Raw genomic sequence first — 60,948 nt, forward strand, 5'->3', positions numbered from 1 at the left:
ACCCTGAGCACCAGTGAAAGACGAGAAGCAGTAGTGATTTAGCCACAGAATGTGGATCTTCACTCAACAAGGAGGGTGGTGCAGGCCCCAGGAGAGGGAGGAGTTAAGGAAAGAGGGTTGGGCCATGGGGTGGTCGGTCCACCTGGGATTGAAGACTTATCTGAGTCCTTTTGGAGCCCTTGTTTTTTCAAAGAGGGAGCTGGGGAAAACGGGCATTGGTGGCCAGTATGGGGCTCCCGTGACTCTACCAAGGGTACGCGCAGGGTTTGATGCAGTCAGCGTTGCACCTGGACCTTGGTTGTTCTAGAAAGGCAGTGTCCTCCGGAAGGACCGCCACAGTGAAGGGATAATTCAGACAGAAGCTGACGATACAGTGGGTTGAGCTGTCAGCGGAAACTCTGGGACTCAAGTGCAAGATCGTGGGTGCCCAGATCCCAACTGCAACACCCAGCATCCTCTTGACCAAGCACTTTGTACGACACATTCATCTTCCCAAGAGAAGGAGCTGGCTACGCCCAGACTGCTCTCAGAAGCTTCTAGTCTGACCACACCACCTGGTGGCCAAGTTGGCCGCCATCCGGCCCAGAACCACTACCCCAGCATGGTGCTAACAGAGCCTTCCCCTCCCCGCCTAACAGAGCTTCAGCTCTGTCCACCAAGCCCCCGAGTCTTGTGCCCATTTCTCCCGAGACACGCTTACCCCCTCTAATGGTACCTGCGTCACGGTCACATGTCTTATATGTCCACCAGGCAGTAAGCTGTGAAGATGCAGCCCAAGTTCCTATATTCTAAGTGATCCTCCCAGACCCCTTCTGGGATGGCGGTCCTGGCCTGCTCTCTGGCTCCAGCTTTCAGTAAGCACATATGCCCAGAGTCAGATAAAGACTTTGTAGGCTTCTGTGCCAACAGCTCAGGGCAAGTGAACAGGCCTCAGTGAAAGCTTTTTTCTCTGGTTTTGAACCCACACCTGGTGATGCTTAGGAGATACTTCTGGCTGTGCACTCAGGAATTACTCCTGGCAATGCTTGGAGACCATGTGGGATGCTGTGGATCAAACCCAGATTGGCTGCATGCAAGGCAAGAGCCCTACCCACTGGACTATCACTCCAATCCCTTGGTGAAAGCTTTCGGATGATATTGCCTCTGTGGTCACAAGACTCCTGTGCCCTTTAGCCAGGCCCAGGAGGCGATGAGACCCACTTGACCAAAATCCAAAAACTCCAGAAAAGCCTCAGTCCCTTCATGTCTCCACCTCCGGACCTGGTGCAGACAATGTTTTCATCACCTTTGGAAATCATGAAAGGCTCTGAGTCCATTCCTGCTGGGGGACTGATCCTATTGATCAAGAAAGACATTCTAATTTATGTTCAACTATGTTTCAGCTGCAAAAATCAACAATCACTACAGAATGAAACACAAGAAAGGAAAAGAAAGAAAGAAAGAAAGAAAGAAAGAAAGAAAGAAAGAAAGAAAGAATGACTGAGCATCTCCAAAGATTAAGGGATCACTCAGGGGCCACTGCTCCACACCCAGGCAGGACAAGGTAATAAGCTCAGACCAAGGACCCCACTCCTGTTGATGGACCCTGCCCCATCTGCCTACAGGTCTTCCCTGTGTTTTCTCTGATCTCAGAGTCAAGGAGGAGGCAGAAGCACCACCAGGAAAACAGACACAGAGCAGTTGTGCCATCCAACAATGGTCCTATAGTAAGCCTGTGATGTGGAGACCCCAGAAACCACTCCCCTCTCCCCCACATGCTACTGCAGCCCACTCACCTTGTACGTATTGAGGTCGTGTCTCTCCACACATGCACCCTTGAGGCAGAATTTGCCCTCGCCACAGCTGGTGCCATCAGCCCAGGGAAAGTGGCGGGTCTGACACACCATCTGGCCCTTGGCCTTGCCCGTGCACCAGAGCTTGGTGCAGTACTGCATGTAGGGGCAGGGCTTGGAGCCCACGCCAAAGGCAAGCTCACACTGCTGGCTCAGGGAGTAACTGGTGCCTGGCAGATCCTCGGGCAGGACAATGGGCTTGCTGGGCTGGTCCAGGAGACAGTCACCTGCAGAGAGGCAAGGGCACATATTGGCATAAACCAAGAAAATGCAGCAAGCATGCCCCAGGGAAAGAGAATGGACCCATGGTCCATTTCAGAGCCCAACATAATTTGGGGGATGGGAGTATGAGGACCAGACTTAGTAATGCTCAGGGCCTACTCCTGGCTCTGAGCTCAAGGATCAATCCTGCAATGTTCAAGGGATGATATGTGGTGCCAAGGATTGAACCAGGGTCAGCCACATACAAGGCAAACAAACAACCAGCTGTACTAGCCCTCGGCATCCAGAGCCCAACTCCATAGTACCACAGAGACCAGGCACAGAGAGCTGAATCCCTGCCCCCAAAGACCCCCCACAGCAGCCCCTCTGGCTCACCATGCCCACTGTCCAGGAAGTCTGTGATGATGGCCGCACTGCAGGCTGACCAGGGGTTGGCCCTGTCGATCTGGATGAGCGTAGGGGACATCATGTGGTTAGCCCGGAGCTTCCCAAACACCTCCTCACACACCTTCACGTTGTCATGGGGCATGTTGAACACGTGGCCTGTGGAGGCAGCCAGGAGGACTCAGGGGACAGAAGGAGAAGGGTGGTCTAGCTTAAGGAGGGTCAGAAGGAGGAGGAGGATCGGCTGAGGAAGCAGAGAGCTGAGCCCTCAGATTTCAGGCTGGTCACAGCCACCCCTCTCCACACTGTTCCATAAAGGCCGATCAGGTGTGAGTGTGCATCGGGGGTCTGCACAGATGGTACAACAATTTACCTGGCATGAGTAGGGTCTACTCTGACTCACCCTCCCTGAGTACGAACACACCTAAGTAGGTCAGTGCAAGTCTAACCATTAAGCCAGATCCCTAGGCCTAATCCTAATCTAACCACTAAACCTGATCCCTGACCTTAACCCTAACATGGACCCTAACTCAAACTCATCACAATAACCCTAAACCTAACTTTAACTCTCCCTTGAGTGGCTGACACACCTGAATCAGTCATCTTAAAACTAATTCCTAACCTAACCCCAGTCTAGCATGAACCCAAACTTAAACCCCTAATCCTAACCTAACCCTAATCACTAGGCCAAACACTAACCCTAACAACTACTCCTAGTCTTAACCATAACCCCTAACCTAACTCCTAACTCTAACTCCTAAGCCTAATCCTAACCCTTACCCTAACTCTAACCCTAACCCTACCCTAATCCAAACCCCTAACCCTAACCCTGATCCTAGTCTACTCTAACCCTAACCTTTAACCCTACCCTAACTCTAATCTCTACTCCTACTATAACCCTAACTCCTAACTTCTAGCCCTAACCCTAACCATAACATGAACTCGAACTGAAACCTCTAACCCTAAACCTAACCCTAAGTGCTAACCTAAACCCTAACCCTAACAACTATCCCAGCCTGAACCATAACCCCTAACCCTAAACCCCCCAACCCTAACCCCTAACCCTACTGTAACTCTAACCTCTAACCTCTAAACCTACAATAACCCTAGCACTACCCCTACGCTAGCACTACACCTAGTCCTAACCCTACCTCTACGCCTAACCTTACCCCAAACCCTAAACCAACTTGCTGGCCAACAGAGTTAAAGCCAATGGGAAAGATTAAGCAAAGCCAAGGCTAAGGCCGACAGCCCCTGAGAGAGGATCTTTAAGGCTTGCAGACATGGGGAAGTGAGGACATATGTCTACCCACCCACCCCCAAGAGCAACCCAGAAAGACCCCAGAGGGACACTCCCCACCCCTACCCTTACCCAGCTCATGGGCAGTGGTGAAGGCGGACGGAAGCCCATCATCCTCGATCACAGAGCAGCTTCTCTTGGGGTCACACATGGTGCCCACGTCCGCCATGCCCAGAGTGTCACAGGTGGTGGCCCCACACAGGTCCTGCAAGGGCAGGGGAGAAGCAGACACCAACCACAAGTGAGACAGCATCAGAGATGCGACCCTTTGCCCAGGGGTCCTGGGCTCTTGGAGGCACCAACCCAGGTGGGCTGGGGTTGCAGCCAGCTCTGTGGCTCTCTGCACAGATTCTACCCAAGCCCCTCTTCTGCAGGGAAAAATGAGGGGGCACAAAGTTGAAGTACCAGGGCCAGCACTTTGTAGAGAGACAGCCTGCCCGCCCCGGGCAAGGGTGACTCCCAATAGGAAAACGTGCAGCCCGATGGGGTGGAGGGCAAGTAGGTACCCCCGTGTAGAGAACCCAGAGATCCAGATGCCCAGGTGCTCTGTAGGGATCACTGCCAAGGACCCGGCTTTGCCAAACACTTGGCTTCACTGAGCCAGGGAGTAGGGGCAGGCGGGTACCAGGCCATGTCCAGACTTAGCCAAACAAAGGCTGCCGAAGTCGGGGCCCCCAACATGGACTGCAGGTTCACGGCTTTGTGGGGTGAGGAGATGACAGAAGCCAACACAAGGAAGGAAAGAACCAAGTTCCATTAAGGAGCGCAGAGCTAGGGACCCTGATGGTCTGGATGCTGGAGCATAGCTTCCCCCACCCAAAGGAAGAAGTGTCTGGGAATTCTCAGCCAGAGTCCCAGTCTGGAAGGGGAACCTGTAACACAAGCGCTTGTCACTGTTCCCAAACTACCACACACTCTCCACACACCCACCACATGGCCCTTGAGCATCAGCGGGGCAAGCCTTAAGACTCCGGCACCGTTACGTAGGCCCAAGAAGCATACCACTTACTGGCCTAGGCACCCAAGGGTCCTATCTGGTTGGCTGAGTAATACTAGGAGTGGCCCCCGGGCCCAGTAGCTCTGCTTGGGGACTCCCCACAATAAACCCAGGAGCCATCCTGGCCTATCGCTAACTTGATCTGGGACGGGGTGCTAGTCTCCCCTCCTCAGGAGCCCTGTTTCTCTGTGAAAGTGACTGTTATTCATAAGACACCTGGGCTGGACAAGGCTTCATCCTCGGCTGCTCCCTGCCCTCTTAGCCCTGGGCCTCTGTGAGAGGAAGAAGCCCCAGACAGCAGCATCAGACTCCCTGAGTCTCTTGTCTTTGGGCACAAGTTGTCTAGTGAATAAAATAAATTCGAAGAAAAGTGAAAATCACCCCCAGGGGGATGTCAATCCTCATCACACTCCCCCAAAATGAAGACCTGAGACCCAGCTCTGACAGCCCCGCCCCCCAAATCTTAGCTGCCCTCAGCTGCCAAATGGAAGGTGCTGGGAGATTCTAGAAGCTCACAGACTCAAGTTGAAGCTGGTGCATTCTCACTGGAACTGGGGCAGGCAGCTGCAGGCTTATTCCTGGCCAGGAGCAACCTGTTCTTTCCATCAAGAAATCCCTGTTCCCAGGATCAAACAAGAGGAACAAGGAAAAAGTCGGCAAACTTCCTGAGGGTGTAGCTGGGAACAGTGGCTGGCTGCCACCAGCTGGGGGAAGACACAGCTGTTGGGGTCACAGGCCCTGCCCGTCCCCCATCCAGACTCTGTACAGAAGGCTGGGCTTTGGGTTCTGAATGCCCAGGAGCGGTGGAACAGCTGGGACCTGGCGGTCTCCCCACTTCTGGAAGGTACTCTGACTGCCTTAACCTCTTCCTCTTGGGCACTTGTCTGCAGAAACAAGACTTCCGAGGGGTGCAGACTGCCCAGCTCAGACCCCACCGGCCTCCCTCTTCAGGAACGTTCTCATGCCCCATCCTAGTGGCGGATGCTTCTCCCCGATTGTCATCTTGGCCAACAACACAGCCCGCCCAGATTACACTGTTCCAGCTGTCCCCATGCATGGGGCCAATCCTTGCCACCAAGATGGTCCCTTTATGTCCACCGCATCCCCCCCACCCACTGCTGGCCTCCACAGAGGCCTTCCTGCCTCATTCCTCACCCCTGCCCTCTCTTGAGCTGCACAACAATCTCCAGCAAGGGCAGGGGCGGGGTGGGGGGCAGTCCTATACAAACCAAGCCTATTGATGAGGCCAAAGACAGAAGCATTCTTGGCAGCGGGGACACCTGCCTGCTCACACCCAACCCCACCCACTCTGTGATGGCTGAGCTCCTCTGGCCCACCAGAGCACAGGAACCAAGCAGGGCAACCGTCCTCTCCATCTACAAGTGGGGAAACTGAGGCCCGGCCCTGTGAGCGCTCACTCACGCTGGGAGGGGGCTTCTAGAGGAACAGCAGGGCAGAGGGAACGTCCTGGCCCTTGAACGTGATTCCCCTCCCCCTTGCTCTTGATCCTCGAGCACCCCCAAACCCATGTCTGTTCATGAGCCACAAGGATGGGGGCTCTGGCTCGCGAGAAGGGGAAAGGACAGGTCACGCAGCATGCCTGGGTCTCTTGGGCCTGTCAGAAGGGAAGGGGCAGCCCATCCCACGCCCCATCTGCCGTCTTGCTTGAGGATCAATCACTCCAGATTGCCAAAACGGTGCTCAAGCCAGAGACCATACACGGCCCCAGAATCACAAGGAATAGCCAGGGGAGGAAGAAGAGGTCCCAGGGCTGGAGCGATAGCACAGCAGGTAGGGCGTTTGCCTTGCACGTGGCTGACCTGGGTTCAATTCCCAGCATCCCATATGGTCCCCCGAGCACCATCAGGAGTAATTCCTGAGTGCATGAGCCAGGAGTAATCCCCGTGCATCGCCGGGTGTGGACCAAATAGAAAAAAAAAAAAAAAAGAGGCCCTGAAGCTGCCAGAACAATCGTTCCCACAGCCCTCACTTGAGGAGGGACCGGCTGGCGCTGCTCTCAGGACTGATTAGAGTATGCTGAAGCCGGCCGCCACATCAGGAGGGAGGAGCCACGGCCCCCACTTTACTGGGGAAGCCTCAAGAAGACGCGTGGTCAGCCCAGGGTCAAGCAGGTGGGGAAAGGAGGGCCCTTCTGAGCCAGAGCCTGCCCCTGCCCGCCCCCCACAGTATGCAGGCGCCCTGCACTCTCCCACCCAGGCCCGGGAGGGAGGAGGGGGGGCAGGAGCCTCAGTTCCTGGGCAGGCTGCAACCCGCCTCCAGGGCTGACCAAGCTCCTGGCACGGAGCCATACACCTGCAGTGACATACTGACCCCGTCTCGCCCGCCTGCAGTGCACCCTGACTGCTGGCTCCTGTTGGCGCCCCGCCTCTCCCCTGGGCCAAAGCTGGTGGCAAAGAGCCGAGAGGAAACCCCAGAAGAGCCCAGGACTGGCTTTCCCAGCCCTGCAGCCTGGCGGCAGGGTTAGTGACCCACAGCAAGATGCGGGTGGCAGGCTTGAGGGATCATCGTGGGGGCCAGGGGGTGAACCGCGTCGGTCGCAGGCAAGACAGACAGTTTGCCCGCTGCACTGCCCCAGCCCTGTCTGTATTTAGGGAGTAACTCCCCCCCAATCCCTCCCCGCTTGCCAGCATCCCACTCTGAAGGGTCACCAGGCTTCTGAGTGAGACATCCTTCCAGCCTTCCCACCTGGAGCACTGTGGGAAGCACAGTCCTGCCTCCAAACTCCTCCCCTCCTGCACCCCAAACACCACTAACATCGGCTCACTATCTGGAGCAAGAAGAGCGGGAGAGCCAACTCCCCAAAGTCAGGGAGCAGAGAGATTCCACGCTTTCCGCTCCCCTGCCCACCTTCCCTGCGTGGAGAGGACGTTTCCATTTAAGGACAAGGCTGAAATACTATTAAATCCTGACTCACAGGCTGTTCTCCTCTGCTGACAGCTTCCTGGGCCTGGCTTTGTATAAAATCCCACACCATTATCTAGTCCTTTTACTGCATGTGGGAGATAAGTCGAACACGTCTATTATGATTTTACTATTAACTTTTTATTTTGCTTTCTTGGGAGTTTTTTGTGGGGGGCAGTGCCAGGAATTGAACATTGGGCCTCACGCGGCGAGGCAAGTGCTGGCCTGTGGAACCATCCGGCCCCTATTCACTTTTCTTTTAAACAGAAACACAACACGTTATCACCTGCTACCGATGGTTCATTATGGGAAGAACAGGCTCTAGCCCCAATGGGTTCCAGAGGGCCAGGCAGAGACTCAGCGGAAGAGCATCAGACTCACCTACGTAGCCCCTCGGCTCAATCCTGGCACCTCAAGCAAACAAACACCCACTGAGGAGCCTGCACACAGCAGACCCAGGTTTAATCCCCAGCCCCCCATATGGTCCCCCTGCGTGCACCAGGAATAAGCCCTGAGCACAACGGATGCGGTCCAAATCACAAATCATCCTGTTAATCGTCGATTGCCTCGAGCAGGCCCCAGTAATGTCTCCTTCATCCTAGCCCTGAGATTATATTCAAGGCTCTTTAGGAGAATGAGACCCGTCATTGTTACTGGTATTTGGCATATTGGGAGTTTGCCAGACTCTGCCGTGTGGGCCGGCTACATTCGGTAGCCTGCCAGTTCGTCCAAAGTAGGACAAATCTCATGTGGTCCAAAACCCCCCAAAAATATAAGCAAGTTTTAAATACCCAATTATTTCTTCTCTGGGAGAAATGACAGAGGGTCTTGTTGCAGGCAGGAGGCTCTGGAATTTGGGGGGTAGGAATGGTAATAGTTACACTATTACATGTGAGAGGTGTGATGTTACGGTCCCCGAAAATCAGTAAGATTATAAATCAAGGATAAATCAAACCAAAAATTTAATTTTAGGGCCAGAGAGATAGTACAGAAGTTCAGGCGTTTGCCTTGACACCTCTCACCCGGTTTAATCCCAGCTCCAGATATGGTTTCTTGAGTGCAACCAAAAGTCAACCCTGAGCACAAGCCAGGAGTCAGTCCTGAGCACAGCCGGGTATGGCTCCAAAAACCAAAAACAAACAAAGATCTCAAGGGAGGATCTGGAAAGCTGGCCCATGCTGCGTGTTCTCGAAAACCTCCACATCCCACTGCAAGATGGTAGATCCCCAAGGGCCCTGCAGGCAGCCGAGCGCGGGGCGCTGGCCCAGGAGAGGCAGAAGACTCAAGTCTGAATGAGAAGGGCGAGGAGGAGGCTGCTGGGATAGTCCCACAAGAGAAAGAAGAGCTCAGGAAAAAAACGTCTGAGAGGGGCTGGAGCGATAGTACAGCCGGTAGGACGTTTGCCTTGCACACAGCCGACCCGGGTTCAATCCCCGGCTTCCCGTATGGTCCTCCCGAGAACTGCCAGGAGTAATTCCTGAGTGCAGAGCCAGGAGTAACCCTTGAGCATCGCTGGGTGTGGCCCAAGAAGCAAAAAAAGAAAAACAAGAAAAGAAAACGTCCAAGAGGGGCAGAGGGATGGTACAAAGCACAGCAAAATAAATTCAAAGAAATGCAGGAGGAAGCAGCAGCAAACGCCTGAGTGACAGCGACCGAAACATTCCAGGAAGAGGAGGGCCCCAGCAGGGAGGTAGCAGGAGCTGAAGACAGAGTCTCAGGGTCTCCAGCAATGATTCCCTTGCTGGAAGGAATCACTAGCTCCTCACTGGCTCCCTGTCCCTCCGAGGGCATCCTGAGTGTCAGTCTGAAGAAGGAGCTGCACTGTGGGGGTCCCTGACTCTTGGGGAGAGCCTGGGGGCCACAGACCACTGATAAGAGGACCTCCGGGACCCAGGATGGCTCCTGGGAATAAAGGGGTGCAGGAAGATATCAAGAATGTGAGCTGGGGGGCTGGAGCAATAGCACAGCGCGGAGGGCATTTGCCTTGCACGCGGCCAACCCGGGTTCGATTCCCAGCATCCCAGAGGGTCCCCTGAGCACCTCCAGGAGTGATTCCTGAGTGCATGAGCCAGGAGTAACCCCTGTGCATTGCCGGGTGTGACCCAAAAAGAAAAAAAAAATAATGTGAGCTGGAGGGTTGGAGCAATAGCACAGCGGGTAGGGCGTTTGCCTTGCACGCGGCCGACCCGGGTTCGATTCCCAGCATCCCATAGGGTCCCCTGAGCACTGCCAGGAGTGAGTCCTGAGTGCATGAGCAACCCCTGTGCATCACCGGGTGTGACCCAAAAAGCTAAAAAAGTGAATGTGAGCTGGAGATCGTCAGTCAGTGGCACAGTGACTGCCACACCAGGGAAGGTCTGAGTTCCATCCGCAGCAGCGCCAGAAGAGAATAAAAAGAAAGAAAAATGAATTGGGGTTGTGGGCGGTGACCTCATGCTAGCGCCATGAACTCTTCCTCCCAGGGCACCCGATGCCAGTGGCAATCTCTGGGGCTGGGGATGTGCAGTACAGCACAGGACTGGCATGTCTAAGCCCCGAGGTGATCACAACGACAGAAAAAGGAGATTCGTAACAACCCAGTCCTAAATCTCAGCTTCAGCTGTCCACCGGGAAACCACAGAACTCTCTCCTTCTCTCGCTTCCTTTCTCTCTCTCTCTCTCTGTCTCTTGCTCTCTCTGTCTCTCTCTCTGTCTCTCTGTCTCTCTCTCTCTCTCTCTCTCTCTCTCTCTCTGTCTCTCTCTTTCTTTCTCTCTCCCTCCTCCTTCCCACCCCGCCTCCAGCACTCCACTGAACCCTTCCTCCCAACCCCGGAGACAACATCTGCCTCTTCTAGAAAGAGCAGCTGTGCGCTCAGTTCCCGTCCAGTCCTGTGCCTTCCCCAGGGAGTTCCAGAACAAACCAGTCCTCAGACTCTGAGAATGCAGCAAGCCCCTGAGTCTGTTGGCAAGGCTTTCGGGGGGGTGGGGGGGGTGCTTCCTCTCAAGCACATACCTGCACAAGGGCCCTGCCAACAGTCTCCTGCTCTGGGGCTCGGCCACAGTGAGCTGCGGGGGAGGCGGCCGCTCAAAGCCCCACCTGGCACGCCACCGCTCCGGAATCCAAGTGGGCAAAGCTGAGATCCATCCAGCCGAGATCCACAGAGCCCTCTGCAGCCACACTCACACCCCAACACATACAAGCCACCGGGCTGTTGGCTCACTTCTCCTTCCAAAGGCAGATCCTGTGAGGCTCATGGCACGAGTCCTCTTGCTGGCACCATTCCCAAAGGCAGCCTCGGCCCAGGCTGCAGAGGCTGAGGTCAGTGACTGAGAGCCAGTGACAGACCCCCGCAGGCAAGTCCCCGAGCGCCGCTGGGTCAGCAGCTGCATTGCCCGCTCAAGATTTCCTGTTCCTGGCCTTGGACTTTGTGTCTCTGTGACCAAGGGAACCGGCGACCTGTGCGCAGAGGTCACAGCCACATCCCTTTGCCGTTTTTGCCGGGGACGCTCTCGGGCTGTGCTTGCAGAGTTGGGCCGCTCTGCAGGCCTCGGGTGGAAGAATGAGCGCAAGAAAACAGACTCGGGCCAAGGACTTCCCTAGAGGAACCAGGTGGTGGGAGGAGAGAAGGCTGGGAAAGGAGAGAAGCAGCTCCAGGAAGGGGCTGGCGGAGCCAAATGGGTCAGTGTGGAAGGCGCCCGCCCCCACCCCATTCAAGCTCAGGAGACAAGGAGGTTGGAGCCACGCAGGTAGCCAAGGACCCCACGCCAGTCCCAGAGGCTGAGCTCCTGCGACCAGTATGAGCACCGCCCAGACTCCAGGCTGGAGACTTGCATCACCATCACGAGCGTGCCCCTTCTCCGCCCCGTCTCTGGAGTCTGAGCCACGTTGGGAATCCAGAAACTTCCCAGGACCTCAGCGTGCCAGCCTCTATGAATCTAAATTTGCAGCATTCCAGGGCTTATCGGGGCTGAACTATCACTTCTCCAAACAGTAGTGATGGTTTTCTGATCTGGTTTTTCTTTTTTTTTTTCTTTTTTTTTTTAATTGGGGGGTTGGGGGGTGGGTACTATTCGGTGGACCATATTGTGTCCAGGATTGAACTCAGGTCTCCTGCATACAAAACACACACCCTATACTCTTTTGTGCAATCACTCTAGTCCCTAATTTTTGTTAGTTTGTTTGTTTGTGGGGGAGGAATCTATGGTGGGGTTGGTGTTGGGGGAGTTGTTGGGGTTTTTGTTTGCTTTCTGGTTTGGGGCCATACCCAGCAGTGCTCGGGGCTTACTCCTGGCTCTATGCTCAGGATCGCTGCTGGCAGTGCTTGGGGAACTGGGCTTGAACCCTGGCCAGCCGCATGCACAGCCTCTGTGCTCTCTCCAGCCCCGCTGACTGTGTTTTGATCCCGGTGCTTGGTATCTCTCCAACTCCACCATTCGAATCTGCTGATCCTGGCCACTACGCTCACACCTCCACACTGCCAGGGGCCAGGGCCGGAGGCTGACAGTCCCCCTGGGGTTGGTGGAAGCTCAGCAGTGACTCAGGCTGGGAGCAACTGTGCCGGCTCTGCTCAGGAGCTCAGCACAGGGTCACCTCCGGCCACCAAGGCTGTGGGAAAACCGAGGCAGATTTTCCCATCCAAGTAAAGACACAAGCGAAACTCCGCTAGAAGCTCCCAGCAAGTGCACTAGGCAGACTGCCGGCTCTCGGCCCTGAAATAGCGGCTGGCCCAGCACAGAGTGAGAAGAGGAGAAGCAAAGTTTGGGGGGGAAGGGGGATATGTCCTGAGTGTTTTCTTCTGTTCCCCACCAGCTCCCAAAGGGTTTCTTCCCTCCCAGGTCTTCCAAACTGGGGACAGAGAAAGAATAACAAAACGACACGCTACCCATAAGACATGTAACCGGGAGCTGAACTGGGTCACTTGGGGGGTGGCGTTGCTGTTCGACCAGCAAAGAAATCCAAGAGGCGCCACCCCGCTGCTCTCCAGGACGTCCTTCCCCGCCCTCGGCGACACCATCCTCAGGATCACTGCCGATAGCGCCTCCTATGGACCCTGGAGGCAAACTACGGCTGGGGCGGCAACTTGCGGGGGTCCAGCCCCTTGGAGCCCGGCGAGGAGGCTCTGATTGGCCACGCCAGGCCGGCCCCTTCCAAGCGATTCCGCCTGGCCACGTGCGTCCAGACGCACCGGCATCCCCTGGGATGTGGGGCCTGGGAGCCGGGCGCTCCCTGAAAGAGCCAAAGTGGGCAGGGTCCAAAGAGGACTCGAATTCTCAAGTCGGGGGCCACGGCGTGGCACGGGGGAGACCTGGACCCCGAAGGGCGGTGACCCCTTAGAAACCGGGATTCCCTGGACCCAGAGAGGTGACCCCGGCTCACACTCACCTGCCTAGTGAAGAGGATGGCCGTGTCCCAGTACTCGGGGTGCTTGTCGCTGACTTTGTTCAGCTTCTTCTGCCAGGCGCAGAAGTTGCGCAGCGTCAAGGCCGCGTTGCCGGTGACCTTGGGCCCCGTGTCGCGGTCTCGGAGAAGCAGCACCTTGACCACGACGATGTTGATGGGGTTGAGGATGCTGGGGTGGCGGTAGAGCCGCGCCGCCGTGGCCAGCAGCGTCAGCAGATAGTGCTCCAAGTCGGCGCCGTGGAACTTGACCATGGACTCGTCGGCCACCACCAGCGTCTCCACGTACCGCGGGATGGACACGAAGCGCTTGGCGCGCCCCGAGCGGCGCCAGCTGCCGCTCTCCCCTAAGCCGGGGCGCCGAGGCTTGTAGGGGTCCAGTGCCCGCAGGATGGCGGGGTTCCAGCCCGAGGCCACCCCGCAGCGCGACGTGGGATCTCCGGGAGGCCCGCCGGGGGCGCCCCTGCGCCGCAGGAGGTGCGCGCCCTGGCCGTTGCGCTGCGCCCCGGGCGCGCTGGCGTTGGGCAGCGGGCGGATGACATACTCGGCGCCTCGGTAGCCGAAGGCCCCGCGCAGCCCCCCGCACAGACTCACGGCGGCGAACGAGTCGGGCTCGGCGTTCACGTCCCCCGAGTAGAAGCAGCGCCGCAAGTCGAGCGAGTTCCCCAGCAGCCCCTGCAGGGGGCCGCCCAGGTGCTCCGTGGCGAAGGCGGGCGCCAGGAACTGGGCATCGGGCGCCAGGTGCAGGTAAAAGTCCTCCTGGAAGGCCGTGATCTGAAAAATGAGACCCTGGTCCCCGGCGTCCTCGGGACCCGGCCGGTAGTAGTGGCGGCCGTTGATGTCCGGGTCCAGCCGGATGGGGACCACCACCTCCTGCTCCGGCTCGGAGCCGCCGGCCGGGGGGACCCCGGCGAGGGCCAGGGTCAGGATGCCCAGCAGGAACATGGCTCCGGGCGGTGCGGCGCGGGGCTCGGCCGGGCTCCGCGCTGGCCCGCGCGGTCTCCTGGCCGCCGGCACACGCGCACCCCGCGGCTCCGAGCGGAGCCGGAGCGACTCCCCGGGGCGCTGAGCGTGCGGCCGGCCCGCGCCTCCCCCTACCTGTGCCGGTCCCGGCCCCGCGCGCCCGCCCGGGAGCTGCAGGGCGAGCGCTGTCAAGTGCAAGGACCCAGAGCTGCGGCCGGGAAGCCGAGGGAGGTGCCGGCCGCGGCTCCCGACCACAGCCGCTGGCCGCCGCGCTGCAGAGCCGGCGCTGGGCGAGCCTATTAAAGGCCCCCTCCTCTTGGACGGCCGGCCCCGTCGGCGCCCCTCCCTCTCCTCCCTCCCAGCCTCCCCCGGCTTGCAGCCCTGCGCCTCCAGGGGCCACCAAGAACTCGTCCCGCCCCCGCGCCGGAGAGCCACTCTGCGGGGAGGGAGTGGCGTGGAGCAGGAGGCGTGGGCTGGCCGGAGAAGCAGCGCGCGGATCATCTCGGGTTGCGTTCGGCCCCCGCGGTTGCGCCCCGGAGTGGACGGCGCCGCTGTCCCTTGGGAACCCTAAGGTCTGCGCCTCTGCCTCCCGGGGCGATGCAGTGGCGAGCAGGGAGTCGGCCGCACCAATGCCCCCCTTCCTCCCCGCGCTCAGGACCACCCCATCCCCACTGTTGCAACATCTGCTGTTTCTTCATCTCCCTGACCCCTAAAACACCCGGACTAAGGATGACCCCCATAAATGCCCTAATGCCTGAAGGGCAGCTTTCCAGGAACACAGTGAGCCCTTCTGCTCCCCGAGTCCACTCTCTGTGGGGGAGGCTGAGGGGGGACTGTGCCGGGTGCTGCTGGCTGAGCAGGGGCAGATTGGAACCATTTTCAGGAATTTTGCCAGTCAGCCATTCAACACAGCCATTACTAAAAATTAAATTATACAAACTTAGCATTATAAATTATGGCCCAACAAACCCCATCGCTTCCTCATCACCGGATTATCCATGCTCTTGACTCCAGAGCCCCCAGCCTGCCAGGAGAGCCCACGGCTTCCAGAAGAGAGAGCAGAGGGAGAAGGAAGCCTCCAGGAAGTGGTCTGTGCCACACCCGCACAGGGACATCATCCTGGAGTTGGGAAAGGGGCCTGAGGGCGGGATGCACACCCCTAACACAGGCAGATACTGTCACCGCGGCTGGGAGCCACGGGGAGCCCTTTGGAAACGTGGGTGGTGTTTAGAGAGGAGGACAGACAAGGAAAGAAATTGGGTGGGGCGGGGGGAGGATGGGAACTAATGGGTGAACAGGCATCGGGGCTTCAGTTATGCCCGTGATGTCGAAGAGTGGTGCAACCACAGATCCAAAGCCCAGACTCAACAACACCCAAAACATGAGATCTAAGCTGCAACCACTGGAACTTTGTAACGTGATTGTCAAGGTGGCAGGTGGGGATGGGGTGAAAGTTGGAGCAGGGAGGGAATATGGGAACACTGGTGGAGGGAAACTGACTGTGGTGTTGGGGTTGGCGCTAAAATATTATATGCCTTGGGACTGGAGCGATAGCATAGCGGGTGTTAGCCTTGCACGCGCCCAACCCGGGTTCGATTCCCAGCATTCCATATGGTCCCCCAAGCACCTCCAGGAGTAACTCCTGAGTGAAAAGACAGGAATAGCTCCTGTGCACCGCCGGGTGTGACCCAAAAAATAAATAAAATAAAGCAAAAATAAATAAAATTTTGTATGCCTAAAACTCAAATGTCAATCACTTTACACACCACAGTTCTTTAATTTAAATAATAATAGCACTGTAGCACTGTCCTCCCGTTGTTCATTGATTTGCTCAAGCGGGCCAGTAACGTCTCCATTGTGAGACTTGTTGTTATTGTGTTTGGCATATGGAATACGTCACGGGGAGCTTGCCAGGCTCTGCCGTGCGGGCGAGATACTCTCGGTTGCTTGCCAGGCTCTCCAAGAGGGGCAGAGGAATCGAACCCGACTCAGCCAGCCGGCGGCTTGCAAAGCAAACGCCCTACCGCTGTGCTATCGCTCCAGCTCCAAAATAATAATAATAATAATAATAATTAATAATAATAATAAATAAAAGAAACAAAGAAGCATGAATCTTGCACAAATGCCTAAAGGGGCTGTGGGGAATGGTGGTCTAGCTGTCAGCAGAGCACTGGGGTACTGGGGACAGTGGACATGCAATGGGACATCTTCAGGCATTGCCCCAGTAGGACCCATGATGGGCATATGGGGAAGCTGATTGCCAGCTGGTGGGCAAGACCATGCAGGCTTGAATTTCCATCAGGTTTGGAGGAGAATGTGACCCTCAAGTTTCTCATCTCTCTGTCGAAAGGAAGACTTGGGCTGGAACCCATGGGTAGGACGCTCGCCTTGCATGCAATCAACCTGGGTTTGATTCTGGGCACCCCAAATGTTTCCCCAGGAACCTCCAAGAGTAATTCCTGAGTGCAGAGCCAGGAGTAGCCTCTGTGCATGGCCGGGTGTGACTCAAAAAGCAAAATAATAGTAATAATAATTCCCCTTTGATATGGATGGATATTTTATCAAAAGGCTGAGTGGGCTCTGCATGAAGAGAGGGTGAGAGAGGAAAGTAGGCAGTGATTTTCAGCATGAAAAGGGAGTGGTGTGGAGAATTTGGGGGTTTTTGTCGAGATGTGATGCTCAGATCAGCAACCCCTGGTGTTGAAGGGAGGAGACCGTTTTCAGTTTTGCCACTAGCTCAACAGGGCAGACCGCTTTGTGACCATTAGCTGCACCCCTTAAATGCTCTTCTTTGCAAAGACTAGGGAAAACGAGAAAAGGGTTCAAATGCCCACAGTTCTCACAGGGGACCCTTCCCCCGCAAAATGAGGCACTGAGCAAATGAGTGAGAGATGAATGTCTTCTCTACAGGAGATGAGAGAGAGAGAGAGAGAGAGAGAGCATGCATACGGGGCCACTGTGAACTAGGGAGTCCAAATTCCCAAAGACCCCCTAAGTGAGAGTCTAAAGAGGGCTTGTAATTGAAGGGAAACTTACATAACCCGGAGGGCCCTAACTGGGGCAATCAATTGTTTTCCTCCTCCGGCTGCTTTTCTGGTGGGTTCCTAAGTTTCCAAGGATGTCTCATCTTCTCTGTCAGATTCAGCTGGGGTTGGACATCTTCTCCAACCCGAAATCCAGCTCTCACTCCTGATCTCCACACTCTGCTCTATGGACATACCCAAAGGCACTCGCCTGCCTGGACACCGGACTCTGAGCTCAGTCACAGAGTTTTAGGAGCATTCCCTAGTTTAATGGGTCTCTCTCCCCCCATGAGGAAGCTTGCAGAGTTTTAGGGGCATTTCCTGGTTTAATGGGTCTCTCTCTCCCATGGGGAAGCTTGCATAGTTTTAGGGGCATTTCCTGGTTTAATGGGTCTCTCTCTCCCATGGGGAAGCTTGCAGAGTTTTAGGGGAATTTCCTGGTTTAATGGGTCTCTCTCCCCCATGGGGAAGCTTGCAGTTCTGACATTAAGTCTGCCGGGACTGGAAGTAGTAACAAGCTTCCTGGCCGTGCTGAGATGGAGTGGACAGAGCACAGGAGCAGACGGGAGGCTGACTCCCCGTGGACAGTCTATTCCCCTCCTGGTCCGATTCTCTGCCTCCAGTTTCTCGTCCATCAAGGGGGCAGGGATGGGGCCAGGGAGCTGGCTCAGAGGTAGAGTGTCTTCCTGACAGATGGGGGACCTGGGTTCGATACCCAAAGAGAGAAGAGAGGGTGGAGGAAGAGGGAGAGAGGATGGGCATGATTGCCTTAGGATTCTCCAGCTTAGACAGTAGCTAAGATTCTCCCAATGGAGTGTTACTCGACTCTCGGGGGTCTGTGGGTGATTGGAAGCCCAGGTGCAAGAGACCCAGAGCTGAACCATCACTGCCCTGGGTCTGAGCTGTGCAAACCTGGAGAAGCCCCAGATTTTCATCATTATTCGAACTAACTAGGCAATATTACCCGTCTCCTATAATTCATATAATAAAATAAGGCCCTCCCGTTGATCATCGATTTGCTCGAGCGGGCCCAGTAACGTCTCCATTGGAGACTTTGTTGTTACTGTGTCTGGCATATCGAGTACGTCACGGGGAGCTTGCCAGGCTCTGCTGTGTGCGAGATACTCTCGGTAGCTTGTCGGGCTCTCCGAGAGGGGCGAAGGAATCAAACTCGGGTCGGCCATGTTGGCTGCATGCAAGGCAAACGCCCTACCGCTGTGCTATCGCTCCAGCCCCCTATAATTTATATTAGGATTTTATTTTACAGGAGCCCTCCCTTGGTGCTGAGGACCCAGGCTCTCTCCTATCAGTCCAGAGACGATCAGGGATACACCCAGTGGTTCTTGGGGCATCAGATGGTGCCAGGGGTCAAAACCAAAGTCCCCACGTGCAAAGCCTGTGCTCCAGCCCTTGAGTCACCCCTGCCCTCTGGGTTCTACCAGTAAGCCACATCTCTGTTAGGACTGGCCCTTGAGCACTGCTGGCTGGGACCCTAATGATACCTGACACCACGGAACTGAGCAACTCTAACTCCTGAGGTCTCGGTATGGGTTGAGAATTGCCAGAAAAGTTCCCCAAACCCCCAGAACGATGCTTTGGGAGGCCCACCCCCCAAATGGGCAATGCTTAGTAAGGACCAGCAGACACCTCAAAGGGCCGAAACACAGACTTTGCATTCAGGAGCTCAGGTTCGAGTCGCAGAACCACATGGCTTCCCTCCAGCTATGACCCAGAGACACCACCAGATATAGCCCAGGAACCCGTACAGACACGAGTCGATGCTTAAAGAGCACCTAGAACTGGAGCTGGAGCGGTAGCACAGCGGGTAGGGCGTTTGCCTTGCATGAGGCTGACCTGGGTTCGATTCCCAGCATCCCATATGGTCCCCTGAGCACTGCCAGGAGTAACTCCTGAGTGCAGAGCCAGGAGTTAACCCCTGTGCATCATCAGGTGTGACCCAAAAAGCAAAAAAAAAAAAAAAAAAAACCACTTGGAACTACTTCGTAGTGTTTTATTTTGTTTTGTTTTGTTTTTTTAAGTTTATTGGGCTAGAGAAAGTACAGGGCTTAAGGCACTTACCTTGCACACAGCTAAGCCGGGTTCAACCCCCAGCACCACATAAAAGCCCCCTGAGTCCCTCCAGCTGTGATTCCTGAACATAGACCAGGAATAAGCTCTGAGCACCACCAGGTGTAACTCAAAAATCAAAAGAAAAAAGTGTCTTCCATCTTATCTAATAGCACTGTTCCTATTTCTGTCAGTTATTTATTATTACAATTATTATTATCATCACTACTACAGAGAAATGCATGCATGCCCACACGAGAATTCTGTCATTGCCACCCTTTTCCTTCTTCAGTCCTGCTTAATTTAAGATCTTTTTTTCTTTCATGGTGCCAGGGATTGAACCCAAGCCCTCACACATACAAGACGTGGGTTCTACCAGTAAGCCACATCTCTATTTAATCCTCACCCCATAGTCTTAAGACCTTTTGATATTCTTAAGAAATTCCTCCATTCCTCAAAAAATTTAAAACGACAATTCTATAAAGGCCAGGAAGAAAGTGCAAGGGACTAGAGTATATTCTTCATGTGTAAAAGACCCTGATTCAAACCCCAGCACCATATGGTCCCCTGAGCACTGCAAGGAGTGACCTCCCACACACCCCCAAGCTAGGAGTAGCCCCTGAGCACTACTAGGTGTGGCCCAAAAGCAATAAAACAAAAAAAAATCTCTATAATCCAGTTGTTCCATTTCTGCCTATTTGCTTCACTTGATGAGATTTTGAAACCCTACATTCCCTGCCACATTTTTCACAGAAGCCAAGAGCTGAAAGTAGCTAAATGCTTGTGGACAGACGATTGTATCAACAAAAAGTGGCTTCCAGACAGAGCTGCCTCGGCATCCAAAAGGGTGAGAGGAACGAAGGGCAAGGAACGAAGAGAAACACGTCAGATGGAGGGAGCAGACCCCTCGAGATTGCACTCAGATGTGGGAGAACAGGACCAGTGAACACAGAAAACCAACCAGAAACGAGCTCAGAGACAATAAGAAAATAGTGGTTACTTTTGGAAAACAGTGTGGACGATTCTCAAAAAATTAGAAATTGAGCTCCCATTTGACCCAACAATACCACTCCTGGGAATATATCCCAGAGAGGCAAAAAAGTATAGTCGAAGTGACATCTGCAATTGCCTGTTTATTGCAGCACTCTTTACAATAGCCAGAATCTGGAAAAAAAACCTGAGTGCCCGAGAACAGATGACTGGTTAAAGAAACTTTGGTACATTTACACAATGGAGTACTATGCAGCTGTTAGAAAAGATGAAGTTATGAAATTTATATACAAGTGGTACTACATGGAAAGTATCATGTTAAGCGAAATGACTCAGAAAGGAAGGGATAGACACAGAAAGATTGCATTCATCTGGGGAACATAAAGTAACAAAATAGGAAACTAATACCCAAGAATGGCCGAGATTAGTACCGGGAATTTTACTCCATGACTTGGAGGCCAACCACACATACTAGGGGAAAAGGGAGCTCAGATAAAGAGGGGAACACCAAATAAAGGTGTTGGGAGGATCCTCCCAGGATGGGAGAAGCATGCTGAAAATAGACTATAGACCAAACATGATTGTCACCCATTGCCTCTTTTGCAAACCACAACACCCAAATAAGAGAGAGAGAACAAAAGGGAATACCCTGCCACAGAGGCAGGGTGGGATGGGAGGGACGGGGGGTGGGAGGGATACTGGGATCCGTGGTGGCGGGAAATGGGCACTGGTGGAGGGATGGGTATTTGTTCATTGTATAATTGAAACCCAAGCACAAAAATGTGTAAGTCTGCAACTATACCTTATGATGTCTCACTATTTAAAAAAATTTTAATAAAATAAAAAGAAAAAAATAGTGGCTAATGACCGGAAGGGACAGGAGGAAAATGGAGACAGACGTTCGTGGAGTCAGTTCGACAGGGGACAAAGAGAGAAAAGCAGTTTCTTCCCCCCCCCACTCCCCAACATCCTGAAGTCTCTGCCTTTCTTGACCTCCGCCCCCAGGTGGGCCTCTACTGCCCAGCGGCCGCTTCCTCAGACCCCACTTCACCTGAGACACCTCACATTCCCACCAGGACTCTCAGCATTTTTTCTCTGCAACATTTGCTCCCGTTTGGATCTTGGTTTTCTAGTGACCCTCTTCTGTGACCCTGAGACCTTCCGTCTCTCACATTCCCTGGGCCCAGAAAGGCGCCTGGCAAAAAGGGGCCCCCAGAGCCTCTGAATAAGTATGCCCACACACATTCATCTCAGCTCAGTCCCTCATGGGCTGGTGAGCTTCTTCCCTGGGAAGGCTCGGAGTGGGGAAGCAAGGATTTGGAGGGCCCAGTACAAAGCTCCCACAATTGCTTTTTTTTTTTTTGGCTTTTGGGTCACACCCGGCAATGCACAGGGGTTACTTCTGGCTTTGCACCCAGGAATTACTCCTGGCGGTGCTCAGGGGACTATATGGGATGCTGGGAATCAAACCCGGGTCGGTTGTGTGCAAAGCAAACGCCCTACCCGCTGTGCTATCGCTCCAGCCCCCAGTTCTCCTTTTCTATAGCTCCAAATAGTTAGTTCTCACCCAGAGCCCTGCACGTGGCCCGGCTCCTGATACTACCACAGAGACTGCTGAGCGGTGCCGTTATTGGTGAAGACAACCAGCGCATAGCTTTGCTCTCTCATAAACTCACTTCTCTTTGCCCTTTCCCAAAATAAACCTGGTTCTGGTGAAAATCACCTGCATGATAATTCTCATTCAGATGCTGTGATTTGAGCCTGAAAGACCTAATAGCAGGGTCCAGAAAGATGGCACAGTGGGAAAGGCGCTTGCCTTGCGTGCGGCTGACCAGGATTTGATTTCCTGCATCACACATGGTCTTCAAGCCTGTAAGAACAACCCTTGAGCTCAAAGCTAGGAGAAAGTCCTGAACACAGCTAGATGTGCCGCCCCAACCAGAAGAAAAAGCCTTGGTACAAAGTATGTCTGCCCTGAAAGGCTTCTCTCTCTCTCTCTCTCTCTCTCTCTCTCTCTCTCTCTCTCTCTCTCTCTCTCTCTCTCTCTCTCTCCCTCTACCTGTAGGAAACCCCTCATTCCTTTCCTGTGACTCTGAAAACTCCTTTCCTAGTTCCTTGCCAAGTGTGTGCCCCATTCACAGTTTCGGAACATTCCACTGGATGGCATGCCTTCTACTGATGAGATGTTAAGATCTTTTTCTTAGACTGAGGTTGGGCTGTGCTGGACAGAACACTCACTCAGAGCCCCACCCTCCCTCGTCTCTCATGTCCCGTCTCAGGCCTGGGTACACAACAGAGGCTGCCCCAGGGTGTGGCAGGCAGTGGACACCAGGTCCATCAGCACCAAAGGGTGCAAACCTGAGGCTGATTCCACTTGGAGAAACCTCACTACTTCCACCTCCTGATGCCACAATGACCCATGGGGGATTTCTGCCTCCCCCACCCCCAAAGCCAGCTTCCCCAAACAAGAGCCAAAAAAAATGAGAAGAAAGGGAGAAGGTAAGAAATGAGGACTTGTGGGGGCTGGAGCGATAGCACAGTGGGTAGGGCGTTTGCCTTGCACGCGGCCAACCCGGGTTCAATTCCCAGCATCCCATATGGTCCCCTGAACACCGCCAGGAGTAACTCCTGAGTGCAGAGCCAGGAGGAACCCCTGTGCATCGCCGGGTGTGACCCAAAAAAGCAAAAAAAAAAAAATGAGGATTTTTTTTCCCACAGTGATTCAATAAATAAATAAATTAAAAAAAAAAAAAAGAAAAGAAAAGAGGATTTTACCAGTTAACTGAAGAACCTCCCACTTCTTCCCACTGGATTTAGTAATCACCAGTTACCAAATTAGGATTCACATCCTGTTTGACACCAGAACAAGATTTTGAATTTGATCAACGTGGGGGCGGAAGAGATAGGAGAGGGGTGAAGGTGCTTACCTGACCCCGGTTCAAATCCCCTGTGTGACAAAGGCGCTCTTTGAGCACCACCAGGATCACTCCTGAGCCGAGTCAGGAATAGCCCCTGTGCACCCCTGGGGGCGGCCCAAACCCCACCCCCAAAAAAGCTGATCAGTGTGTCAATTTGACATGTCTCCCAAGCGGGATCAAAGACACCCCCAACGCCCGCCAAAGTCCCAGATGTTTTCAATCTTCATACAAATGGTGCCACAAAGAGACAGCAGAAGGCAGCTCTAACGGCTGGGGGGCTGGGTAGGGTGGGGGGGGAGTGTTCTCCCCCTAATCACAGCACCCCCAGGCTTCCGCAAGGGCTGGCGCCCCTGGCCCATCTTCCCCCAGATGTGGAGACAGCTGAAACAGCTGGAGGCCCATCCATGGCCCCATGAGTTATAGCTCTGGGCCTGGGTCCATGGCTCTCTGCTCGGTAGAAATATTTAACTCTATTTCCCCCCTCTCAGCTTCCCTCGCGGGTTTTTCCTCGGAGACTAAGTATTCCACAGAAATGTCTTGACCTCTTAAGTCTTGTCACTGTTCGGGAGGCCGGAGAGAGAGAAAACAGCGGGTAAAAAACTTGCCTTGCACAGGGCCTACCAAGGTTCAATCCGTCACACCCCATATGTTCCCCCCGAGCGATCCCTGAGTGCAGAGATAAGCGTGAGCCCTGAGCCTTGCTGGGTAAGGCAAAAAAAAATAATAATAATTTTTTTAATCTTGTCATGAGGTGAGATACTCTCGGTAGCTTGCCGGGCTCTCCGAGAGGGGCGGAGGAATCGAACTCAGGTCGGCCATGTTGGCTGTGTGCAAGGCAAACGCCCTACCGCTGTGCTATCGCTCCAGCCCTGCATGGCAGAGCCTGGCAAGCTCCCCATGACGTATTCGATATGCCAAACACAGTAACAACAAAGTCTCCAATGGAGACGTTACTGGGCCTGCTCGAGCAAATCGATGATCAACGGGAGGGCCTTTACTTTACTTTTACTTTATCTTGTCATTGTTCTCTTAAGAAATCATTTCATGCTGTCTCCTTCCCGTGTGCCAACTAATTCTCTCCAACTCCACAATTCAGAGACTGACGAGCAGGTTGGCCCCAGGCTTGGTGGTTCGGGATCCAGCTGGTCGTGTGGCAGCTGAGAAGGGAAGTTCAGGACGCAGGCTGAAATGACACAGTGGCCCCAACTGATGGAGTTCAACATTCAGAAGCTGCAAAGACAGGATGGCGGGGAGAGTGCTGGCCTAGCACACAGCTGGCTCAGGTTCTGTCCCCACCACTACTTACGGTCCCCTGAGCCCCACCGGGAGTGATCCCTGAGCACAGAGCCAGGAGTGAGCTCCCCGATGTGGTCCCAAAAACAAAACGTAGAAAAGACAGTGGGCTGGAGCGATAGCACAGCGGTAGGGCGTTTGCCTTGCACGCAGCCAACATGGCCGACCCGGGTTCGAGTCCTCCGCCCCTCTCGGAGAGCCCGGCAAGCTACCGAGAGTATCTCGCCCGCACGGCAGAGCCTGGCAAGCTCCCCGTGACGTATTCGATATGCCAAACACAGTAACAACAAAGTCTCCAATGGAGACGTTACTGGGCCCGCTCGAGCAAATCGATGAACAACGGGATGACGGTGACGGTGACTGTGAGAAAAGACAGTGGAAAAGCCACAAGCCGGTAACAGACACTGGACTCCCGATTTTGAATTTGTTCTTCCCCCACCTATATAAGCTGCTCCTATCCTAGGGGGTGCTGAGGAGGGTCAGTGGGCCTCAGTTCCCAGGCAACCCCAAGATCTACAGACGGTTTTGATCAGTAGTCAATAAATCATGTGAGATACTCAGCACTTCATTATACAATAGGCTTAGTGCTCCACGATTTCTCCCAACTGTGGACTAGCATAAGAGTCCCAAATACGGGTTAAGCAGGAAAGATTAAGCTAAGGGTGCTTGGGGCCAGAGAGATACTGCAGCAGGGAAGGAACTCGCTTTGCATGCTACCAACAGGGGTTCTATCCCTGGCATCACAGGTGGTCCCCTGAGCACAGAAATAGGCACCGGCTAGTGTGACCCAAACAAAACAAAACCAAGATGAGCCAGGATGCTTAGGGGTAATTCAATGCATTTTCAGTTTGCAGACTTTTCAGCTGAAGGTGACTTTACCAGTGGGACTCCATACGCTGAGGAAGACCTTGCACTGACTACTACCTAGAGGGTAGGAAACGATTTGTTTTATTTTGTTTTGTTTTGTTTTTTTTCTAGCCAAACAAGGTTCTCACTGCTCTGCTCCTCCCTACTCACCTGTCCCCAGCCCCAGCATCATCCAGAAGAATAACTTCAAGACTGTGCGTGAACTTGGGCCTCCGGCCCTCCACCACCAACAGCAAAACATCACCGCTAGATTTCCCGGTGTTAGATAAGGCTCCAGATTCAGGCCCACCCTTCCCGCCAACCCCCGGCCTTGGCCCAGGCACCCTTTCTCCCTCTGGTGACAATACTTGACAGCTACAAAAAAGACATGTGGGTTGAGTGCAGAAATCTGGTCTCACGTTATCTCCACAGAAACACTGGGTGGGTGTTTGGATGGTTATGATCACCCGCTTCTCTGTGGCTCAGAAAATTAGGACTTCACGGGGAAAATGAGTGTCCTCTGGTCAGTGAGACGCTCAAGGAAAACAGAACCATCATGTGGTCCCAGAGGACATTCCCCCAGGCCCGTCACTCTGCTGACTTACAGCCTGGCCGGGCCATGGTGAGGAAGCACCCGGCCCTTGGGAGGTGCCTTGGAGGGGGATCCCCTTCCCACACACACACACACACACATACACACACACACATTCCTCACCCTCTTGGACGTGTACCACAAGCTACTCCAGCCTTCCTGGAGAAATGAATGAGTGACCTGAAGCTAAGTTTCCTCTAAGTGTCTTTCCAGTGTTTCTGATCGTTTCCACTGAGACTTTCTCTCTGGTGCTGGAGAGAGGGGACAGAAATCAAGCCACTTGCCTTATGCACGACAACCCTAGATCGATGCCTGGCACTGCATACGGGACCTGCCAGCAGTGATTCCTGAGCACAGAGCTGAGAGTAGCCGCTGAGCTCTGTCAAATTACAGCTCAGCGATTCCAAACATCTCTTGGGAGTGAAGCTTAGCAGTGGAGCACTTAACTTGTTTTATATACGGGAGGCCCTGGGTTCAATCCCTGGCATTGCCAATTCCAAACATCTTTTTTCTTCTTTTTTTCTCCTCAGGGGCCTAGTGAAAGGTGGGTCTATTTTATTGCATCCTGTTTTGTTCTTTCCAAGAACCAGTTCCTGCTTTCACCACCCTCATCGCATGTCTTTGAAGTCATGATCCACAGTCTTTGCCAAGAAGCTCAGCACTCACTGGGAGCACTGTTTGGTTCTAGTTTATGTATTGGGGTCACACCTGGCTCAGACCTCTGTGCTCATGGATCACTCCCAGCAGGCTTGAGGGATCATGTGGGGGGCCAGGGTTGAACCCGGGTCAATCACAAGCAAGACAAACACCTTACCCGCTGCATTGCTCCAGCCCTGTTTGTATTCAGAGTGACTCCCCCTTTGTATGCAGTTCATTCCTTTGCTCTCTGCTGCTACACCCCAGGAACCCTAGAACTTCACATAAACTCACACTAACCGAATGACTATTAACCACGGGGTGGTGGTGGCTGGTGGAAGGAGAATACACGGCCTCATCCTGGAGAAACTCCCAAAAGCATTTGCGCGTGCACACACGCACACACACACACACACACACACACTGTCTCTCACATACACACAGACACACAAACACAGTCACACACAGATATGCCCTCAAACATCCTCACACTGTCAGCCACACACTCACACAGACATACTCATACACTACACACTCACATTCACATACTCTCACACACGCACACATACTCACACATCCTTTCATACACATTCACACACACATACCCTCCCCACACTCACACACACAATCTTTCATCCATAATTGGGGGAGGGGGGATTGGTAGATTCTCAGCCCACTCCTCTGCTCCTGGGAATCTGACAGGTGCTTCCCGGATGTCTTCTCTCACACACCTCCGTCCGCTGGGCTGGGTGGCCAGAGAGATAGTACAGGAGAACATTCAGGCATTTGTCTGTGTGTGGCTGTGATAGTCATGGCCCAGGATCCATCTCCAGCACCGAAAATGGTCCCCCAAGGCCCACCAGGAGTGATCCCCAAGCACAGAGCCAGAGTAAGCCCTGAGCACCACTGGCTGTGGACCAAACATTTTAATGGGGGTTGGGGAGGGGGGATAAAAAAACAAAAGAAATAACCTGTCAGGGCTGGAGTGTTAGTACAGTGGGTAGGGTGTTTGCCTTGCATGTGACCAATCTGGGTTCAGCACCCGTCAAGTGCAGAGTCAGGAGTAAGTCCTGAGTCCCACGGGGCCCAAACCAGCACACAAAAATTCCACATCAGATGGACTGGGCCAGCCTTGGCCTAAGACACCCACCTGGCACAGCTAAAGATGAGGGAGGTGGGGAGTGGGCAACTAGCCCAGTGGTTTCCAGCCTTTCTACATCTGGGAAGTGAGTGAAATCAGGAGAAGGAGGAGGGGTGGCTGGGAGGCACACCTGGCTCTGCATTCAGGAAATTCTCCTGGCAGTGCTCAAGGGATCATATGAGATGCCAGGGATTGAACCTGAGTTGGCAGCGTGCAAGGCAAATGCCCTACCCACTGCACTATCGCTCTGGCCCTACAATTTTTTTTAATAGCATTTTATGTAATACTTTTGTTTGTTTTGGTTTGGGGTCCATACCCGACAGTGCTCAGGGCTTGCTCAGGGCTGGGGGGACCGGGCTGGGGTGCCAGGGATTGAACCCAGGTCAGTCTCTTGTGAGTCACTGAATTGCTCTCACCCCTATAGAGAACACTTGATGTCTAATAAGATCAAATTTCCAACTCGACCTACCACGTCTGAGCAGCAATCCCTTTTTCACTGACCAGTAAGTTCCTCCAGCCACTAGGAAGCATCATTTACAACCCAAACGCAGTGGTCAGTCTAGGGCCTGCCCCTCTCGACCTGAGGCCATTTCTTAGGGGAGCCTTGTTAAATGACGCCAGCTCTTAGACTGCCCAACTCCTTATTTAGAAAAGAGAAAGATTATCCTGGGGCCAGAGAGATAGTACAGCGTGTAGGTTATGGTGCCTTGCAACACCCAACCCAGGTTCAAGTCCCAGGTTCCCATATGGCCCCCCTCAAAGCACCGTCAGGAGTAATCCTGAGTGCAGAGCCAGGCGTAATCCTGAGCATCGCCGGGTGTGAACCAAAAAGCAGAGAGAGAGAGAGAGAGAGAGAGAGAGAGAGAGAGAGAGAGAGAGACCCCTGGGCTGAGTTGCATTGATTGGGTTCTCCTGAGGAAGTAGAGATTCTTATTCTGGAATTTTCTTTTTGCTTGTTTTGCCAAGAGCTAGTGAGGAGAGCTGCAGATTCCTTCTCTCCCTTTCTCGTCTCTTCCTAGCCCACCTCTCACCCTTCCGCCCACCACCCTCCCTGTCAGCCCTGCATGTGTCACTGTGTCCCCTTTTTCCTCTTCCTCACCCTTCCTCCTTCCCTTCTCGGCCTTGCTGCAGCCGAGTCTTCATTCACACTGGCCGGGCATCCACTGCCGACACTAGAGCAACCGACTGGCAGCCCAGGAGATGGGCAGCTCATGGGTATGGGCAAAAGTTCAACCAACACCACCTGCTCCCACCAGCATCACCAGGCATCGTCCCAGTGCCCCCCCCCCCGAGTCCCCTCCCCCACACGCGCTAGGCCCAGCAGCTCCACGTCTTCCTGCCCAGTGTTGGACAATCCCACCCAGCTGGCAAGTCATTGCCAGGAGTGGCCTCCGGGCCCCCTTTCTTACTGTTTGGGAGGCCCTAAGACAACTTATTGGTGACTTAATTAAAAGGGCGAACTGCCCTTGTCAAAACACAGTCCCCGCGGTGGCTTTTCAGAACGTGGTGGGGGTTGGGGGCAAGAAGCAGAGAGAGCAAGGGGTCACAAGAGCATTGTGGGGGTGCGGTGGCCATGGGTGGGGTGCGCTGTGGGTGATACCCACCGCCAGGGGCTACAGACACGGATTGATGAGGCTGGTTTACAGGATGCATCTCCCCACCTGGCTCTCATCCACGCCCGCCGCGCCCTCACCCAGGAGGGTCCACGTTCAATCTCCCGCCCTCACCTTTCCCTTCTGGCTTTGGGAAGTGCTGTCCTGCCCTACCCCTTCCGGCCATGGCCGAGTCTCTGCAGGCAGGGGGCACATGAGCTGGCGCCGGGGACAGGCACTGTGGCCAGCCCGGGGCAGGGTGGTCAGTGCCGCAGGGCAGAGGGCAGCCTGCGAGGCTTCCAGACAGGTATTCTCTCCTAAACACCGTGAGGCACCCAGGAGGTGGACAGGCTGGCATTGAACTAACGCAGACCCGAAACCCAGACGGGCGGTAGGGCATAAGTGCCTGGGCCAGGCCCACTCCCAGCTGCCCGCGTCCCCACCAGACCTGGGTCCTCTCTTCCGCCCTCCGATCCCCCCCTGAGCCCTGCGGGGCCAGCCTGACCCGCACTGCTGCACCCCTGCACAGCCAGGAAGTGAGACAGGCCAGTAACTGTTGCTCCTTCACCAACCTGGAGGGGACGACGCAGCCACTTGTCCAAAACGCTCAGGCTCAGGCTTGTGAGGCTCTGGATCTCAAGTCACCGCAGGACACGCTGTCACCAACCCCCCGCCCGCTCCCCAGTTCCCCAGGACCCTCCTCCCCACCAGGACACCCCTACTGACATTTTGTATTTTGTATTTTGTTTTGCTTCCATTTTTTTAAATTCATTCCGGTCCTGTGATTGAAATTCTGTTAATGATGGTTTCATGTGCACAAAATTCCAACGCCAATGCCCTCACCAGTGTACCCCCTCCCTGCCCATGACCCCAACACACCTCCCTTTTATTTTTTTTTTAGTTTCTATTTATTTTTTAGCACAGCGGGTAGGGCGTTTGCCTTGCACACGGCCGACACGGCCAACCCGAGTTCGATTCCTCCGCCCCCTCAGAGAACCTGGCAAGCTACCGAGAGTATCTCGCCCGCACGGCAAAGCCTGGCAAGCTCCCCGTGACGTATTCGATATGCCAAACACAGTAACAAGTCTCACAATGTTACTGGGTCCGCTCGAACAAACCGATGAACAGCGGGAAGACAGAGACAGTGACAGTGATTTTTTTTCTATTTAATTTTTATTAGTGAAACACCATGGGGTACAGCTGTAGACTTACAAACTTTAGTGCTTGGGTTTCAGTTATACAGTGATCGAGTACCCGTCCCTCCACCAGTGCCCATTCTCCACCACCAATGATCCCAGTAACCCTCCAACCCCCCAGCCCATCCCCCCTGCCCCGCCTCTGTGGCAGGGGATTCCCTTTTGCTTGCTCCTACCGGCATCTTTCCTTTGGGGTGTTGTGGTTCGCAATAGAGGTATTGAGTGGCCATCGCAACACACCTCCTTTTCACCCCCTGCTCCAACTCAGTTGTTGGGTCGGTTATCCTGGTGTGCTGCCTTAGACCCTTGGCTGCTGCCCTTCTGTGTATCTTTAAGTCCTGCACATGAGAGAGATTGTTCTGGATCCGTCCCTTTCCTTCTGACTGACTTCACTCAGCGTGACCGCCCCTGGTTCTATCCATGTTGCAGCAAATTGCATTCTTAGAGCTGTGGAGTGTCCCATTATGTATATGACCCACAACTTCTTGCTCTATTCATTCACCCTTAAACATTTGGGCTGTTTCTATATCTTGGTTACTGTTCTAAGTAAATATAGGTGTGTGTAGAACCTTCGAAATTAGTGTTTTTTCCCCTGCGCCCCCTGGTGAGCACCATGACTAAGGCATGCAGCCACCAGCAAGCACCAAGGCAAATGTGTGTGTGTGTGTGTGTGTGTGTGTGTGTGTGTGTGTGTGTATGACCCCCATCATCATCTCATCAGCAAAAACAACAATTAAGGAAAATAGGAGTGAAGAGATTCAAAAAGAATGAAAGCAAAGCTCTCCTTGCTCGAAGATCCTGGAGCCCAGTGACTGTCCCTTCCACTTCAGCACCCATCTGTGTGTCAGAACAGATGACTGGTTAAAGAAACTTTGGTACATCTACACGATGGAGTACTATGGAGCTGTTAGAAAAGATGAAGTCATGAAATTTACATACAAGTGGTACAATATGGAAAGTATCATGCTAAGCGAAATGAGTCAGAAAGAGAGGGATAGACATAGAAAGATTGCATTCATCTGAGGAACATAAAGTAACACAATAGGAGACTAACACCCAAGAGTAGCCGAGATTAGTACCAGGAATTCTGCACCATGGCTTGGAGGCTAGCCACACATGCCAGGGGGAAAGGGAGCTCAGATAGAGAAGGGAGCACCAAATAAAGGGTGTTGGGAGGATCCTCCCAGGATGGGAGAAGCATGGTGAAAGTAGACTATAGACCGAACATGATTGCCACTCAATTTCCCTTTTGCAAATCACAGCACCCCAAAGGAGAGAGAGAATAAAAGGGAATGCCCTGTCACAGAGGCGGGGTGGGATTGGGGGAATGGGGGGTGGGAGGGATACTGGGATTAGTGGTGGTGGAAAATGGGCACTGGTGAAGGTATGGGTACTTGATCATTGTATAACTGAAACCCAAGCACAAAAATTTGTAAGTCTACAACTGTACCTCATGGTGTTTCACTAATAAAAATTTTTAAAAAATAAAGAAATTAGTGTTTTTCTGTTTGGGGGGGGATAGATTCCAAGACCCACTGACATTTTGAACACTCCTTGGAGCAGCTAGAACAAGATAGCTCTGGGATAATCACTGCTTTTTTATCAGGAGTTCCCAGGGGTCTTCCTACTTCTTGGGGGCAGAGGCTGTGAGAATGGTGATTGACAGGCAGCCTTCACCCAGGACCTGGGGAGTTGACAAGTGGAGGAATAGCCAAAGTCAAAAAGACAGTTGTAATTTTAAAGAAACGTGGGGTCGCCCAAGAAATGGCTCAGCAACCTCCAACACCTGCCTTGCAAGCATCAGGCTGAGAGTCCAAACCCCAGTGCTGCCCCATGTGTCGTGGAGCCTAGCAACCCAGCTGTCTAAGCCTGGCGGCTGTGCTCTCTGTGATCCCCAGTCGCACAGCAGCCAGGTGTGGGTAAGCACCACAACTAGAGTGGTACCTCCCCTCGCTGAGCCCAGTTAAAAAGACAGGCCAGTAGCTGTTAGAAGTGTGTGGGAACCATAGCGCCCCCTGGTGAGCACCATGACTAAGGCATGCAGCCACCAGCAAGCACCAAGGCAAACGTGTGTGTGTGTGTGTGTGTGCGTGTGTGCGCGCGCGTGTATGACCCCCATCATCATCTCATCAGCAAAAACAACAATGAAGGAAAATAGGAGTGAAGAGATTCAAAAGGAATGAAAGCAAAGCTCTCCTTGCTCGAAGATCCTGGAGCCCAGTGACTGTCCCTTCCACTTCAGCACCCGTCCGTGTGTCAGACCCAGCTCCCTGGAAGTCCCCAAGAGCCCCTATGGGGCCCAGTGCTGAACTCCCCGACTCTCTGCACACATATGTGATTCCTCGGCTGTTTCCTTGTTCGAGCCCTTTCAGCTGGAACCAGGTGACCCAGGCGATGGCTCCAGAAACATCCCAGATTCATTTTGCCTTCAAGTTTGATCGTGGCGCACTCAGAAACCTATGACCATGCCACATCCTTCGCCGACGTTGAGTGATGCCACTCCAGTGGAAGACACTAGATTCAAACACCAGGCAAAGTGCACTTTTGGGACTCCAGTGAGATGCCTGCGTCCCTCCATCCCTGCACGCAGCCTCCCCTTCCTTCCCCAGACCCAGACTCCAGGCAAGGTCCCCGCCAAAGGTCTCAAGAAGCCTGAGTATTGGCCCTGAGTCTCCCTGCCGGTCTCCAGGGCCCGGCTCACCCTTCCTGCATCCCGTTTTCTGCTTTTATCCTTCTACTGCTTGAGCAAACTTTCCACAAGGCAAGTACAGGACACGAGAGCTAGCGCAGAGGTAAAGGCACTTACCTTGTACATGAAGGATCTCAGTTTGACCTCTGGCATCGCACGGCATATGGTCACCGAGCACCGCCAGGGGTCACTCATGAAGGCAGAGCCAGGAAAATCCCCTTAAGCACCACCAGGTATGGCCCAAAACACAAACCAACAACAACAAATCAGTGTGATCCTGTCAGCTCTGTGCTTGAGCGGGAACTGAATTTGGGCAACACACAGTGAGGGCACTTGCAGGAACTGGGAGAGCAAATTTGCCCCCCTGCATCCAGTCCCCTGGATCTGCTCCAACCTCTTGCCCCCTCCGCCCCGGTCATGCAGAGCCACGAATGCCTTCCCTTCCCTAGTGCAATGCGTGAGTGCATGCATGCATGTCTGCTTCTTTCTAAAATCATTTTCCCTCCCATGTCAAGTGGACCCCTCATTCACTGAGGCAGACAGAGACAGCCCTCAGACATTCTGGATTCTGGGGGCCAGAGCTACCGGGTAGCCGGTGAGGCATTTGCTCCATCCCCGATACCCCGTAAGGATCACCAAGCCCCACCAGGAATGCTCTTGAGTACAGAGCCAGGAGTAAGCCTTAGCGCCATCAGGTGTGACCAAAAAGCAAACATACAGAAATATGGTATATTCTCCATGACGGCAGGTCCTTGGAAGAAGCGGCGAGCACAGCTAAGGCAGCTTTCCAGCTGAGGATCTGTGACCTGCAGAGAAACCCTCACTACAGCAGCACCCCAGATTCGACAGTTCCCCGACCCCACGGTCACGGTCACGGTCCTCCCGTTATCCATTGATTTGCTCGAGCGGGCCCAGTAACGTCTCCATTGGAGACTTTGTTGTTACTGTGTCTGGCATCTCGAATACGTCACGGGGAGCTTGCCAGGCTCTGCCGTGCGGGCGAGATACTCTCGGTAGCTTGCCAGGCTCTCAGAGAGGGGCGGAGGAATCGAACCCAGCTCTGCCGGGCTGGCTGCGCACAAGGCAAACGCCCTAGCCCCCCCAACCCCACACGGTTCCACAATTTGGGTCACGTGGCATGAACGCCTGAACTCCAAGTTGTGCCAGAGGGAAGGATTTGGTGGGACGTGGAGGAGATTCTGAGAAAGAGTCTGTTCCCCCCATTTGAAACATGGATTTAAACACCGCGATTTACAAAGTTGTTCACAATACAGGCATTTCAGGTGTTTAACGTTTCCAACACCGATCCCGCCACCAGTGTCCCTTTTCTCTACCAATGTCTCAGGTCGCTCACCCACACACAGCCTCAGCCTGCGCCCTCAGCAGGCACAAAAAAAAAGTCACTGTTGGGGCTGGAGCGATAGTACAGCGGGTAGGGCATTTGTCTTGCACGTAGCTGACTCGGGTTCGATTTCCAGTATTCCATATGGTCCCCCGAGCAGCACCAGGAGTAATTCCCGAGTACAGAGCCAGGAGTAACCCCTGAGCACCTCCAGGTGTGACCCAAAAAGAAACAAATCAAAAAGTCACTGTTGCTGGTTGCAACTTGTATACAGTGTTGCTCACGTGACCCCCTCAGGGTTTGCTGAGCTGTCTGCTTGCTACACTCCTGTTTTCCCTCACTGAGCTCACTGGGCTTCTTCTACACAACTGTCCCATCGAATTTTCTGTGTTCCTGCAGGGCTGTCAGGGCTGTGAACTTTGTTATTGTCACGCTGCACGCTCCGGCAACTGCGGCGCCAGGATGACCCAGCAGCGTCCAGGTTCAGGGTCGCCAGGCGTGCATCTCTCCGAGATGGGTCGCGCACGGGGCTGGGAAGTTTAAATGCGAGTTGAAGCGGAGGGGAGGGGAGCACTGCGCCCTCCCACGGGGCCCATCCCGAGTCGGTGCCGTGACCTGGCCTGGAGACCAGGCGTGCCAGGTGCCAGGGGCAGAGCAGCGCTGGTGGCTTTTCTCCTCTGAGAGCCATCTCGAGTCTGAAGCTCCAGCCCACCCACTGTGCGACTTTCAGACCGCAGCTCTGGAGACCTGCACTGCCCCGCTGTGAAGAGGGCAGAGGGCAGCTCAAGGAGCTCCTGTCCTCGCTCCCCCGGCCTCCAGCCCTCTTTGAAAGTCTGTAATACAGGGCTAGAGCGATAGCACAGCAGGGAGGGTATTTGCATGCGGCCGACCCGGGTTCGATTCCCAGCATCCCCTATGGTCCCCTGAGCATCCAGGAGTGATTCCTGAGTGCAGAGCCAGGAGTAACCCCTGTGCGTCGTCAGGTGTGACCCAGAAAGAAAGAAAGAAAGAAAGAAAGAAAGAAAGAAAGAAAGAAAGAATAAGAAAGTCTGTAATACACGCCAGGAGAGACTCAAGGGCCAGACACGGGCTTTGCATGCAGAAGCTCTGGGTTTAATCCCCAGCACCATCCATTTCCCTGAGCACTGCTGGGGAGTGACCCCTGAGCACTGCTGGGTGTGGCATCAAATAAAAAGACAATAAACATGGAATCAGAGCCATCATAGTACAGCACCATGCATGCAGCTGACCCAGGCTCGATTCCTGGAACCCAATATGGTCCACGGCCAGGAATGACTCCTGAGTTTAGAGCCAGGAGTAATTCTTGAGTGCAGAATCAGGAATAAGCCCTAAGCATAACACCAGGTGTGACACAGAAACAAAAAAACAAAAACAGAAAAAGAAAGAAAAAGTTACTTTTTTATCAGTGAACTCAATGAGATTCCAGACAGAGGAGCCTGTGAAGAAGAATATTCTGGAAAGAGAGCTCACCTCCTGTTGTCTCAGGAAGTGGGATTGGTAGACAGGTGCATGATTTGCACTAGGCCTATTTTTTTTTTGTTCAAAAAGGAAAGAGCATTATGATTTTTTAAATCCAAAATCAAAGGAAGGCTCGTTTCCTCCACCTACGCCTACTCAAGAATTCTTGAAAGACATTTCCAAGAATTTTCAAAAGGGCCCTTGGGTCTCACCACCACTCCCTTTCGGGATCCTCCTTCTGGTGGCCCCATCATCGCTGGGACTCTTCGGAGGCAGGGCTGAGCCTCAAGGGGGGTAGAACAGGTGCCTCGCATGTGGGAGACCCTGGGTTTGATCCCAGCATCTGCGTGAGCGGTCCCTGAGCACCAAGCCAGGAGTATCCTCCAAGCATCACCAGGTGTAGCCCCGGAAGAAAAACACAGACAAGAGTGCGTGGTCTTCTAGAACATCCCTTGATGACCTTGGATACATGCCAACGTGTGCTGAGAAACCACAGTTCTTCTGAACTCCTGCCTCCTTTCCTCCATCCCTCTTTCCTTCTCTCTAAAAGTAGGAGAAGCAGCTCTACAAGTTTGAACACTGATGCGTGTCTGTAGCAGCTCGACCAGACCCCTCATTTAGACTCCGGGCCTCCTCAGAGCAGCTTGTAAATGTGGCGAGACTGCCATCTGGTGGTTGAGATCAGTAATGACCCTTCGGGGAAGAGACGTCACCAGGAGTAGCCCCCAACTAGCCCTGCCATTAGGGGGCTCAGGCCCTCAGGGCATCTCTGCCGGACAGACCCCTCCGGTCAGTGTGATCATTAGAACTGAGAAACTCTGATGTGAGGAAGGCAGGAAATCAAGGCCAAGAAAGGATGGTGTGAACCAGATGTGTTAAACCAGGTGTGCTAAATATGACCACACACGCTCTTAACCTTCTCCAGTGACCGGTTGTAACTAGTGGACATTCAGCATTATTGTTTGTACAATTTATTTTTCAGACTTGCGGGACATGCCAGAGATTCCAAAGTTTTTTTTTAAATTTTTATTAGTGAAACACCATGAGGTACAGTTGTAGACTTACAAATTTTTGTGCTTGGGTTTCAGTTGTACAATGATCGAGTACCCATCCCTCCACCAGTGCCCATTCTCCACCACCACTAATCCCAGTATCGCTCCTACCCCCATCCCCCCATCCCACCCTGCCTCTGTGGCAGGGCATTCCCTTTTGTTCTCTCTTTCCTTTTGGGTGTTGTGGTTTGCAAAAGAGGCATTGAGTGGCAATCATGTTCCGTCTATAGTCTACTTTCAGCATGCATCTCCCCTCCTGGGAGGATCCTCCAGACACCCTTTATTTGGTGTTCCCTTCTCTATCTGAAATGCCCTTTTCCCTAGAATGCCCGCCTGACCTCTAAGCTATGGAGTAATCCTCCTGGTGCTGATCTCAGCTATTCTTGGGTATTAATCTCCTATTTTGTTACTCTATGTCCCCCAGATGAATGCAATCTTTCTATGTCTATCCCTCTCTTTCTGACTCATTTCGCTTAGCATGATACTTCCATGTAGTACCACTTGTTTGTAAATAGAGATTCCAAACCTTAGGGAAAGGTGTTCTGCAAAGTACAAGGATAAAGAACCAACTCTGCCACCTGCTGGCAGCAAGATAGTAATGCTGACGGGACCTGCGCCTCTATCCATTGAGACCATGATTATCACATGTAAGACCCACATGTCTGTGCATGAAGCTTCTCCTGAGTAGGGGTGATGGCCATCAGAGACTGAAATCTCAGGTCCACTCCACCTGAAACCTGGAGCAACACAGTGGCAGGATCAAACGGGCCGACTGCTTCTTCTTCTGTGCACCAAAGTCGATTTCTGATCGATTTCTAAGCCCAGACTAAAGTCTGAGCTTGATCTGATTCTGAGTGATACAGGATAACATGTATTGGGAACTCACATGTGGAAACCGTGTCTGTCAACCCAGAAACAGCAGGGGGGGAAGGAAGAAAAATAATCAGAGTCGCTGCTGAGCACCTTTACAGGAGCAAGCAAGGTGACCTTAAAGTGACCTCGGGAATATAAGTTCAAGGTTTCCCAAAGACTGGATGACGTTCCAAAGGCTCCAACAGATAGACAACTGAAAAGACTCAGGTAATCTTGTATTAGTTCGATGGCGGTCACAAAAGCAGCATGCACAGGCAACACGAGCTGAGTGATGTCCACAGTCTTACCTGGTGGTCAGACAGGACGAGGGTGCTTGTCTTGCAAGTAGCCAATCTGGGTTCAGTCCCTGGCACCCTGCATGATTCTCTGAGACCGTCAGGTGTCATCCCTGTGTACAGAGCTAGAAATAAGCCCCGAGTACTACTAGGAGTGATCTCAAACCCTCCCCCAACAAAAAACAAATTACGCATGGTCTACAGAGCTACACACCCAGCAGGACAGTTGATTCTTAGCCAGCGGGTCAAATAAATAGCTCAACGGGCTGAGTTCAGGTATTGCATGTGAGAGGCCCAGGTTCGATTCCCGAAACTGCTCTGTGGCACTATATGGTCTCCAAGCGCCTCCGGGAGCAGCTTGGAGTAGTCCCTGAACTCTTCCAGCCATGGCCCAAATCCCCGTCTTCTCCTCCCTCCCCCCAAAAAATAGGATAGATAACAACCAGGAAAGGATCTTGCTGTTAGAAGCTATGCAGACTGTTTCACGATAACCAATGTCAAAGCAAATGAACCAGAATTGTAACCAAGGGGTTATTGGGCTTAGGAAGAAAGGGTCTGTTTCCAGGGCAGTGCTGAAACAGGCTGTTGAGAAACACTGGTTAGCCCCACTGCGAGATCTTCAAAGAGGAAACGCTCAGGTCCCTCTAAGCTCTGTAATGTCATGACTTAATCCTTGGTTCTAAACAAAGGCACATGAATGCAGCGTAGGGTATTAGCCAGGAAAATGCTGTCCTGAATTGGTCATCAGTAAACATGACCTTGATTAAGAATATTGTTTCCAAAGAATAACCATGCCTGGGGCGGGGGGGATGGCCCAGTGAGAAGGGCCTGGGGTCGGACCCCTGGCATTGCACCACTGAGGGCAACCCTGGTAACTCCCAGGACCACTGGAAAGGCCCCTCTCCAAGTCATCAAAAACCAAAAGAATTTTTGTTTTGAGTAGGGGCCACACCCAGCAGTGCCAAGGAATTACTGCTCGGGATGCCAGGGATCAAACTCAGGTAGGTTATGTGCAAGGTTAAGTGCCCTACCATTGGACTATTACTCTGGCATCCTTGAAATAATTTTTTTTTTGCTTTTTGGGTCACACCCAGCGATGCTCAGAGTTTACTCCTGGCTCATGCACTCAGGAATTGCTCCTGGCGGTGTTCGGGGGACCATATGGGATGCTGGGAATCGAACCTGTGTCAGCCATGTTGGCTGCGTGCAAGGCAAACGCCCTACCCGCTGTGTTATCACTCCAGCCCCATTGAAAGAATTAAAAAAAAAAAAAAGGATAGTTTCCACCATTTGGTCACTGAATGACCAGTTAACTAACCTCTAAACCGATTCTTTCCTAGGTTTGCATGATAATCAATTGGAATAGCACTTGTGAGCTGAGCTGTGGATCACAATAGCTGATGTTATTTCTACAGGGGGTGGAGTGAAAATTAAATGGAAATTAGCCCTCCCAGCAAGTCCTGGCCCCAAGTAAGTCCTGGATTTTAATGAAAAGATACTCACTCGTTGCAAATGAAATATTGAAAACCATACGGTTTCTTTGTCTTCGGGCAGTGGAGAATTTTAAGGGGGACGTTTACCACAAATTCTGTATCTTTAGGCAAAGCACTGAAACCTCTGATCGGTTTTTCCTCCGCAAAATGAGAGTGGCTATAGATTAGATGGTCACTAATGTCCATTCCAAGTAGAAGGAGATTCTAGAGAATTCCAGGCCTTCATGGGCACCACTCATTCCTAATCACCACTTGCAAGTGTGAGGCACTGGAGTATAACCCCAGCACCAAAAACAAATAACCATTTACTGAGAGCATACTTTAAAAAAGAAATTCGAGTTCTGGGACTGGAGCGATAGCACAGAGGATAGGGTGTTTGCCTTGCATGCGACCGACCCAGGTTCGATTCCCAGCATCCCATATGGTCCCCTGAGCACTGCCAGGAGCGATTCCTGAGCGCAGAGCCAGGAGGAACCCCTGTGCAACGCCAGGTGTGATCAAAAAAGGAAAAAAAAAAACAAGAAATTGAAGTTCAGGGCTGTAGTGATAATACAGCAGATAGGGCTATTGCCTTGCATGTGGCCGATACAGATTTAATCCCCAGCATTTCATATGGTCCTCTGAGCCCCACCAGGAGTGATTCATCAGTATAGAGTGAGGAGTAAGTCCTGAGTACTGACAGGTGTGGATTCAAAGGTGGATTCAAAGGTGATCCAGCACAAAAACATGTGCAGTGTGAATGAACAGGGTGACGGGCGGGGGGCAGCTTCCCTCGCCGCAGTAGTTATGGACACAGAAGTCTGACTTTCATGCCCCTTGGCGCATCCTGAAACCTCGCTTTTTCTTTTCTTCCTTCTCACCTTTGAATCCCATCAAGCACACTCTCAGGGAGTGGACCAGAGCAGCCTGCCCCTGCCGTCAGCATCTGAAAGCACAGGAATCAGGGGGCCCTCTGGAAGGGACCCTGCCTGGTTCTGAGCCGCTTGTTTGCTTGAACTGTTTTGTTGTTGAACTGTTTTGTTGTTGTTGTTCTTTTTGGGTCACACCTGGTGATGCACAGGGGTTACTCCTGGCTCTGCACCCAGGGGACCATATGGGATGCTGGGAATCGAACCCGGGTCGGCCGCGTGCAAGGCAAACACCCAACCCACTGTGCTATCTCTCCAGCCCCTTGCTCGAACCATTTTTATCTGCCTTTGGCCACCAGCGAGGCACACAGTCCCCAACATCAAGGGCGCAGGGCTCAGGCCCAGCTTAAGACAAAGTCTGGGGGGCGGAGCGATAGTATAGTGGGTAGGGCGTTTGCCTTACACGCGGCCAACCCGGGTTCAATTTCCAGGATTCTATATGGTCCCCTGAGCACCACCAGGAGCAACCCCTGAGCATCGCCGGGTGTGACCCCAAAAGCCCACACACACACAAAAGACAAAGCCTGGTCCCTGGTGATTGCTGGGTGTAGTAGGTACCAGCCTGAGATTCCTGGCAAGGGGGCACTCCTGGGAAGGAACAGTCCATGAGCTGGAGAGGGAGGGCAGCCACACAGGCTTCCTGCAGTGGGTCAGTGGCAATGGTGGTGGTAGTAGTAGTAACAGCAGCAGCAGCAGCAGTAGTAGTTACAATAGTAGTAACAGTAGTAGTAACAAAATTAATAGTATAAGTGTAATAGTGACAATAGTACTAAGAGTAGTGGTAACAGCATTAATAATACTAAGAATGGTAGTAGTAGTCTTAGTAATAGTCACAGTAGCAACAATAGTGGTAGTAACAGTAGTAGTAGTAGTCGTAGTAGGAACAGTTGTAGTAGGAACAGTAGTATTAACTGTGATAGTAACAGCCATAACAGCAACAACAACAACAGTAGTAGTAGTAGTAGTAGTAGTAGTAGTAAAAGTAGTAGGAACAGTTGTAGTAGGAACAGTGGTAGTAACAGTGGTTGTAACAGTCACGATAGCAACAATAGTAGTAGTAACAGTAGTAGCATTAGTAGCAGTAGCAACTAAGCTGGGATAAAATCGAGGTCTCGCTACTTCTTTCTGCAAAGGGAACTTCCAAAGGGCTGTTTAGGGGAATATTTTTGTTATGTTTTGTTTGCTTTGGGGCCACACCCAGAGATGCTCAGGGGTTACTCCTGGCTCTGCACCCAGGAATTACTCCCGGTGGGGCTCAAGGGACAATATGGGGTGCCGGAGATCAAACCTAGGTTCGTCACTCGGAAGGCAGATGCCCTACCTGCTGTACTTTTTAAAAAATATATCCTTCTAGAACCTTCCCAACTGAGATCTGGAGGCTTCCAGAGCTTTCCCCGGCCAGGGGAAGTATCCCACTTGCAACCATGAATACACATGGGATGGAGGACGGGGCCTGGGACAGAGCCTGTCAATCCCAGTCCCCTGCCCACATTACTGAGAGAGGCTCCAAGACTCGCCTACTAGTTACAGATCAGGAGCTTAACTGGCAGCTCAGAGGCTCCAAGAATCGAAGGCCGAAGAGCACATGGTTACAAGCAGCCCTGAGCAAGCAACATGGGCTGCTCACCCCCAGGCTGAGTGGAACCAGAGGGAGTGTCCTACTTGTTTTAGGAAACACAGGAAGAAATCTTTCCCTCCATCCCCCTGCCTCCCACAGCATCTCTCCAAAACATCAGAAACTCCAGCTGTTGGGGTTGGAGCGATGCCTTGCACACGGCTGACCCGGGTTCAATCCCTGGCATCCCATATGGTCCCCCAAGCACCACCAGGGGCAATTCCTGAATGCCCCTGTGCATTGCCAGGTGTGACCAAACAAAAAACAAAAAACAAAAAGGAAAAGAAAAGAAAGTTCAACTATTCATTAACCCTGGCTGGTCAGTTATCCCATAAAGGACTCCACAGCATGGAGGCTGGAATTGCCTCCTGTCACTCATTCAAAACTTCCTTCTGGGCTAAGAGGAGCAGAATGTGGGACACCTGGGGGTGGGGGATCGGGCAGCACCCCAACCCTGGGGTCCACTGTCCCTGAACATCTCTGGTAGCTGTGGAACTCTGCCCTTTGGGCTTGCGGACCCTCCATGACCACTGAAAAGCTGCAAACAGGCTCAGTGGAAGTGGGCATTGACCTCGGCAGAGAAACTAGTGACTGGTGGAGGGAGGTGACCTGGGAGGGCTTATCATTGATCCCCAGTGAATTTCCCACGCTGATTGTGCCAGCACGGAGAAAGGTTGGCGGGGGGAGGTTGACAGCCGGTAGTTGGAGACCCCGGCCCAGGATCCAGTCCAGACCTATATCATAAAGAGCCGTATAGTTCATGCTAATCCTCCATCCCTGCGTTCCCATCCTCTCTTATCCCGGGGAAGAGAGCCTTATCAGCGCTTGGACATCTGTTCCCCAGCTGTGGACATGCTTCCAAAGGATCCATGCCCCCATGCGAAAGGCCCCTGGAACTACAACTGATTCTAGGGGGACTTTCAGGGTCAGAGAAAGCAGATTCTGGGCATCAGGCACCCTACCCCAAGACCCACCTCCTCTAGGGTCCCCTTCATTTTGCTACAACCTCACTTCTAGGGGTGTAGACCTGTGCTGGGCCGCCGGGAGTGGGAAGGAGGGGGAAGCTAGCGGGCCTGGACGTGGCAAGGACAGGGAAGGGATCACTACGACAATGACAGAAGGAGATGGTCACTCTGGATGAGAACTTGGTGCTGAAAGGGAAAGTACTATGTGCGATACCCTTTCAGTAACAATGTTGCAAAACAACTGTGTCTTAAATAAAAAGGAAAAAAAGTATCCTCCGTGGAGGCAGTCTGGGATGAGGAAGGGAAACTGGGGACTTTGGTGAGAGAAGTGGACCCTGGTGAAGGGATGGGTGCTAGAACATTGTAGCCCCCCAAACTTATTCTCGAAAAACTTTGTAATTCAAGGTCATTCAATACCAAAAGGGGGAGAAGCTGGGGCTGAAAGAAATATTCATTAAAAAAAAAAAAAACCTGAAACAGGGGCTGGAGCAATAGCACAGCGGGTAGGGCATTTGCCTTGCACGCAGCCGACCAGGGTTCGATTCCCAGCATCCCACGTGGTCCCCTGAGCACCATCAGGATTAATTCCTGAGTGCAGAGCCAGGAGTAACCCCTGTACAGCGCCAGGTGTGACCCAAAAAAGAAAAAATTAAAATTAAAACCTGAAACAGAGGTCTTTGATCAATGAAGGGGTACCTCATTACCTCATTACCCTCAGCTTAAGGCAAACATTGGAAAGTTCGGGGCTTCTGTGTTTCATAGGAAGCAGAATTTAAGCCCCTATTTCCTGCCTGTCTTTTTTAGTTTTATGCTTAGGCCCTCAGCAACCTTCTCCCCAAGCCCCAGGGGGGTCTCCAGAGCGGCCCTGAAGGGGTCCCAGCACGGGACGGTGCTAGGGCCAATGCAAAAGCCTCTCCTGGACACTCTGCTGGGGCTAGGGTGTGGGGTGCTCTGTGGTGGGCGCCACAGGAGTTAGCGCTCGGCGGGCCTGACTGTGGGTCTGCAGGTCGGTGCGCACGAACGCAGACAGGAAAGGGGGGCAGAGTCGGAGTGGCCACTTGGGGGGGAGGGGCGCGTCCTGCAGACTCCTGATCGGTTTTGCATTCCATCCCAATCTTTTCTCTGTCTCTATCTCCCTCCCGCCTTCCCTCTTTGCGGCTTCTCCCTGATCCCAGGGGAAGGGACAGGGGCATCGCGAGAGATCAAAAATAAACCTTTCATGTCCAGGCCGGGCTGGGAGTATAAATACGACGGGCTCGCCGTGCGTTCGGTGCGTGCCTGGCTCGCAGGCAGCAAGGGGCAGCTCTGCGGACCCTCGAGTCGGTCGCGCTCGGCTCCGCGGACGGTCACTGCGTGCGCCCAGCACCTCCACCCGGGGTCCCCGAGGAGGAAGCCCCGCAAACCTCTCGGCTGATCTCTCCTCCCCGGAGGGAACCGCCGGTCCCCTGCGCCCCGGGCCGGCCCCTTGGCTCCTGCGTGCCGCCGCCGCCTGCGCCCCGATGCTCCCCACGGGTCCCCGAGGGTGGCCGCTGCCGCTGCTGCTGCTGCCGCTGCTGACCCGCGGCGCGCCGACCCCGGGCGACCCGGGGGACCCCGACACGGCGGTGGTGGTGCCCTCGCGGCTGCCCGGCAGCGCGGACGGCGAGCTGAAGTGCACCATGACCGCCTTCGGCCAGACCTTCGTGCTGAACCTGGTGCCCGACGCCAGCTTCCTGGCGCCCGAGTTCAAGGTCGAGTTCATCGGGGGCGCGTACGGCGCGACCGAGGGCGACCGGCCGCCGCGCGGCTGCTTCTACTCGGGCACCGTCAACGGGGACCCGCAGTCGCTGGCGGCCGTGAGCCTGTGCCACGGCCTCCACGGCTCCTTCGAGCTGGACGGCCACGAGTACACGGTGCGGCCCCGCCACGGCGACGGCGGCAGCGTCCTCAGCCAGGCGCACCTCCTGCAGCGCTGGGGCCCCGTCCCCGTGCCCACCGCCGGCCCGCCGGGGCCCGCGGGGGGGAGGTCGAGGCAGGCGCGGGAGGTGCGCGGCGACATGCCGGAGCGCGACGGCGACGGAGACGCGGAGGCCACCAGCCCGGCGCCCCCGCGGCGCCGCAAGCGGTTCGTGTCCCAGCCGCGCTACTTGGAGACGCTGGTGGTGGCCGACGAGACTGTGCTGCGGTTCTACGGGGCCCACCTGCAGGTAAGGCGGCGCCGCCCGAGGGCCCGGAGACCCTCCCCAAAAGGAGCTGCAGAGAGAGCGCGTTCGCGTCGCTCTTGGCCCGGCCCGGGATTCCACCCCCCGCTGCCTGCTCCCTCCCTCGCGCCTGCTGGGTTGCGATTTGGAGCCAGGTGCCACCTGCTTCCTCCTCGTCCCATTTGGAGCCGAGGTTCCTCCTGGTTCCCCCTTGCCCGTCCCCGACCCCGCCACATCCCTCAGACCCTCAGCCTCCCGCACAAACTGAGCCGAAAGTGGGTTTAAAGACACAAGCGCGCGCGCGCGCACCTCTGCCTCTCCCCCACCGAGATGACAATGGGACCGCTGGGGAAGAAAGGAAGGAGCAATCACCCCGCCCTCCCGTGTGTTGGGGTAGGGGGAGGTTACAGCGTGGGGGGATGGGGCTATTCCCTCGCCCTGTGCCCAGAGTGAAAAATAGTGTGGAGGGAACCTCCAGAGGCTGGCCCAGCTCGTTCTGAGCTGTGGAGCGGGACTACCTTGCCAACCTAGCACCCAGCCTGGCAGAGCTTGGCAGTGGCGGTACTATTGCAAAGCAAGGGTAGGGATGGAGTTTCTGCCCAGGGCTCAGCCCTAAGAAACCGGAGCATCAGTGGGAAAGGGAGACCTTGCGCGCCTTCAAGGAGTACGGTTGGTGCTCCTTGTCCGCTGTCGGAGAGACCACTGGGTATCGGCTGGCTATACACTGTCGGGTGCAGAGAAGCTGCTGACTCAGTGGGAGGCATCTGCTTCCAGCTGAGACCCAGCCTCCCCCGTGGACGGTAGTGGTGACCTCTCAGAGCCGTGCCAGGGAAGCACTCAGAGCCAAACTGAGCTGTCCGTTGCCCATGAATCGGGGTTCAAGTGGGATCCTGGTCACTGCTGTAGTTTGATGAAGGCCTTTGCAGAAGGGCAATCTTGCCTTGGGACTCCTTCTAGGGTACCCAGTGCTGGAACGCCAAGCTCTTTGGCATTCCCTGTGTGGACTGACCAGAGAAGCCTGGGTTCTCAGGGCAATATTCCCGTGCTGCCGTGGACGGGAAGGCTAGTTGACCCCTCAACTAGCCTGGGGATGGGAGGTGGTTGGTGACTCCACTCCTGCTGCTTCTGGCTGGCCAGGAGCCCCAGAGCTGCAGGCTTGGGATCCTCCGGGCAACTTTGAGCCCCCAGAACATCCCAAGGGTTCTTCAGGTCTTTACTGATTTAACATCGGGTTTCCCGGCACCAGCTGTCCTCTCTGACTCTGCTCCCCTAGCCAGTCCTCCTGAGGATGGTGAGGGAGCATGGGAGGGTCTTCTCCCATCCCAGATCCCCCCCCTACCCTGTGCCTGGCTACCAGCGGCCTCTGCCCCAAAGAGGCAGATGTGCCATGTTTCACTGAGAACTGTCTCAGAGTTTATGCCACGTGTTTTTTTTGAAAAATGAGAGTGGAGTGTGTCCCTTTTGTGAAGCTTTTGCGGGGAGGGCATACCCGGCTCTGCTCAGAACTAACTCCTGGCTTTGTGCACAGGGATCACTCCTGGCAAGCTCAGGACCATATGCAAAGCCAGGAATTGAACCTGAATAGGTTACATGCAAGGCCTTGCCTGCTATTCTGTCTCCCTAGCCCCGGGGGCTTTTTAATTGTGGGACCAGAGAGATAACTCAGCAGGCAGGGCACATTCCTTGCATGCAGGAGCCCCCAGGGTCTTTTTTTGTGGTTGGTTGGTTGGTTGGTTGGTTGGTTTTGTTTTGCTTTCTTTAAAAGTCTTTTTTTTTGGGGGGGGGGGGGTCACACAGTGACGCTCAGTCTTTATTTCTGGTTCTGCATTCAGGGCTCACACCTGATGGTTGGCTAGAAGGTTTTGACAGACCCGTGCAGTGTGGGCGAGCTTTTTAGGATGGCAGATGTGTTCCCTCCACTCGGATCAGTCCCTGTGGGAGTGGACACTGGGGCACTGGCAGTGGCCACTGGCACAGGGGATTGTAATTTATATTTGGTTGGCTTGCAGTTCATTTCAATTTACTTTGCAGCTGGTCTTGACAGTAAGAGCATGGACTTTGGTTCCACACAATTAGGGTTCGGGTGCTGACTGGCACACACACAAGCTTTGTGATCCTGGCCCTTGATTTTGAGGTATAATAAGGTGAAGGCCAGGAAGATGGCCGGGCCACAGGCATGGCACACACAAGCCCCGGCTTCAATCCCTGCCACCATGTGTCCCCTCATGGGAACAGTCTCTGAGCCTCCAAGCACTGCTGTGTGACCTCAAAATAGAACCAAAAACATGAATGTGAATGACGCCAACACCTTGGGGTCCTTTTTTCTTTTTTCAATTTTTATTAGTGAAACACCATGAGGTACAGTTGTAGACTTACAAATTTTTGTGCTTGGGTTTCAATTATACAATGACCAAACACCCATCCCTCCACCAGTGCCCGTTTTCCACCACCACGGGACCCAGTATCCCTCCCACCCCCCCACCCCCCCATCCCACCCTGCCTCTGTGGCAGGGTATTCTTGGGGTCCTTTTGTCATCACTGGGGTGCTCAACACAGAGCCTGGCTGTGGCTAGCATAGGGTGGTGTGCACCGGAAGTAGATGACCCCCTTCTCTCCTGTCCCGCAGAACCACATTCTGACCCTCATGTCCGTGGCTGCTCGAATCTTCAAGCATCCCAGCATCAAAAACTCCATCAATCTGGTGTTGGTGAAGATGCTGGTAATAAGAGATGGCAATTTGGGCCCAAACTCATCCCAAGACGGAAATTTGTTGCTGAAGAACTTTTGCTCCTGGCAGCGTGACTACAACCCGCCCAGTGACAGACACGCGGAGCACTATGACACGGCTGTGCTGCTCACCAGAAAGGTCTGGAACATTCTGGAAGGTTCTGAGGGAGGCGGGGGGGCGGGGGGAGGGGAGGGAGAAGGACGGGCAGATCTCAGTCAGGACCCCTGGGTCTGCCCTCAGACATGGAAATGGACACCAGGAGCCTCCTGTAAGCAATGAGGATGAGGAAGGCACGAGGACATGGTGTGGGATTGGGCAGGGCAGGAGAGGATTTCAGAAGGGCTTCGTTGAAAAGTTCCTGAGCTTCACGCCCTTTTGGAAATGAGCAGGGAATGGGCTTGGCCAGAAACCCAGAGCCGGAACTAAAAGAGGATGTCTCTTATGTCTCGTTCTTGGCCCTCAAACACAGGGCCAAGCAAGCAGGGTCCCCCCGCAAAGTTCCCCCAAGTCAGGAGCCCTCCACCCCACCTGCTTTGGCTTGTGTGTGCGCACAAGGCTGAGGGTCCAAGCCAGTGCCTCATACTCGCCTGGCATGTGCCCTACCACTGAGTCATACCCCAGCCCCTCCAGTGGGTCTTGAAAGAAACTTTTCAGGGCTGGGGAACAGCACGGGTCAAGGGCACATGTCTTGCATGCACAAGGACCCGAATTCATTCCCCAGCACCACTGGGTTTAGTGAGGTATGACCAGAGCATTGAACCATCCAGCCTCCCCCCTGGCTGGTCCCAGATCATGGGGACTGACTGCTGGGCCCCTGAGCACTGTTTGGGATCCCCATGCTCCCATTCCCAATGGCATGCAATGACATATGCAGGCTCATCCACATCCCCAGTAGTCGGTCCCATAATACAGCTGAGAAAACTGAGGCCCAGAGAGGCCATACAGATGCCCTGGGTTCTAGCACAAACAGTTGTTTTCCACAACCCCTATGTCTCCGCCACAGAGAAGGTAGCAGCGGAGAGCACATGTCGGTCATGTGTGAGATCTAGGCTCCAATCCCCATTCCACATACTCACAAAGGAAAAGAGATTGAGCAGTGAAAACAATGACTTTCCTCAGGGTCAGTGAGAGCACTGCTCAATGGGTTGGGATGACGGCTTTGCGTGCAGGAAGCCCTGGATCAATCCCTGGCAGCCTGGAGTGATTCTGAAGCACCAAGGCAGGGGCGGGGCGGGGGGGGGGGGGGGCGGCAGATAGAATTATAACTGCTGAGCATTGTCGGGGAGGAGAGAGATGGGGGAGGGAAACAGAGGAAGGAAGGAAGGAAGGAAGGAAGGAAGGAAGGAAGGAAGGAAGGAAGGAAGGAAGGGGAAGAGAGGAAGGGAAGGAGAGAGGAAGGGAGGGAGGAAGGGAGGGAGGAAGGGGAAGAGAGGAAGGGAAGGAGAGAGGGAGGGAGGGAGGAGAAGGAAGGAAGGAAGGAAGGAAGGAAGGAAGGAAGGAAGGAAGGGGAAGAGAGGAAGGGAAGGAGAGAGGAAGGGAGGGAGGAGAAGGAAGGAAGGAAGGAAGGAAGGAAGGAAGGAAGGAAGGAAGGGGAAGAGAGGAAGGGAAGGAGAGAGGAAGGGAGGGAGGAGAAGGAAGAAAAGAAGGAAGGAAGGAAGGAAGGAAGGAAGGGAGGGAGGGAGGGAGGGAGGGAAAAAGGAAGGAAGGAAGGAAGGAAGGAAGGAAGGAAGGGAGGGAACAAGAAAGAATGAGAAAAGAGGGAGAAAGAGAAAGAATAAGGAAGAAAGAGGAAGAAAGAGAGAAAAGAAAGAGGAAAAGAGGGAGAAAGAGAAAAGAGAAAGAAAAGAAAAAAGGAAGGAAGAGAAAGTGAGAGAAAAATTAAAATAATGAGAGGAAAAGGGAGGAGAAAGAAAAAGAGAGAAGGAGGAAAGGAAGAGAAGAGAGAAGAGGAGAGAGAAAGAAAGTCCTTGAGGACAGCAGGAGGAGACCCTGAGCCGGATCCCTTATGGCCCTGTCCCCCGCAGAGCTTCTGTCTGGATTCACAATCCTGTGACACCCTGGGTCTGGCAGACATCGGCGTCATCTGTGACCCCAGGAAGAGCTGCTCCATCGTGTTGGACCAGGGGCTGCAGTCTGCCTACACGCTGGCCCATGAACTGGGTGAGTTAGGGCGAGCTTCCCTGCCAGCGGGCCCAGGCCTCACTCTCACCCCGGGTCTGCAGATCCAGCTACAGTGCCCCATGGGCACCCTGAACCCTGGACGCACTGCATCAGCAGGGAAGGGCTGGAATCAGGGAACAAGTGCCCTGTCAAGACTTGTGCCCACACCACAGGGAGACTGACTGCCGGGAAGAGGTGTGGGCAGGAAGGCAGAGCAGAGACGGACCACGGCTGCTCTCTGGAGAAGGGGTCCTGCGAGAGAGGGGACAGAGGAGACCCGAAGAGCAGGTGGACCCCGGCAGGCAGAAGGGGGGCGGTGGTCTGAGCGCGCGCCCCTCTCCCCGCAGGGCACGTCCTCGGCATGCTCCACGACGACTCGAACTCCTGCGTGAGCAAGTTTGGCACCCTGAGCAAGAACCACCTCATGGCCTCGTTGTTCAAAAGGATCAACCGGACCCTGCCCTGGTCCATCTGCAGCGCCTCCTTCCTCACGGACACGCTGGACAAAGGGAAAGGTCGGCTTCTGCCTGCTCCTCCCTGCTCCTCCTCTTCCCCCCTGCTCCTCCTCTTCCCCCCCGCTCCCCCTCCTCCCCCCTGCTCCCTCCTCCTCCTCCCTGCTCCTCTCTCTTCCCCTCTGCTCCCCCTCTTCCCCCCTGCTCCCCCTCCTCCCCCCTGATCCCCCCTCCTCCTCCCCCTCCTCCCCCCTGATCCCCCCTCCTCCTCCCTGCTCCTCTCTCTTCCCCTCTGCTCCCCCTCCTCCCCCCTGCTCCCCCTCCTCCCCCCCTGCTCCCTCCTCCTCCTCCCTGCTCCTCTCTCTTCCCCCCTGCTCCCCCTCTTCCCCCTTGCTCCCCCTCCTCCCCCCTGATCCCCCCTCCTCCTCCCCCTCCTCCCCCCTGCTCCCTCCTCCTCCTCCCTGCTCCTCTCTCTTCCGCCCTGCTCCCCCTCTTCCCCCTGCTCCCCCTCCTCCCCCCTGATCCCCCCTCCTCCTCCCTGCTCCTCTCTCTTCCCTCCTGCTCCCCCTCCTCCCCCCTGATCCCCCCTCCTCCTCCCTGCTCCTCTCTCTTCCCTCCTGCTCCCCCTCCTCCCCCCTGCTCCCCCTCCTCCTCCCTGCTCCTCTCTCTTCCCCCCTGCTCCCCCTCCTCCTCCCTGCTCCTCTCCCCTTCTCCCTCATCCTCTCTGCTCCTCCCTCCTTCCCCCTCACCCTCCCTCCTCCTACCTGCTCCTCTTTCTCTTTCCTCCTCCTTCCTCCTCCCTGCCCCACCCCGCTCTTCCCTCCTTCTCTGTCCTTTTCCCTCCTCCTCTCTCCTCCTCCCTGCTCCTCCCTCCTCCTCCCTGTCCCACCCTGTTCTTCCCTCCTCCTCCCTCCTCCTCCCTACTCCCCCTCCTCCTCCCTGGTCACCCCTCCTCCTCCCTGCTCCTCACTCCTCCCCCCTGCTTGCCCCTCCTCCTCCCTGCTCCTCCCTCCTCCTCCCTGCTCTTCCCTCCTTCTCTGTCCTCTTCCCTCTTCCTCTCCCATGCTCCTCCCTGCCCAGCTGTTGTGTCTGGGCCGGTGGTGCCATAGCACACGGAAGCCCAGGTTAGCAGAAACGGAGCTGGGAGACAGAGCTCAGTGGCTGAGCATAATCTTTGCACGTGGAACCCAGGTTCGAGCCCCAAGAAGTAATCGTGTGGGGCTGGAGAGGGAGGACAGCAGGAAAGGTACTTGCCTGCATGAGACCAACCCCAGTTCTATCCCAGCACCACATTCGGTCCCCTGAGCACCACCAGCAGTGACCCTTGAGCACAGAGCCAGAGGTCAGCTCTGAGCACTGCTGGGAATGGCCCAAACACAAAACCAAAGAAGAAGGGGTGGGGAGTTCCAGGGTGAGGGTCGGGGCTTAGACTATGTCAATTTGGGTCGACTTGCTTGTTTGGGGGTTTGAATTCTGCTCCTGGTGCTGCTCAGAGATCATTCCTGACAGTGATTGTGGGATCATGCTGTGTCGGGGAACAAACCAGGAGCCCCCACATGCAAAGCTGGCTGTCAGCCCCTGGATAATGATTATTTATTTTTATCAGCTGTGGGGATCATCCCCACTGTTGCTAGGGGGACCGCAGGAGCATCCGAGGGGTGCTTGGGGACCACCCAGTGTTAGGGATGGAATCTTCGCTTCCCCCCATGAACCACAGCGCCAGCCACTGGACAGATGCTTATGGATTGCCGGGTTCAGACCAAGTCAAGGACACTATGACCTTACGCCCACTGAGAGAAATGTCAATGGCGTGTGAGGGCCACGACCATTCAGAGGGATTCTCCACCCTCATGCCTGTTCCCTGCTTCCTTCTTGGCAGGAGACTGTCTCCTGGATCAGCCCACCGGCGCCTTGGTCTTGCCCACGGGTCTCCCGGGCAACAACCCGTTCTACAACCTGGACCAGCAGTGCCGGCAGCTCTTCGGACCCACCTATGTCCACTGCAGCGATTTGCAGGTGGAGCCCTGCAGCAAGCTCTGGTGCCGCGAGGGCCCCCTCAGCTACATATGCAGTTCCAAGAGCGCAGACCCTCAGTGGCTGGACGGCACCTCCTGCGGGAGCAACGGGAACATCTGCTTATTGGGGCAATGCCTGACCAGGGTGGAAGTGGAGAAGTCCAGGGTAAGGGGCCGAACAGAGCAGAGGGGCTGCCTGAAGCCCTCAACTCAGAGGGAGGGGGCCAGGATGCAGTGGAGAGGTCTAAAGACCCCATCCCTGAACACGCAAGATGTATTGGGGTATGTAATGGGGATTCCCAGGAGGCTGCAGTGGCTTGGGGAGGCTTCTTTGGAGTCCCTTGCTGGCTGGTGGAGAAGGCAGAAGAGCATTTCGGCAAGCGTGAGTCAGGGAAGGGCATGACCCCAGCCCTCCCCAGTGAGCGAGGTCACAGTCAGAGGTGACGATGTGATTGGCAGTGTCAGGGCTCTGGGTCAAAGAGGAGTCTCCGGAACCAACTCCCCTGAGCAAGCAGGAAGGCCAGTCTCCCATAGAGCAAGGGCAAGTGAGTCACAGACCCTTCCCGGAAAGATACCAGGATGGGTCTTCACATACCCACTTGGACCTGGAGCTTCACCGAACACTGTCCCACCAGGTTCCTGGCCTCACGGCCAAGTTCAACACCCCAGGGGCCTCCTTGACATGGAGTGATCCTGGTGTGACTTTTTTTTTTCAATTTTTTTTTTAAATTTATTTATTTATTTGGGCTGGAGCGACAGCACAGCAGTAGGGCGTTTGTCTTGCACGCAGCCGATATGGCTGACCCGAGTTCGATTCCTCCGCCCCTCTCGGAGAGCCCGGCAAGCTACCGAGAGTATCTCGCCCGCACAGCAGAGCCTGGCAAGCTCCCCGTGACGTATTCGATATGCCAGACACAGTAACAACAAAGTCTCCAATGGAGATGTTACTGGGCCCGCTCGAGCAAATCGATGATCAACGGGAGGGCCTTTACCTTTTATTTATTTATTTATTTAATCACCGTGGGAAAGGTTACAAAGCTTTCAGGTTTAGGTCTCAGTCATGCAAATATCAAACACATTTCCCTTTACCAAAACTTATTTTTTACCATGAAGAACCCCAATAAAACCCCACCCCCCACCCCTCCCAGTCCCTGTGGGGCAGATGAATTCTAGTTAACACTCTATCTGCTTTGATTAGATTCATTGTTTCAATAAAAGATTCACCACTATTATTTAGAGTTTACCCCCCCCCAAATCAGTCATCTCGTCTTTTTTTTTTTTTTTGGCGATGTGCACAGGGGTTACTCCTGGCTCTGCACTCAGGAATTACTCCTGGCAGTGCTCAGGGGACCATATGGGAGGCTGGGAATTGAACCCGGGTCGGCCGCGTGCAAGGCAAACGCCCTACCCGCTGTGCTAGCCCTACCCGCTGTGCTATCGCTCGAGCACACCCTCCTCCCCCTGTCTTTTTAAAGGAAAGAGCTCCTGAAAGGCCTTTTATGTGATTGGATTGTGTATATCTGTGCCTAGTAAAGATACCAAGCCCTTAGGATTTACATATTCAGAGCAAAGAGAGCAGGTGCATATTCAGGAAATACGCATAAATATGCATATTCACTTTGATGGTTTATGGGGAAGTCAGATTCCGTTAGTGTTATTTTCTCTTTTGTGTTTCTTTTTGTTTTTTTGGTTTTTTTTTTTTTGGATTTGGAGGTGGTGCTCAGGGCTTACTCCTTCCTGGCACTGTGCTCAGGAATCACTTCTAACAGGGCTTGGGGGACCACGCGGGTGGGGTGTCAGGGATCAAACTTAGGTCAGCTGCATGTAAGACAAGCCTCCCTGCTGTACTGTTTCTCCAGCCCCGACTTTGACACTTTCGGGCCTTTCACAGCTTTGATGTAGGCAAACATTACTTCAGTATGCCTTCTTTCATTATGAGTATTATTACTTTTTTGCTACTTTCTTGATCATTTTTATTCTGAAAATTCTACCAAACTTCCCAAGACAAAAACTTTGTTTCCAAACGTGCATTGTAAAGTTAGAAGCCTCTCTGCGTATTTCAATTGCATCTCCCGGATATTTTCCTGACCCTGGTAGAGCTAGCAATCTCTCTTAACCATGGAACCCTTAGAGCCAACTTAGGCCTGACCTTGGCACTGCCAGCATGTGGGCTGCCAAGGTCTGGCTGGAGGGCTGGGGTATGTCTAGCTCATCGCTGATTGTGTCTTAGGACCCCTGTTCTCCACCCCCAGTTCGGGTAACCCAGTCGCTCCAAACATGGCTAGAGATCTCCCGCAGGACCAAATTGGCCCCCCGGCAGAGAATCTCTGCCTCAGGCCCACTTACATCCTCCACAGAGCGCCGTGGCACTGAGCAACTCTGGCATCCAATGCAACTTGCCAAGGGGCCAGGCGCTGCCTTAGTTGCTGGGGTCGGGGTAGCAATGATCAAAGCAGCCCGCAGAGTCACGGAACAGGGGTCGGGGTGCCTGGGCCCCACGGAGCACTGACGCCTTGTGTGTTGCAGACTAGCGTAGATGGCAGCTGGTCCTCGTGGGGATCCTGGGGAGCGTGTTCCCGGACCTGCGGGGGAGGAATCCAGTACATACACCGCGACTGCGCCAACCCCGCGCCAAGGAATGGAGGCGAATACTGCGTGGGGCAGAGGACCAGCTACCGCTCCTGCAACACGCAGGAGTGCCCAGACAGTAAGGCCTGCGTATCCATGCCCACCGGGCAGCAGACTCCCGGGGCAGGGTGGACGGGTGTCCCCAGAACAAGCTCAGCAAGGCACCGGCTTTTAGGGAGCCCTTAGGACCCGAGGCTTCTCTCATTGTGCCTGGCAAAGACAAGGAAAGTTCCCTAGCAGCCCAGCGTATCTGGGGGGCCCAGGACAAGGAGATGTGGGTGGGGTTGGCAGGGGGCTGACATCTAGGGTCCGAATGCTCCTGAAGGCAACCATGGAAAGCCTGTCTGTGTATTTTTCAAAGCAAGGGCCAGGGCCAAGCCTCCAGTGCCTTTGCAGCGAGCCTGGAAGCCAGGACAGAGGGAAGCGTTTCTGATCCTGGTGCATACTCCTTCTCCCCTGGCAATGGCAGGCCACGAGCAGCCCAAACAACAGCCTCCCCTCTCCCTGCCCCTCTCTCCCCGCCCCTCCTCTCGTCCCATGCTACCTGCCCAGACACACTAGAAAATGCCCACAGAAGCTCAGAGGCAGACCCAGGCCTGGCAACCCCTAGAGGTAGCCTCCCTCTGCCCCGATCTCCTCCAGCTCCCCATGGCACGGGACACAACTCTGGAAAGTATTGACTAGCAGCTGAAAGCGAGCCACGCTTTCGGAGCGATGAGTCCAAGTACAGAGGCAGCGAGTGAGGAACTCTGTCGGCTTTGCAGTTCTGCAAGGTGGGAAGGATGCAGGGCACCAAATTTCAGGAACTTCGTCTAGAGACTGGAGTTGCAAGACGTGGCCTGGTTAAGGAATGAAGGGTGGGGGTGAGGGGTGGGAGGGGGTAGAGAGAAAAGGAGGGACCAGGGAGAGTCCGGAATATTCTTGTGTTTCCAGGACGAAGCACAAAGGTGCCTGAAAACTGAAAAAACAAGTGAGGTTGTCATGCCAGTTCTTGGGGGCAAACTAGAAAGCGTTTTCCAGTCCGGAAACCCAGACCCCCCCACTGGGACTCTTGGGAGTGGGTCTCTGTCTCTTGACAAGTCTACAGACCATGCTGATGGTCTGCTAGGGCCTCGGGACTCCAACTGTTAGCCGTGACCCTCCCCCCCAGGAGGTAACTGAGAGAGGGAGTCCTGAGGATGTTGGCACCAGTGAAACGTTTCTGAATGCAGCTACTAAAACTAGTTCACAGGCCAAGACAGGGAAAATCTGGGGTATTCCTCGCAGCGCTTACCTGGCATTTATTTCTGAGGCAAATGAAAGGATCCAAGTGGAGAAACGTTAGGAAGCTCTGAGTTAGGGGGGGCCTCATTATTGAGAATGGGTGTATTTCAGAAGTGCAGGGGGAAGACCAAAAGTCACGACTTACTTCTGACAGACTGTTCGGGAAGCAGGTTCAGCAGGAGAAAAGGGGCACTAGGCCTTGTGTGAAACCATGGGAGCCAGGCCCTGGGATGGGTGTACTGTCTAGTGGGCCTGGGGTCGGGGTGGCACCAGATGTGAAGGCACAGAAGGATATGGTGTCAGACTTAATGATGGTTTGGAAAAAGAGGGTGTAGAGGCTCAGGTGTTCAGGGAGCCACTGGAATATGGTCTTGGGGGGCGGAGACCTGCACCCAGCAGTGCTCAGGACCTACTCTTGGCTCTGTGCTCAGGAACCTCTCCCGGGGACCCTATGTGATGCCCGGGATTAAACCAGCATCCGTCACATGTAAGGCAAGCACAACACTCTTCAGTCTCTGGAATGTGATCTGAAGAAATGAGAAGCAAGGGATTCATAGACGAATTGTGCAAGAATTTGGGTCTCTCTGGGTTTGAGGTCATCAAGGACGCCCAGAATCATAGCTGGTGGGTGTTGGGGCAAAAGCAGAGCAAGGGAGGCACATCCGGAGACATTCCGACCTCAGCTCTGAGGTCTCCTAGGAGGTGGGGTGGGACCCCAGAATAGGACTCTGCATTTGAAGTAAGCTGAGCTGTCCCGTCCCTACACCTATGCAAGTGTATCCGTTCTTGCTGTGGGGACCCCGTGCTTCCCAGACAGACAGGGGTGCTGCTCGCATCGCCCCTGGGAGTAGTCAGCGCCACTGGTGGACTCAGCCGGGGCTCTGAGTACCAGGCTCATCACAGCAGCCCCAGGGCCTGGGGTCAGGTCAGGCCCAGGAGGGAGGAAGATGCCCAGAACCGCTCTCTCCACGGGGCCCTCAGCCTTCTGGGGCCAATAGCCGCTTCTTCCTCCTTTCAGGAAAGACTTTCAGGGAGGTGCAGTGTGAGCAGTTCAACAACATCAATTACAAGGACTCTGAAGGGAACGTGGTCCAGTGGATGCCCAAGTACGCGGGCGTGTCGGAGAGGGACCGCTGCAAACTGATTTGCAGGATTCGAGGAAGGCAGGAGTACAAAATGTTCGGCCAGGTGAGACGCCCCTCCCACCGCCCCCCCAACCCCCCGACCCCCGAAATCAGATCCTCAGGGCGGGGCGCTGAGAGTCGACCCGCCCTCCAACGCCCGTCTCCCGGCCCCAGGTGGTGGACGGCACCCCGTGTGGGCTGGACACGGATTCCGTCTGTGTGAACGGCCAGTGTATCCAGGCCGGCTGCGACCACGTGATCGGCTCGCTCAAGACGCGGGACCATTGCGGCGTGTGCGGTGGCAACAGTAGCACGTGCCAGCGGTACACCGGCGTCTTCAACCCCACCAGGTGGGTCTTGGAGGGAGGCCTGGGGTAGAGGAGCGGAGGGGGACAGACTCTGGTCGAGGGGGTCTCTCCAAGAGGCCTTTGACACAGAGCACTGAGCACGGGGCCTGGCGGGGAAGTGGGGGCACACGCAGGGACCCCCGCCTTTGAGAAGGTTGGCCTGAGCGGCTCGGACCTGTGCCCGGAAGCTGCTTTTCCAGGGGTCTGTGGGGAAGGACAACCCCCTACTTCCTGCAGGGGGAATCCTGGGGGAAAGGAGCACAAGGCAGGGAGGACTCTAGCCTCTGTGTTTTCTGGCATCTACCCCACCCCCCCCTTCCTCAGGCCCACGGTGGCCTTTGGCAGGGCCGCGTTTAAGTCCTGGACCAGCCCATTTCTGAGCAACGTTGGGGCAACAGCTGAATTCTTGGCCAGCCGTGTCTGGCTGCCCAGGGCAAGTCAGCAGGCTGGTTGCTCCCCAGCCCTGGGTGGCAGCATCAGGGAGTGTTTCTCTCCCTCTCCTAGTTACGGCTACAACCACATCGTCACCTTCCCAGCCGGCACCACCAACATCGACATCAAGCAGCGGAGCTACCCCGGGTTCCTGAACGACGGGAACTACCTGGTCCTGAAAGCCACTGACGGGAGCTACCTGCTCAACGGGGACCTGTTCGTGATGCCCTCGGAGTACGACGTCTACCTGAACGGGACCACCATCCTGTACAGCGGCTGCATGGTGAGCCTGGAGCGCCTGCAGACCTTCGAGCCGCTGCCTGAGCCCCTGACCCTGCAGCTCTTAACCGTCGCCGGAGAGCAGCCGCCACCCGCCATCAAGTTCTGCTTCTCCCTGCCCAACCACGCGGAATTCAACAGGCCCATCAGCGTGCAGAGAACCTCGGGCGCAAAGCCCCAACCCCAGAACGTCAAGGGTGGCCAGGTCCCCCTAGCCCAGAAAGCCGAGGGCAGCAACGAGGTGTACCTGGATGAGGCGCAGTGGTTCGTCGGGGCATGGCACAACTGCTCCAGCACCTGCGGCGCCGGCTGGCAGATGCGTCTCGTGGAGTGTCGCTTGCCCTCGGGCGAGCTGGCCACCACCTGCAACGAGGAGGAGAAACCCGCCGACCTCAAGGCCTGCAAGAACCAGTGCCCGGAGTGATCGCAAGCCGGGCTCCTGGACCCCAGGTGTGGAGGACAGCGGGCTCCACACCAGCGTGACGAAGAAGCAGGGCCTGCCCGGGGCCTCGCAAGGGGAGGATTCGTAGGTGAGGCGGCAGATCCTGGCCCCTCCGGCCCCCCATCTGCCCTGGCTTGGGTTCCAGAGGAGAGGGAGCTCCGAGCGCAAGTTTGCTGAGGAACCGCACAGGAGCGGAGGGCGCTCTGTTTGCGAAGGACCAGCCAACAGAGCGGGAAAACAGAAACGGATTCTAAACGGTTTCCCTAGGAAACACTACCTCAGAGGGGCGGGTGGGGCGGGTGTGGCCCCTGAGGGGGCTTGGGAGGGGGGTTCTCAGGCCCCCTCTCGGTGCTCCTGCCCCAGTATTTATGCCTCTGTGTCCCCACTAAAGCGCTTGTTTCAAAGCAGCAGTCGGCTCGGGCTCAGTTATTTCTTGGGAAAGGGCTGGGGGCAGACACAGGAACTGGGCCCCGGAAGCTGACCCATGCTGGGGTCTCCCACCCCCAACTCGCCTCCCTCCTGGATAAATTCCCCCGCCCAGCAATACTCAGTTTGCATCACCCAGTCCTGCAGCCCCCAGGCCCCCATGAGCATGCGTGTCATCTGAGGGTGAGTTCAACCACCGGGTCTCAGAGGGGTGCCAAGCCAGGGTGCAGAAGTCAGAGACCACTGACCAAGGGCTTCCTAAAGTGCTCACCACAATTTTCAGACCCAGCAAGTCCCGTGGGCGGAGGGGGGGGCATCTCAAGTGGTAATCAGAGGGCCCAGAGACCCCTCCCCAGCTCAGGGTTCATTGTGAGAACTCGGGCCCCGTGGTGCTGAGGAGCGCATGAATGGGAGTCTCGAGGTTACACCCAGCTGTGTTGGGGGTTGGGGGCATGTGGCGCCAGGAAGGATGGACCCAGGGCCAGCTTGTGCCCAACCTCTGGACTCTCTCCCCAGCCCTGGGAAGCTGCATTCATAGTTCCCAGGAGAAGCAGAGGCTGCTAGTTGGGGGCGGGGGGAGAGAACACACAACTGAAAGACCACCAGGGCTGTGGGGCACCTCTGGCCTCACCTTCTTGAGAAAGCCCCCCCCTGCTCCCCACTCTGCTCCGCCATCCTCTAAGCACACACTGAGCAGTGGAGGTCACGGGTTGGCTCAGGATCTGGGAGCTCGGAATAGGCACCCCTGCCATGTGGCCCCGGTGCCCCCTCCACGCTAGGTCTCCCCCTGTCCCACTGCACTTAGGGGCCCAGCACCTCTGCGGCTGTGCCCATCAGCCCTTTAACCTCGCATGGCAGCCTGCCTGTCCCCCCCCCAGATCCCACCTCCCATCCCCACCCTCATCTCCGTCTGACTCAGAGGAAGTCCCCAGCTTGGTCCCCCGTGGGGTCCTGCCTGGAGAGAACCTAGTCCCACGTGAAGTCGAAACAGGTCACATGAAGAAACGACTGGGCCAGAGAGATGGCACATCAGGTAGGACGCTTGCCTTCTATGCAGCTGACCTGGGTTCGATCCCCAGGACCCCATACGCACCCCCACTCTGAACACTGCTGGGAGTGCTCTCTGAGCACAGAGACAGGAGCAAACCCTGAGCACTGCCAGGTGTAACCCCAAAACAAAAAAACAGAAGGAAAAGAAATGAGATGGGGGCTGAGGAGATGACCCAGAAGGCTGGAGTCTTAAGAGATCACTTTGCTGGGAAGTGTATTATAACCAAATTCCTTCACTGGACAAGGATGTGGACAGAGGAGGAGAAAGCAAAGTCCAAAAGGACTTAATTGTAAACATTTAGAAGTGGTTGATCGTCGATTTGCTCAAGCGGGCCCAGTAACGTCTCCATTGGAGACTTTGTTGTTACTGTGTCTGGCATATAGAAGTGGTAGCATGCGGGGCTGCAGCATTAGTACAGCGGGGAGAGTTCTGGCCTTGC

The 60,948-nt window shown here is 54.6% G+C and overlaps 2 protein-coding genes across 2 annotated transcripts in view; one reads left to right on the forward strand and one right to left on the reverse strand.

Annotated features, from left to right (window-relative positions):
- Nucleotides 1-14,052, reverse strand: part of ADAMTS15 (ADAM metallopeptidase with thrombospondin type 1 motif 15) — a 22,813-nt gene extending 8,761 nt beyond the window's left edge. Inside the window, exons 1-4 of the mRNA XM_056131444.1 lie at nucleotides 13,020-14,052; nucleotides 3,811-3,943; nucleotides 2,430-2,597; nucleotides 1,776-2,059 (exon numbers count right to left, since the gene is read on the reverse strand). Coding sequence (XP_055987419.1) covers nucleotides 1,776-2,059; nucleotides 2,430-2,597; nucleotides 3,811-3,943; nucleotides 13,020-13,979 — 1,545 coding nt within the window. The 5' untranslated portion in view covers nucleotides 13,980-14,052. The remainder of the gene's footprint in view (nucleotides 1-1,775; nucleotides 2,060-2,429; nucleotides 2,598-3,810; nucleotides 3,944-13,019) is intronic.
- Nucleotides 14,053-44,481: 30,429 nt separating this feature from the next.
- Nucleotides 44,482-59,014, forward strand: ADAMTS8 (ADAM metallopeptidase with thrombospondin type 1 motif 8). Its single transcript, XM_056131473.1, has 10 exons — nucleotides 44,482-45,168; nucleotides 47,789-48,028; nucleotides 49,915-50,050; nucleotides 50,398-50,565; nucleotides 52,382-52,683; nucleotides 55,044-55,224; nucleotides 57,427-57,596; nucleotides 57,707-57,882; nucleotides 58,384-58,780; nucleotides 58,847-59,014. The coding sequence occupies exons 1-10, from the start codon at nucleotides 44,482-44,484 to the stop codon at nucleotides 59,012-59,014; spliced, it is 2,625 nt and encodes an 874-aa protein (XP_055987448.1).
- Nucleotides 59,015-60,948: the final 1,934 nt, after the last annotated feature.

The sequence above is a fragment of the Sorex fumeus genome, unplaced genomic scaffold (genome assembly GCF_029834395.1).
Source record: "Sorex fumeus unplaced genomic scaffold, SorFum_2.1 ptg000091l, whole genome shotgun sequence".
In the NCBI taxonomy this organism is placed as follows: domain Eukaryota; kingdom Metazoa; phylum Chordata; class Mammalia; order Eulipotyphla; family Soricidae; genus Sorex; species Sorex fumeus.

Coding starts and splice junctions, on each gene's coding strand:
- ADAMTS8 (XM_056131473.1), top strand. CDS start 44,482: ATGCTCCCCACGGGTCCCCGAGGGTGGCCGCTGCCGCTGCTGCTGCTG. Junction 45,169..47,788: donor TCTACGGGGCCCACCTGCAG/GTAAGGCGGCGC, acceptor CCTGTCCCGCAG/AACCACATTCTGACCCTCAT. Junction 55,225..57,426: donor CACGCAGGAGTGCCCAGACA/GTAAGGCCTGCG, acceptor TCCTCCTTTCAG/GAAAGACTTTCAGGGAGGTG.